This window comes from Pinus tabuliformis, chromosome 9 (genome assembly GCF_031772625.1).
Source record: "Pinus tabuliformis cultivar Carrire ecotype Pingquan chromosome 9, CPIR1, whole genome shotgun sequence".
NCBI classification, from domain to species: domain Eukaryota; kingdom Viridiplantae; phylum Streptophyta; class Pinopsida; order Pinales; family Pinaceae; genus Pinus; species Pinus tabuliformis.
In genome coordinates this window covers 627459226-627531314 of record NC_142307.1, presented here as the reverse complement: position 1 = coordinate 627531314, position 72089 = coordinate 627459226, and the positions used below count along the sequence as shown (strand labels likewise).

The following is a 72089-nucleotide window of genomic DNA, read 5'->3' as shown; positions in this document are numbered from 1 at the left end:
ATTTGGATCAGGGTGTATATAGTTTGCCACAATAGTTTATATGCAACCCCTCTCTCAATGCTATATTGAACAATTTCTAATTATATATAGTGGTTCGTTTACAAAAGTACATAAGCCCAATTCTTTTTTAAAAGTCTAGATTCGATTGGGAAGAATGTTCTTCTCCGTGAAGGGCTTACTAGAATAGTATTCTTTCTAGCAAAGTGAAGTGTGAGTCTTTGGTTTTCAGAAATGACCTTTGTTGTCAAATTATTTTTTTTGTTAGATGCACATGGAATGTGAGGAAACATGATGATAAAAAAATGAATTGCATTTCTTATTAACATAGTTGTACATTTATAATACATTGGTGTGACCGTTGGATTCATATTCTAACATCTCTTGGACTCCCTTTGACAGTTCAGCTCCCACACCTTATCCCTTGGCGAATTAGGTGTCCAACATCCCCCCCCCCTTAATCCGAAGGGGTATGTATGAGTCCAAGAAGAGAGATATAATAGAAAATGTGAAAAAAATGCATGGCAGTAATAGGCTGAATGTGCTATCTAAAATGTTAGCATAAGGTGGTGGTTTAAGGATGACCACCAACACTAGAATGCTAAATGCAATATTTAAAACTCTTCCAAAAATGGCAAGAAGCTGAAGTCTTATGTTGGAGGAAGTGGTCCTAATGCTTTGAAGAGGGAGACCTTCAAACTAGAAAAGGGAGGTTTGTAACTAAAAAGGGAGGTATCAAGTTGCGGTGGTTTAAGGATGACCACCAACTCTGGAATGCTTAATGAAATTCCTACAGCTCTTCCAAAACTGGCAAGGAGCTGAAATCTTCTGCTAGACGAAGTGCCCCCAATTCTTTGAACAGGGAGAATCTCAACCTAAAAAGGGATGCCTCAACCCCGCATAGATGGTTTAAGGTTGGCCACCCACTGAAGGCATGCTAAGGGGCATCTTTGTCTCTAGCTACTACTTTGAATCTAGTATGGCAGGTTGTGGCTTAGGCTCACTTGATGTGAATTTGAAAATTATATATGACCATGACTTCCCCCCGTGTCAGATACAAAGTAAGAAGATGGAGAAAAATCATCTAAAATATTGTTCAGTACTCTAGAAGAAATTTTGACATATGATTGAAATATCTTCTTGGTTGTTGAACCCCATTTCCAAGAAGCGATCCATCTAAGGTGAATCTTTTTTCTTGCAAGAGGCTTATTTTTGAACCACCTGTTTGAAGAATGAATGGTTTTATGACAATTCTCACATGGATGAAGATTAAAACAATGATCTTTTATATGGCCAACTCATTCACAATGTTGTCATTTAACATTCTGTTGTGGCTGTTGTGGAAGAGGAGCAAGATCTGGAAAAGATGAAGGTGAATTGTCATGAAGAAACCCAACGCTATGGAACTGGATGGGATTTGAGTAATCTGGAATATGAAAGGATGCCTCCTTATCATATCCAAGACCTGTTCTATGCTTATTGTTGAAAATCTCTTTCCAAGGTGTGATGATTGGCTTGGGAAGTGCGGACTGAATTTCCACACCTATATTCAAATCTGCTTCTGAAATGACCACTACATCTGCGATTTCTTGTCGCTGATGGGAGTCTATCTCAATGTCCTGAACAAAAATAGGTTCAAAATGATGTTTATTGTGTTGTATCTCTTCTTGTTGTAATTGAGATTTGAGTTGTAGAAACTCAATGTTTTCTTGAGCATCTTGAAGACATGTTTGAATGTCAGCAAGAATAGTTTTGCTGATTTTGACTGTCTTCAGTGGTGGAAAGGATTAGAGTGATTAATAGCTTTAAAAAATCATCAAGTCTCGCCATTGTTTCATCAAAAATAAATACTCTAGTGGAAGTTATAAAGGCTAGAAAAACCCCAACTATTAAAGAGAATCAACTATCTCAACAATATGTTTCCACTGAAAAGGCTAACTGTGATTTTGGAATTTCTAATCTTCTAGTTGAAAACATATTTGCAGAGGAGTTGAGTATTTATAATTACACCTAAGTGGTACAGTTTGGAAATTCAAAGCCAACATTTTGAAACTCCAAAGTGCACACAATTCTATGCAAATATGAAATTGACTTGGATGTATTAGAGTTTCAAGTCCTTTCACTATTCGAAGTGCTAAATAACACTATTGCACTCAAATCCACTGTCAAATGAAACCTTCCAAATTCAATTTCCTTTTTTCATCTGTATTTTTTCCTCAATGTAATTGACCTAATACCAAATTAAGCTTGACTATAGTGGCAAGTGCCGAAGTTTCCTCCTTCGGTGTTTTTTTAGAGCTTGTTAAACATCTTGAATTACTACGATTATCAGCTGGATTGGACCCTGATAAACTCTCAATCAACACTAAACCCTCACAATTCCTTTGATTCCTATCATAAAAGCCTCTGCAAAATTGAAATGAAGGACGGATGAGTTCTCACGACAACATTGATGGGCCTCTAAATTAGACATAAACTAAGGTCCATGCCTCTAAATTAAATAATAAATTAAGGCCTATGACCATCCTTCAACACATTAAATCTCTCTTTTTGAATTAGATAATTTATTTTTAACTTTAATATATTCATTAGGAAGGTTTATGAATAATTGCATATTTGTGCTTAATATTATTTATTTTTGTGGAATATCATGAGAATATTGGGCAGATTATGAAGATTTAGAGGAGGAGATAATTTAGGGACTTGTTCCCTACTATAGGAGGATCAATAATAAATAATAAATCAACAATATATTATGGAATTATGGCATAGATTGTGGAACTCCAATGATTGAGAAAATCTAGGAATGCGTTCCCTACCAATTAATGCAGATTCCTAGTGTTGGGGACCAGATCCACTAATCAAGGGATTTTGGTGGCAAAAGCTTCCTCCATTCATGGGGAATTATTCCTAATCATTTTGTATAAGTACCAAGTCGAATTTTCCTCTAGGGAATGATTGATAAAATTTAGGAATGTGTTCCCTTCCATTTAATGTAGACTCCTAGTTTGGGGACCAGATCCACTAATCAAGGGATTTTGGTGCAGAACATTTCCTCCATTCACACGGAATGATTCCTAATAATTTTGTATAAGTACCAAGTCGAATTTTCCTCTAGGGATATATTTTCATTAGTGTTATTATGGAGAGAACTCATATTTTTGTAGCTCCAATGTATTTTCTTGCAGGGATGTAATTCTATTGATGAAAATAATGAAGATTGGTGTCATGTTCAGCTTCTAAATGTTTTTCTCCTCCATAGGTCACTGATTTTTCTTGTGCTTGGCCATCCCAAGAGCCTCAGAGCCCTTTTGTATCATTTTCTTTCCTTCTTTTCGCTTCTTATTCACATACATCTCTTGTTTTTATTTCTTTCTATTTTTGCATTTAGTATTAATGATTTCTTGTTGTAAGATTGAGTTAAATGGTTGATGTAAGTTCTTTTGCAAGATCACAAGCATTATTTCATCATTGGAAAAGATTTGTAAGTTCATAATAATCATTGAGCTGCTTGGATTAGTCTTCTTTTTCCCAAATCTAGATTTCTGGAACTCCTTTGTGGCAAAGAACAGTAAATCCCTGCTATTTTTTAGAGCATTCTAATGAGCTTCAATCACTTTGGTTCCACTTGCATTAGATCACAAAAAAATACTAGTTCATAACAAAAATTACCCCATTGCATTTTCACTTGATTAGGATAGGCATGTTTTAGACTTACTAGCTCACTATTTCTCGAATTTCTATATTTTCGACTAGTAATGGTTTTCTATTTTTTATCATGGGTTAAAAAAGGTATTTTTGAGTGATTCAACTTGGAATGGGGACATAAGACATCCTAGTTAGTAAAAAAAATTGTCCCATCCAAATTGGATTTGATTTGCTTGGTCATTCGATGAATTATAGTAAATATGTACATCTTGTAGGAAATCATTGTAGCATCCTGTAGGAAAGGCTGTTTTGAGTGAGAATTGATAAAAATCATCATTGAAGTTGGGATTAGGCCTCTACTTGACCTCCATGCCATCAAAACCATTTTAACTCTCTTGCTCCACACTTAGGTCAGCATTTTTCCAGTTTTCAAGAGTAGGATTTGATTTCCATTTCTTCTATCTTCCGTCTTACATTAGATCTCATCAATGTTTTATATCATTCTACAAAGTTTTCCTCATGCATGAAGTAGACAACTAGCTCATGAAATTTAGTTTCCTTTAGATAAATGAAATTCTTCTTGTTTGCATCATTTTTGGGTAAATGTCAATGTTTTGATGCAGTGTAGGTGTTTCAGAAGTACAAAGAGATTTCATAGTCAGCAACCTCATCCCAATTTTATCCACCCATGGTCTTCACCTTCTTTCACTAAACTCTCACCAATTTCATCATTTCACAAGGAAACTTCTCCAAGTTTTTTGAGCCAATCTAGCCATCTCCCAACTTTGGTTTCAAGTTCTGAAGTGGTCCTAGGCACTCCCTTGCCTCATTCCATCAACAAACCACCTTCCCTAAGCTTTTCATCACCTTCAACATCCATCATTTTTCTCTCGATTGTATATTGTAGGGTTTCAAGGGAACCTGTAGGTTTCCAGGGGATCCTATAGGAAATCCCATAACATCCTGTAGGAAATCCTATTTTGAGGCTGAATTGTGGAAAAATCCTCTAGGAAGCTAGCAAAGGGTCCCTACTTGTATCCAAAGCCTTCTGAACATTCACCATCATCTCCAAGCCACATGTCACATCACCAAAAGAGATTAGATTTCACACTCTCACATGAAAAAAGGAAAAAAAGAAAAATAGATTTATTTTATTCATTTACATGCGCAACAGTATAAGGTTTGATGGTTTGAATCTGCATGCTTAGGACAGTAGGATTGCATACATGTTAACTTAGCATTATTTTGAAGCAATGCCTCTTAGTAGTTAGTTAGAAAATGGTGTGTTTTAGCATTTGATTTCAGTCTCTTTCCTTTTACTTTCTTTCTTTCAATAGGTTAAGGTTCCATTTAGAACATTTCATTTTCTGCAATTAGTTTAGGATTTGGCTTCAGTACATGCACTCCATTACATCATGATAGCAAAGCAATGACACATTGTATGCCGCACATATAGTACCGATACCTCTTAAGTTTGTATGAACCCCGGGTTGATAATTAAAGTCAGTGGCCTTGGGAGTTGCAACATTCTTGTTGCAATATTGAGGCTCATCACTTTTTGGTGCCATTGTAGGGGAGGTGTCAAAGTATGCGTTTTTTTCTTCCTTAGTTGATTCACTTCTTTTTACTTTTTTGTAAAATTTAACAAAAACATATTTGCATTAGGCATATTTCATTTCAAAAATAGAAAAGTGCATTGCATTAGTGTTTTCATTCAATCATAAAAAACAAAAAAAATCTCCAACACCAACCCACCTCCCCATTTGATCACGTGGTGTAGTAAGAGCCACATCATCATTCATTTTTGCAGGTAGAAGAAGAGATGACAAAGAATGTAGAAGACATGGATGGAGATGATGACAATGAGGAAGATCGTCTCAGGTTTCCCATTGATGACACTGATGGTAGTGTGCACATGAAGAACATCCCTCCATCTTATCTTCCAAAATTTCATGGTTTAAGGTCAGAGGATCCGGAAACCTTTCTCTTTGAATTTGAAATTGTTTGTAGATATTATGGTTACTTATTAAAAACTCAAAAATTGATATTGTTTCCGGAAACTTTGAAGGATAGAGCTCTCAAATGGTTCATGAGTTTAGGGACTAATTCAATAAGATCATGGAATGATATGCAAAAGATATTTATAAAAAAATATAAAGTTCATGATATTAAAGAAGAGATATTTAGAATGAATCAAAAAGAATATGAGAGTCTAGATGTTGGGTCCCTATAATACTAGTGATTACCCCATTACTATTGTAGTTATACCCCTTATTTATATTTTTGTGCCCCTATTACCCCCATATTGTTATTTATGTGCCCCTTAGAATCCCTCTATTGTTATTTTTGTGGCTTTATATTATTATTGTTAGGTCGGCTGGATTATATTGTGACTCCTTAGACTCCTATATATAGAAAGGAGGTTTTGTCATTTGTTTCATCCAAGAATTGTTCATTTATGTAATGTAAAGGAGGTTGCCCCCTCGAAGAGGCTGAATTCTAAGGCGTTGATCTTTCTTTTCTATCTTTTCTTGAGCTGGTTTCATAACATTTGGTATCAGAGCTTTGGATTCTAGGGTTTCGCTGCTCCAAACAGGTCATCGTGGCATTTTTGCTATAACTTTGTTTCTATGACATTTCAGATGTCGCAAAAAACACCCATTTGAGAAGACATCGCACTGAACCTTGGGCCCGAATTTTAGAGCATTTCGCAGGACAGTTTCGGAGATATGATTTGAGGAAGTTGGTCTTTTTGCAGACTCCTGAATTACATTCAAAACAGGTGACCTGGGGAAAATCGTCATAACTTTCTGTCTGAGCATCGGATTGAAATTTCGTAAGAAGGTACAGAAAGAGGACGGACTGTAGTTTTCTTTTATATATTTTTCGGAGTCAAAGGTTGGAACAGTGACACGTGGCACTTCATACAAGTTCGCTCTACTGAACTAGTCTATAATCAGGTCACTGCGGGAGATTGTGCATAACTCTTTCTTGGAGAATCCAATTTGGATCCGACTAGTGGCATTGGAAAGAGGACAGAGAAGGGTACTACAGGTCACAGTTTCAGAATTGGATGATTCAAAATTACAAAGATACATCAGATTGAATATCAAGCTTCTACAAAGTAAAAAAAGGTGTGTAGTTTTTTTTTTTAATTTTTGCATAAGCTTGGTTTGAAGGAATTCAAAGGGCATAGTAAAGCATTATTATCGGTAACTAATGCCCCGAGGAAAGAAAATGCAAACACCTAGTAAGGAACCTGAAAGCTCTAGCATGACTCATGAAGAAGAGGAAGAAATGCTACATGATATATCAAAATTACAAGAACAAGTGCAACAAATGTCACGCTCACAAAAGCTAACAGATGCTAAGATAAATGGCGTGGAATCTAAGATAAATGGCGTGGAATATAAGATAAAGGGCATGGAAGCTAAGATGGATGATCTGAAGACAGATTTGAGGACAGATTTGAAGACAGACATGGCAGATTTGAAGACAGATTTGACAAATTTTCTACAAGAAATACTTACTAATGGTGAAAAGGTTGTAAAGGAAACTCATGATGTGAACAAAAGAAATGTTAATCATGATTCCATAGACTCTAATGTTGGATCGAAGAGCCACCATATTCCAAAAATTGATATGAGGAATTTTGATGGCAAGGATCCCGCCACATGGATATTACAGATGGAGCAGTTCTTCGATCTCAATAATGTGCAAAACACACAAAAGGTACGTATGGCAACTTTATATTTGGAACCAAATCAGTTTGTATGGTATCAATGGCTTTGCTCTCATAAACAATTTATCACTTGGGCAATTTTTACGGAAGAATTGATAGCACATTATGAGGATACAAAAAGCAACACATTTTTTAGCCAATTGATAAGTCTCAAACAAAAGGGTTCAATAATGGAGCACATTGAGGAGTTCCAAAAATTGAACATAAGGGTAAAAGATATTCCAGAGGAGCATAGGATTGATGTGTTCATAGGGTCTTTAAAGGATAATATCCAACATGATGTGCGCCTTTGGGAACCTGATTCATTAGAGAAGGCATTCAGGTTAGCAAGAAAAATGGAAAGCAAAATTATGGCAACTAGGAAGCATACCATTCACAACTATAAAGACGGAAGTGTTGTTGCCCATAGTCTTCCACAACCTACAAGGTTGACACCACAACAATTGGAAGAAAAAAGAGAAAAAGGGCTTTGTTACAATTGTGATAGCAAATACACAAAAGGTCATAAGTGTGCTGAGAAGAAATTATTCTACATAGATTGTGAAGAGGAAGAAGAAAAGGAGCAAGAAAGGTCAAAAGAAGAGGATATATTCCAGGAACAAAGCCTAGATGAAGAACAAATAAATCCGACCATATCTTGTAATGCATTGGCGGGAATTACCACTCCTCAAACCATCAAGATAGAAGGACAAATCAAGAAGAAAAAGGTAATAGTGTTGATTGATTCAGGAAGCACCCACAATTTTATTCATTGTAGGGTAGCAAAAGAATTGAATTGCTTCCTATATCCAGCACCAGAGTGTCAAGTGATGATTGCAAATGGAGGAACAATAAATTGTTCTGGAAAGTGCCATAATATCAAGCTATCCATGGGAGAATATGTATTGACTAGCCCAATGCTTTCCATTCCAATGGGAGGTGTTGATGTTGTACTAGGAGTCCAATGGCTACAATCCTTGGGTACAATAGCTTTTAATTTTCAAGAACTTTTCATGAAATTTTCTGTGGAAGGAAAGGAAGTTGATTTAAGGGGTATTGCAGGGAAACCAGGAAAGATAATCAGCTCTAATGGCATGACAAAGCTTCTAAAAAAGGAGCAAAGAGGTGTAATTGCACAATTATGTTCGCTAGATGTTTCCACATTGGAATCATCTATTTCTCCAGATCTCCAAAAAGTCCTGGACAATCATTCCAAGGTATTTGAGACTCCCAAAGGTCTCCCACCTATGCGTGATCATGATCATGCTATTCATCTGATTCCAGGAAGTGTTCCTCCAAACATCAGGCCGTATAGATATCCATATGTCCAAAAAAGTGAAATTGAACGTATGGTTGCAGAAATGCTAGAGGCTGGTATAATTCAACTAAGTCAAAGTTCTTTCTCAGCTCCAGTAGTATTGGTGCACAAGAAGGATGGATCATGGCGCATGTGTCCAGATTATAGGGAGCTCAACAAGCTCACTATTAAAGATAAGTTCCCCATTCCTGTCATTGATGAATTACTGGATGAATTGCATGGATCAATTTACATCACCAAGTTGGATCTTCATTCGGGATATCATCAAATCAGAATGAAGATTGAAGACATTCCGAAAACGGCATTTAGAACTCATGAGGGTCATTATGAATTTTTGGTCATGCCTTTTGGCCTTACCAATGCACCTTCAACATTTCAAGGTTTGATGAATTCAATTTTCAAACCATTCCTTAGAAAATTTGTGTTGGTATTTTTTGATGATATACTAATCTACAGCAAGTCTTGGAAGGATCATGTTGAACATGTTGACAAGGTGCTACAACTATTGGAGGAGAAACAATTATATGCAAAAAGATCCAAATGTTTCTTTGGAGTCCAGGAGGTGGAATATTTGGGTCATATTGTATCTCATGAAGGAGTTAAGGTAGACCCTAGCAAAATTAAAGCCATTAAGGAATGGAAAATCCCCACATCCATAAAGCATCTGCGAGGATTTCTTGGGTTGACAGGGTATTATCGCAAGTTCGTTAAGAATTATGGGAGAATAGCAGCACCTCTAACATCATTATTGAAGAAAGATTCATTTTCATGGACTCCGGAAGCAACAAAGGCCTTTAAACATCTTAAAGAGGCAATGTGCCAAGCACCGGTCTTAGCTACACCGGACTTCACAAAAACCTTTATTGTGGAATGTGATGCTTCAGGAAATGGAATTGGTGCTGTTCTAATGCAAGATGAAAGACCCATTGCTTTTGAAAGTCGTCCAATCAAGGGAAATTTTTTAAGAAAAGCTATTTATGAGAAGGAAATGTTGGCAATACTCCATGCACTTAAGAAATGGCGACCCTACCTAATGGGAAGACGCTTCAAGGTAAAAACGGATCATGATAGCCTTAAATACTTTTTAGAACAAAGATTATCCTCTGAAGAGCAACAAAAGTGGGTCACAAAGATGTTGGGTTATGACTTTGAAATCATCTACAAAAAAGGGAAGCAAAATGTGGTGACAGATGCACTCTCAAGAAAGGATGAGGATATGGAAGCATTGTTGTGTGCCATTTCTATTATCCAACCAGATTGGATAAACGAAGCAAAGGAGGAATGGAAGAATGACGAAGAAGTGTGGGCACTTATTCGAAAGCTACAACAGGATTCCAGTACTTCTGATACATTTAGCTGGCAAAATGATTCGCTATGGTACAAAGATCGCTTATACCTCTGTAAGAATTCCCAGCTAAAACAAAAGATTCTTATGGAATTGCACACTTCTCCCTTAGGAGGGCACTCAGGATTTTTAAAAACTTACCACAGGGTTAAGAAGGAATTTTTTTGGGATGGCCTTAAATCAGATATTCAAAAGTTTGTGGCGGAATGTTTGTTTTGCCAACAAAATAAAGTTGAAACAATTAAGACACCGGGTCTATTACAACCTTTATCCATTCCAAGCCAACGTTGGGAGGAGGTTTCAATGGATTTTATCATAGGTTTACCCAAGTCTGAGGGAAAGAGTGTCATCATGGTGGTAGTTGACAGACTTACCAAGTATGCACACTTTTGTGCATTATCACATCCATTTAAAGCCAGTATAGTTTCTACTGCATTTATGGAAACAGTTCAAAAGCTACATGGAAATCCAAAGATTATTGTAAGTGACAGAGATCCCATTTTCACTGGAAATTTTTGGACAAAATTATTTTCTTGTCTTGGTACTCAGTTAGCTCATAGCTCATCTTATCATCCTCAATCTGATGGGCAAACTGAGATAGTAAACAAATGTTTGGAAGGATATCTTCGTTGCTTTGTATCTGATAAACAGACACAATGGGTCAAATGGTTGCCTCTGGCTGAATGGTGGTATAACACTTCCTTCCATACAGCAACAAAAATGACCCCATTTATGGCACTTTATGGGTACCAACCACCATCAATCACATCATATTTAAGAGAAAATTCTAAGGTTCAGGCAGTGGAACATCACATCGAACATCAACAACAAGTCCTCCAACTCTTAAAGGATAACCTCGTGTTGGCACAAAATAGAATGAAACAACAGGCAGATCAACATCGCAGTGAAAGAAGTTTTGATGTAGGTGATTGGGTATTCCTACGGCTATAACCATATAAGCAAATGTCCCTAAAGCAAGCTAAGAAGGATAATAAATTATCACCAAAGTATTATGGTCCGTACAAGGTGTTGGAAAAGATTGGTACTATGGCATACAAATTGGAGCTTCCTGCAGCTTCTCGATTGCACCCAGTTTTCCATGTTTCATGTTTAAAGAAGGTTATAGGTGACAAGCTCCCAGTTCAAACAATATTGCCAGAACTTGACGAGGAAGGAAAAATTATATTGGAACCGGAAGCAGTCACAGAAACAAGAACTCGACAGCTACGAAATCGATCAATTTCAGAGTATCTTATCAAGTGGAAGAACTTATCCGTTGAAGATTCCACATGGGAGGATGAGAATTTTATGCAGAAGTATCCAGAACTACTCAAGTGTTGAGGACAACACTTTTTTGAAGGAGAGGGGCATGTTGGGTCCCTATAATACTAGTGATTACCCCATTACTATTGTAGTTATACCCCTTATTTATATTGTTGTGCCCCTATTACCCCCATATTGTTATTTCTGTGCCCCTTAGAATCCCTCTATTGTTATTTTTGTGGCTTTATATTATTATTGTTAGGTTGGCTGGATTATATTGTGACTCCTTAGACTCCTATATATAGAAAGGAGGTTTTGTCATTTTTATCATCTAAGAATTGTTCATTTATGTAATGTAAAGGAGGTTGCCCCCTCGAAGAGGCTGAATTCTAAGGCGTTGATCTTTCTTTTCTATCTTTTCTTGAGCTGGTTTCATAACACTAGAGGATCTAATATAAAGGTTCATGTATAATATTAAGAGGGCAAAACTACATCATTTAGGATCTGACACACTAAAAATCTGCTTACTTAGAACAATTAGGGATGAGTGGATTGATCTCCTTGATCTCATGAGTAGATTTGATGTATACCAATTATCATTTGAAGAATTTTGTGAAACATGAAAACACATATCAAGAGGAAATGAAAGAGTAGATAAATCAAAATCAAGATCGGTAAGTCACGCTAAACTTGGAAATTTGTTTGATGACTTAAAAACAGAAATTCTTATCAATCTAACTGAACAAGCAGAAATGTTAAGAACACAATGAGAAAAAAGAAGTTGTTTGTGTCATCCATGCAGAATAACATGATGTTAAATGTTGAAGGAAGTTCACCAAGAGGACAATGGAGCAAGTCAATTTCCAATGCAACAATGTTATGTAGCTCCAAGAGAACCATGAAGCCTATTCAGCCTGATATGATGCAAGAGCCTAATTCACAATTTCAAGGTTATGCATATCCACCTCAAAGTAATTATAACACACCATTTCCTTGGAAACATTGGTCATCTCAACCCCAAAACCAATCTTGGAAACAAGGTTGGCAAGGAACTTATGGGAGCCATCCACAATATCCTCAGTATTTTCCTCAATGTCCTCCCTACCCGACTCCATGTTATCCTTACCATTCACCTCCACCTCCACCACAACCCCATCCACATCCATCTCAAATATACACTCCCACTCAACTACCTGTACCACCATTTCCAAACCCACACATTGAAGTAGCTCAACCCACTTACAATGCTGAGGTACAACACTTCCAAACATCTCCTCCTGAGATCAATGGTATTCACCATAGCTTAGGAAGAGTATTGAAAAAGAAAGATTATATTGATATAATTGAAGGCCCACATCAAGAAGTAGAAGATTCAAATGAGAAGACCATATAACCATGGACTGCACTTGATGAAGAGCAGACATAAAAATTAGAGATCAAGAGAGCGCCCTCATGGTCACCATGAAATCCTCCATGTATTCAAGAGAACAATCAGCAAAAAGAGGAAGGTTTGAAGGTCATGGTAGAAGAAGACATGAAGAATTATCCAGATCAGCAAAAGGACCAAGGTGATCTAAAAATGGGGCTCTTAGGCTTCTTGTATAACTTACAAGAACCTCTCCCACTTCCAAAGCTTTAAATTTTCCCAAGTCTATTTGATAAACTAATGCAGAAATAAGAAATGCTTGAAAATGTGGGTGTATGTGTTACACAATAATTTGTCACTACCTTCACCCCAGTCCTTCTATTGTGTCATGTGTCAAATAAACATGCTCATATTAAGAAAATGCTCTCTGATGCAGAAGATTGACCCTTTTTTACTAAGTTCCTGCATCTTCGTTAGTAAACCCTTAAAATCCGCGACAGTTCTCTGTCATGCATTGTATCGTTGCGACGTCGTCGCTAGTCCCAGTTCATGACCCACGATGATCCAGATTTTACGAATCAGTTCAAACAATCGGCCTTCTGGATGTCTCTAGACCTGGTTGTTGGGTCAGTTTGGGTTCCTTTCCGCCTCTAGGATGGTGGTTCCACCTCTTATGCAACCTCCCTTGAGGATAAGCCCCCTCTACCTTATTTCATGGAGGCTCCTCCTCCTATAAAATCACTCACCACTACTATGATATTCTAGTTCCTTAGTTTCTAGTTCTTTTGGTTGTACAGTGCTACTACTGCTTTTGAGTTTGGTAGATAGTTTTGGTGTGAGTGTGACAAGCGTGGGATTGCTTTATAGTTTGGAAGAAGGTGTGGAGTGCCCTTAACCTTATGTTAAAGCCTGTGAATGAGAGAGACAGATATATTGCTATTTGGGAGACCCATCTTTGAGAGTGAATGCTTGAAGAAACACACTGGTTGGACCCTCTGAGAAGGCTTGTGACGTCAAGACTTGGTTGTAAGATTTTCTCTTGATTTATCATTAATACAATCAATGATGATTTCCTATGTCTTGTATGTAATTTACTTGATAGCTCATGACTTCTTGACTTTATGAGTAAATAGATCATTTGTTGTTTCTCGGTTACATGCTTTGTTGTTTTTCCTTTGTATTGTTTCAGGTTAAATCACTCGTTGAGGAGAAGGAAATGGAAGCTGGAGAAACGCAGCGAAACTTCATCAACCACCAGCTTGAGGTAGGCCTCCAACGATGACTATTTAAGGGAATTAATTGTTGTTTTTTCCTTGCTGTGACTAGACCCACTCCAGGGCTAGAGGGGTTGCCTCTATCCGCAGAGGGAACACTTTCCTGCATCACAAGTTGGCGACTCTGCTGGGGAATCCTTTGTAGGTTTTTGCCTTTGTTTTATCTTGTTTTGGTTTTGATTTGGTGTCTTTTAAATTTTGGGGATAAACTATTAGTCTTTTGGGTTACCTAGGTTAATCTGGGGAATCTGTCTATTTTTTGAAGGATTGACTAGTTTTTGTTTGGGAGTTTCTTGTTCATTTGTCATTATTTTTAATATCGTCACTGAAAATAGTTTAACAATCGCGTCGACGTCGCCTTGACTCTTTTGCAAAGTCCCGTGTGTCACTGAATCCCGTTGTATAGTCGCGACGACTCCTAAAATCGGCCCATCGCGGAAGAGACATGTACTCTTGCGACGACGTCGCTCTGTTGCTATAGCTAGTGGCTGATCATCCTTAATTGCTTGTTTAAAGCCCGCGACGATTCCTGTAGAATTGTTTTTTCAATTCTACCTCTTGAATTTACCAGTCCTATTGATCCCTTGCTTTCTTTCTCTTGCTCAGTAGCCCGTTTTTGACTGTTTATGGTTAAGGCACTCTTTCTTTATCTTTATTGAATGAATCTTGCACTTTTGGCTGTGTGACCTAGTTTGTTCTTTCAAGTTCTTTAATTAATTGGCTTGGTTGCTAGTTTGCCGAAGATTCATTTGCAACTTTCTTGTTGGTTTGTTATAGCCTTCTCCGTTGCTTGTTTCTGGTTGATTTTTAGAGACGGTTATTGAACCAATTTTTTATATTCATTCGATTTCTTTTCACTATCGAACAAAGATCACAATTGTTTGGATCGACCAGTTTTTCCACGCTTGCTTGTTTGTTTATTTTAAATTTAAAACAGTCAAAATCAAAAGACTGCATTCATTTAGTATACGAAAGTGAAAGTGTATTTGCATTTCAAGTTTGCATATTGGAAAGCAAATGATAAAATCCATCATCAATAGTATTCGTGCACTGTAGGGTTGATGTGTTTTGCGTTGTGTTTCTTGGCTTGTATTGGTTTTCTTGGCTTGGGAATGATCTCTCATTCTAGCTGCATCCTAGGTTTTGTTGTATACCTACGGTAAGGCCTGAAAACTGAAACATAATTCAAGATAAACTCTAAAATGAATTGAATGAACTTAATAACGCATTGGAACATAACGCACACTATTTAGAGGTCTAGGCTAGAGACGTGCTCCGGCGTCGTTAAACCTAGTCACTATTGTTTTCACTCAAGGTTGGGTGATCCCTCCTTCTGTGATTCAATAGCGGTCTAGTACGGAATTGTGCTCCCAGTACCGTTGAGTATACGTTGGGAGACCCCACTAGGTTATCATCATATATCCTTAGGAAGCCATTTCTACCACCTTGCAAAACGTAACACACCGAACACATCATTCGGGAAGATTGACTGTCGTATGGAAAGTCCTTGGTTTTCATATGATCGCCAAGGTGTATATGCAGTTTTACGGGATGTTTGGTAAACATTTTGCCTAGTTCGCCAGAGTAGTCACTTTCATTCCTTTTTGGACTCCTTAAAAGAAAAGGTCCATCTGAGCACTTGTCCTTTTAGGCTCATTAAACCTCGAAAGAGATCGAGTCACCTTTTCGTCCTTTTCTCAACTCTTGAAAAGGTCAAGTTCTATTACTGTGTCATAAAATTTACTGCCCACGAAATAACCCTGGTAATAGTTAGAGTTCTTCATTACAGTTCAATTGTTTTTTAGGCTCGTTCTCGATGGCAACATTCCCTGAGTCTACCAGCCAAGGTCTTCCCCCAGATGGGAACCCTGGTCCATTTCCTTCTTTTGGAAATGTCGGTGCTCCGTATATGGCAACATTGTCCTTGCCCGGGTCAACCATTGTTCTGCCCATTTGGTTGTTTTTGACCTCAGTGGTCCCGAGCGTCATGACTCCTATTCTACCTTCTCCTTCATTTCAATCATGAAACGTTAATTCCAAGGTTGAGCCTACACCTTCTTCCCCTGTTCCTTCATCTTCATCTCCTACTTCTGGTGAAAGTTCCACATCTAGTAACCAGGAGACTACGAAGAAGAAGAAGAAGACAAAGAAGAAGAAGAAGTTGGATAAGCACCAGGCCACCCATGTAGCTATTGCTCCAAGTACATCTTAGGTAGGACCACCTTCTACTCCTCCGTGGAAGGTTAAGTTTCCTTGTAAATTGTGCAAGGCTGACCATCTTCTTCGTGATTATCCTAGCATTCCTAGGATCTTAGACGTATGGTCTCATGATCTGGCTCATCCCTCGTTGTCCTCTGAAGCTCATGACGATGCTACCCTAGCAACTGGCACTGGTAAGAAGAAAGGGAAGATTTGATTCCCCTATAGACTGTGTGAAGGCAACCATCCCCTTCACCTTTGTCCGCTCATGGATAAAGCTTCCGCCATTTTGGAAAGTCTTACATCTTCTTCACCCCAACTTCCCATTGGTTATCAGAGGCTCTCTTCAGACCCTCTCCCCATTAACAAAAAGATTGACTTAGATTCTTCTCTTATCTGTCCTCCTCTTTCCGAGCCTGGCTGTGCTAAGCCTGTTCCAGACCAACCATTGGTCGGAGAGAGTGTTGACTTGGGTTGACCACCTGTTGATCACTCTATTTCAGAAGAGCATCATGCTCATGTTCTTCTCATCTCGTTAGATTCTTCTGAGTCCAAGAACGACCCTCCTATTCCTGCTGACCAAGAGAGTCATTCTTCAGTTCCTGTAGAGCATGGGGGAAATCATATGATACCCCCACTAAGTAGTTCAGCCGTTTCCTTCGACTGGAGTCATTTGACTGCATTCTGCCTTCCATCCTATGTGCCTTTCCAGATTATGGTACATGCCTATGATAAGGCAGTACCTGACACTGTTTTGGATGAGGGTGCATCTGTCAGTCTTACGCCTTCCACTACTTGGCAAGCTTTGGGCTCCTCAAAGCTTGTGCCAGTCACACAGAATCTGTTGGCATTTGACGGAGGAACCTATCAACCTTTAGGGATCCTCCGAAAGCTTCCTATTACCTTGGGGGGAAAAACCGTCTATATAGACGTAATGGTTGTCCAAGGTGCTTTAGATTTCAGTCTTCTCCTTGGTCGTGACTATGTTTATGCCATGGGGGGCCTTGTCTCTTCACTTTTTCGTGTGGTTTGTTTTCCGCACGATGGAAGAATGATGACCATCGATTAATTATCTTTATTTAGTCCCTCGGTGCCTCTTACGCAGCCGTCATCCCCTCTCGGTTCTTGCTCTCAAGCAGTACCTTCCTTATCACAGGTCAATTATGTGGCTACCCGTTCCATCTCTGCCTCTGCTGATGATCATGCAGTTGGTCTCGTAAATCATGTACTGGGGGCATTGGAACCTGATTTGTCGTTGGTGTCTAGTGACATGTGTTCCTCCCAAAGTGTGATCCCTTGAAGATCTCTTGGGAGTCATGTTTGTGTATGACCCATGAACAAGGTGGATGAGGATAGTTTGTTCCTGTCTCAACCTCATTAAAAAATGAAAACAGGGGTGATGAGCATAGTTCCTGACCTTGTGTCAAGCTCGTTAAAAAATGAAACAAGGAGTCTTAAGAAAATTTCTTGATATTATGTCAACCTCGTTAAAAAATGAAACAAGGGTTATGAGGATAGTTATTTTTTACTGTGTCAACCTCATTAAAAAATGAAACAACTCCCCTTTCCAAATCGAGTCTTTGATTAAGATCTCATAAAATCCAAATCTAGTCTTTCCAAGATCTCAAAAGTGAACCTTCATTCCATCCACCTTGTTGAATGCAATGAATCTTGGGGGGCATGCACCTCGATTTGCGTCATTATGCTGGGGGCATGCGAACTTATAACAAGCATATTTTTTCGTTTCAAGCTTGTGTAAACATGAAACCGAATCCAAGCAGAGTTCTCCATGGTTCAAGTTTGTGTAAAAATGAACCCATACCTAATTTACATCTCATGATTGTCGTTTATCTGCTAAATTTTGCTAGATGAGCCTTGGTTGTTTCATTCCATCGCCACCATCTCTTTGGCCAATCATATTCTTTCTCTTGGTTGTTTTTCCTTTCCTGAGGAACTGTAGTGATGAGTGGTTTTATTATCCAGCCTCTTGACCATTACTTGTTTTGTGCAGTTCCACCATTGTCGGAACTAATTGCTACCCTTTATACCACTTGTTCCTCCAGGACAAGTCTCCTTTAAGCTCTTTTCTGACTCGTAAAATATGAAAAGGTTGCCGAGTTTTTTCCTTTTTGACTCATTAAACAAAATAAAAGGTGGTCCACTTTGAGCTCTTTTCTGACCGTATAAATGTGAAAAGATCACTGGACCTTTGTCATTTCAGGTTCGATACTGGTTATGAAACGACGTGTCTTCGATCACTTTTCTACTTTTTCGAATCGAGGCCACTAATTACGAAAATGATCCGGATTTAAATAGGAACGCAATAAAATATAGAGATAACCATAAAGACAAATATGCAGTGGAAATAATACTTCATTTCATTACTATAAAATACTGAAATATGCTTACAAATAGAAATGGAAATAACCCAGCTAGGGCAATGGTAGCTTATCTCTAAGAAGAGATGTGTCGGCTACATGCCTCTGAACTGTTCTCTAAAAACTGTGTTACAATGAGGCTCGAGGGCCTATTTATTGTTGAGAAACAATGGAAAACCCTTCACATTCCAAAACCTAACCCTAGAAGATGAAACGCCAAATTGTGGGCCCCGTTTTTGGGTAAGTTGGTACATCAACTTCCCGGGGTCGCGAATTGGTCGTACTATCTCCGTTTGATGCGCATGGCATCCCGTTGGAAAGATCTCTATGAGGAATACGCCGGAAAAGATGATTTTTAGACAGAAAATTCATTGGCGGTGGATTTCCCAAAAAACGTCGTTTAGGGCCTCAAAACAGCTCCAGAAGCTTAGGACCCGGAAAACTGCTAAAAATAGTAAACTGTGCTATAATTAAGAAAACAGAAAAACTGAAAGAGATAGTTGTGGGGGTCCAAATGGGATAGGTGGGTGGCCACCAACATCCACCTGGATCAGAAAAGTACTCCTTGATCGTAATGGTGAAGTGGTTCTCTCGAGTATTATTTTATACTTTTTCGGGCTCGAGAGACACAAATCTACGAAAAAGGACCCCCCTAGAGTTTTCTTTTCCGTGTCTTTTTCAAACTCTCTAAACATGAAAAGGAATCTGAGTTTTACCTATGTTGAACTCGTTAAACCTTGACAACATGGGACTTGTCATCATGACGAGACTCGAGCTTCTCCTGCCTAGGGCTCGTTAAACTATTACTAGGTTGGATTCGACCGAAGGTCGAACTTATATTACAAGAATATGCTATCCCCTTCAAGCTTTTTTTCAAAAATAATTGGGGTTCTCGCCAGCAATGGTGGGGGAAAATTTGGAAGTTGTCATTTGTAACCTGCGACAGCTAGTCACTCTCGAACATCGACACTTTTTGCTTCTTGGCGGGTTGGGATATCCATGCATCGCCATTTGGCCTTCCAAGGTTTTTGGGTTTCGATTTAGCCTTATTCCATCTGATCCATGCTGTCTCCATCCAAGCCTCTGATCCCTTGGTACCTAAATGTTGCCACCCTCCGGAGTTGTGTTGCCGACATGTTCAAGAGTATAATCCTTCTACAGTTCACATCCTTACCTCCTCCTCTGATACTGTGCTTCACCATCTACCACTTGTTCCTCATCTCATGTCGTTTATGGGGGAAACATTATGGCCCTCCTGTGATGGATCGTCTCTTGTAGAAGTCAACTCATTATCTAGGAGATTGATCTAGAGATCCCCTTTGGTACCTTGGAGCTTGCATGCCTCAATGGCAAGTTCTTCACGTTTGAAGATTGAATTTCATCATTGGTCGTCGATTGGGTGATTCCACAAGTGTTCGACTTCAGCTCATTCTTCACACTTCGTGGATTGTACTAGACAGTGCCTTGAGAACCATTGGCATTATTGGTGGTTTCTCTCACGCTTTTTAACGGTTTTCATCATTGACCGGTACTCAAGCAACTTTCTATTATGCTTGACTTCAGCACATCTGTTCGCATGCTAGAATTTGTACTATAATCGGTTGGGTTTCAAGACCTCGAACTAAGATCACACATGTTCGGGCTACGTGGATTGGTTCGTGATTACATACATGACTCTTTGATGGATGGCTACGACCATACCTTTATTATTATGATAGTCTTACTAGCTGGATGGCTACGTCCTTACCACAGACCTAGTTCGTATGTCTTTTGGATGGCTGCGCCCATGCCTAGACTACATGTATTTCACTATCAGAGATATGAGTTGTACTTGCACCTGTAGGTTCTTCTAGGTGGTGTTCTAGTTCAGACAGTTTCGTAAAGCATTTCACCGCTCCCACTCTCTCGGGCTTCATGCTTTAGGGGGCATCTGTTACATAGTAATTTGTCATTGCCTTCACCCCAGTCCTTCTACTGTGTCATGTGTCAAATAAACATGCTCATATTAGGCAAATGCTCTCTGATGCCGAATATTGACCCTTTTTGACTAAGTTCTTGCATCATCGCTAGTAAACCCTTAAAATCTACAATGGTTCTCTATCATGCACTGTATCGTTGCGACAATGTTGCTAGTCCCCAGTTCATGACCTGCGACGATCCAAATTTGGTGAATTAGTTCAAACAGTTAGCCTTCTGGATGTCTCTAGACCTAGTTGTTGGGTCAGTTTGGGTCGCCTTTCCACCTCTGGGATGGTGGTTCCACCTCTTGTGCAACCTCCCTTGAGGATAAGCCCCCTCTCCCTCATTTCATGGAGGCTCCTCCTCCTATAAAATCACTCACCATTGCTATGATTTGCTAGTTCCTTAGTTGCTAGTTCTTTTGGTTGCATAGTGTTGCTACTACTTTTGAGTTTGGTAGATAGTTTTGGTGTGAGTGTGACAAGTGTGGGATTGCTTTATAGTTTGCAAGAAGGTGTGGAGTGCCCTTAACCTTATGTTAAAGCTTGTGAATGAGAGAGAGATATATTGCTATTTGGGAGACCCATCTTTGAGAGTGAATGCTTGAAGAAACACATTGGTTGGACCCTCTGAGAAGGCATGCGACGCCAAGACTTTGTTGTAATCTTTGCTCTTGATTTATCATTAATACAATCATTGATGATTTCCTATGTCTTGTATGTAATTTACTTGATAGCTCATGACTTCTTGACTTTGTGAGTAAATAGATCATTTTTTGTTTCTCGGTTACGTGCTTTGTTATTTTTCCTTTGTATTGTTTTAGGTTAAATCACTCGTTGAGGAGAAGGAAACGAAAGCTGGAGCAATGCAACAGAACTTCATCAACCACTGGCTTGAGGTAGGCCTCCAACGATGACTATTTAAGGGAATTAATTGTTGTTTTATCCTGCTGTGACTAGACCCACTCTAGGGCTAGAGGGGTTGCATATGTCTGCAGAGGGAACACTTTCCTACATCATAGTATGCTTGTATTTGTTTTCAGCTGATTATTTACTTTAAAATTTGTTGTTTTTGCTGATATGGGAAGGTACTTAAATTGGTATAGAAATGCATATAACAATAGTTAAAGAAGCAGTAAAAAAAACACATAAGACAACAATATAATATGGAGTTCACCCTAATATCTTGGGCTACATCTCCTTGAGTTCTAATCAACTTGATTAGGCTCTCTGGGATTATGGCTTCAATTCTTTTACAAGTGCTACACTTAACTCCATTGGTTTATAGCTGAACCAATGGGCTTAGAATGCCATCTTACCCTTGGCTATCCTTGTTCTGCAGACAGGTCTAGGCTTCTTTGGACTAGACTCCTTCTGTCAGTGCTCTAAGCTTCTCGAGATTTTGGCTTCTCTGACTCCCTCAGAATTCTGCCTTTGTCTCTGGAACTCCTTCTCCTGTCTTTGACACACCTTAGACAACTAGCCACAGCTTGATCATTCAATCTCCTGTTGTGCTGTAACTTCACTGCATCCTTGTGGCTCTTAGAAGTCTATTAGAGTTCTCTGGCTTTGCAACTCTGCCTATTATAGTGAGCTCGGCTCTGGTTTCTCTGCTTCGAGGTTTGCTTACAACTTCCTAGGATGCTCTCTCTTTTTTGCCTCTTTACTCTCTATCTGTTCGTGGCTTAAAACCAATCTGCTCCCCCGACTGTTCGTTTCCACTTCCCAGCTCCCTAGATCTCCTGTCCCTGTCCGTTGGAATCCCTTGCTCTGCGTCATCATCACTATAATGCTTCACAAAGAGGTGGCCACCTATTTCCTCATGAACTGAGTGTCAGTTCTCTTTGAACGGTCGTTATTTCCCATATGCCTGCGAAATAGATCCTTCTGTTGACTCATCAGTCAAATCGGACTTCAAATCTTATGCGCCGTAGTTTATTTCTCCCTCAGGTCTGGTCATCCATCGGGTTAAACCTCCGCCATTGATCTGGAGCCCACAGACCTTATGGTCTTCGCTCATATCGCATGGTTGAGTTTCTCAACCGTTACTCTACGATGTAAGTAGTTTTTCTCTCTCATCCATCGGACACGCATCACTCGGTGTATGGAATCGCCTGGTCCTCGGCCAAACTCGCTTACCACTTGAAATTCTCCTGATATTCTGCCGGTTTTTAGCATGGGACCTACCTTGTCAATTTTAGTGCTTTCCCATGGTTTTTCAGTTTACCTTGTGACTAAGCACTCGAGGATTTTCCTCTTTGAGGGGTTTTTCCTATCGCGCTAATCGCGTATCAGAAACTGCCTCTATTTCAGGATTGGGCCTCCCATTTTCCAATTGTGTGCCAGCGCGCGGTTACCATGGGCCAACGATCTACGTGCTTTGATCGAGGGTCCTCATTTCTCCCTGGTGACCACAAATTGTCATTTTTCAGAAGTTATTTCTGATAGGCTTTGACATCCACAAGACTTTAAACTTCGGTATGAGTTTTTACAGAGTTCGGGTAGCTTTAAGAGAGTTTAAGGATCCAATTTGAATCATGCCTTCCCACTAAAAGAACTTTTGGTCCACCAAAAGACTGATATACTGATCTAATTAGTAAATGAGAGTAACAACAACGTCTTCTTTCAGCCTCCCTACACTTGCCTTTGCATAGTGCCTCTGAACCAAAATCTCTGACCACTTCACTTCTTGGATGGGTTGGTCGTCTCAGGAAGAATTTTTTTCCTCCTTGACTTCATGCATAACTTCTACTGTGAAGTTTACAGAAGGTAGTTTGAAGTTCTTTGCCTTGATCCTTAATCCAAGATGGCTCAAACAAATGTGAAGTACATCTGCTCCACAAAACTTTCATTTGTACCTGTTTGAAAAGATGCCAACAACAACTGTTAACAACAGCAGGCATACAGACAACAAATGTGTGGGCTAACTCCTGCTTCAACAAAGAAACATATTTCACATCTTTTGAACCCTTCCATGTCTTATATCTGCATACAAATGATTAACTAGATAACAAGCCAATAAAACATGCCTTTACAACAAATGACCCTTCAAGTCAAGCATGTAGGCAAAAGACCTTTAGGACTCTTTTCCAAAAGATGAAACACTTCATCCTTATCTCCATTTTAGAAAGCAAGTTAACTTCTCCCAAGCCAACATCACATGCATCTCATGCTCATGCATGCATTCCATATTTCAACTTTTGCTTAAGTACACTGTACTTTCGAAGCTGAAATGAACATACTGTTGTAGCAATAAAGTGAGTTTCCTACTCAACTTCTTTCTATTTACCATTTTGATAAGATCCTGCAGCTTGCATTTATTCCACAAAGAAATGAAAATAGATGCATCGCTAGACATGCAGCCTTAATTGGATAAGAATTCTAACCATTTCTTACCAATCCATTTCAAAGGTCCCTCCTTTGTTTGCACATTAGCATCAATATGTGAATCATCCTGAACCACATCAATCATCGAATCTTTATTTCCATCCCTGCCATTTTCTTTTTCCACCTACTCCTTCAGCTTTGGTGGAAGCAGTGCTGGATTCAAAGTCCAACACCTTTCAGTAAGATGCCCTTGCTTATGGAAGTAAGTGCAACACATGTGCATCCTTTTGACAACATGATTTGCCTTGTCCTGTGGACCTTTGGCTGCTTGCTTCTTTTCCTTCAAAATTTTCTTGTATGTGGCCATCCTCTTCCAACATCTAGAAACATAATGGTTATCCAAGCCACAAAAATAACATGCAATTCTTTTTCCATGCTTTACAAAATCAAAAGGAATGTGTTTAGAACCAGATTTATACCTACCTCTTTCACCTATATTGCCTTCATGAGGAGGTGAGACAAATGAAGAAGTAGCTCCCTTTGGAACACTATCAATTTCTTCAAGGCTGTCAGGGTTTCCACAACCCTCTGGTTCAAGTATGTGCTTCTGAACACCTGCATCATTCGAATGATGTTTCGAGCTATTGCATTCCTCATGAATACAATCCTCACACTTTTGAGGTAGAGGACCTGCAATGAAACTCCTTTTGGGAACTGTTTCAATGGACTTCATGGCAGCTTTGAACTCTCTCCATAAGACTTTCCATAGCCAAGACCCAAATACTTAGGCCTTTCCTCAACCATTATTGGCTCAACAATACCTTGTGCATGTTTGCCCAATCCTTTTCCTTCATAGCCCATCTTGGACATTAGCTTGGAACCTATGCCTCTGGTATGTTTTTCAAAAGAACCAATATAAGCATTCTTAGAAGAATTTGAAGAAAAATAGGAATGGTTTAACTCTTCTTCAAGTTGATACTTGGCCAAGGCTTCTTTTGCAACAAAGATTTGTGACTCCAACTCATGCATCCTTTTCAGATTTATACTTGCAATATGAAGTTGCCTCTCCATTTCCTGCAATTTTCCAGAAAGCATTTGCTTCTCTTCCTCCACAAAATTCAACTGCTCTCTAAGTATGTTGCTCTTCCTTCCATCCTCATACATTTCTCTCACCATATCCATCATGGTGGACAAGTCTTGCTTCATGTCTCCATCAAAGGAACTTGGGGAGCAAGAAGAATTTGAGAACTCACTTGTAGAAGTTGTCATTTTCAAAATGCACAAAAGAACTTCAAACAAGATTATTAAAGAGCTTATCCAGTAACCTCTTGCAACAACCTTTTGTGCTTCAAGGATTGCCCTGAGGTCCTTTGGGATAGAAGAATGCCTTCAGCCCTTCTTCCTTCTTGTCCTTCCTAGACTGAGCTATCAATAGCTTTCCCTTCACCTCTGCAAACTCAAACAATAGTCAGTCTACAACCAAGCATACAATTGATGAGGCAATCAATCCTTGACTGTCCAAACACCTTTTAGACAAGCAATCTTTGCCCTGTCAATCAAGCATTCTGATACAACCTTCTTTGAAGGTGGGGTTAATCAATCTTAAGCTCTGATACCACATGATCTGAAAATGGGGCTCTTAGGCTTCTTGTCTAACTTACAGGAACCTCTCCCACTTCCAAAGCTTTAAATTTTCCCAAGTCTATTTGATCAACCAATGCGGAAATAAGAAATGCTTGAAAATATGGGTGTATTCTTGTATTTGTTTTCAGCTGATTATTTACTTTAAAATCTGTTGTTTGTGCTGATATGGGAAGGTACTTAAACTGATATATAAATGAATATAATAGTAGTTAAAGCAATAGTAAAAACAAACACATAAGACAACAATATAATATGGAGTTCACCCTGATATCTTGGGCTACATCTTCTTGACCTCTAATAAACTCGATTAGGTTCTCTGGGATTATGGCTTCAATTCTTTTACAAGTGCTACACTTAACTCCATTGGTTTACAGCTGAACCAATGGGCTTAGAATGCCATCTTACCCTTGGTTGTCCTTGCTCTATAGACAGGTCTAGGCTTCTCTGGACTGGACTCCTTTTGTCAGTGCTCTGAGCTTCTCGAGCTTCTGGCTTCTCTGACTCCCTCAGAATTCTGCCTTTGTCTCTGGAACTCCTTCTCTTGTCTTTGACACACCTCAGACAACTAGCCACAGCTCAATCATTCGATCTCCTGCTATGCTATAACTTCACTGTAGCCTCGTGGCTCTTAGAAGTCTATTAGAGCTCTCTGGCTCTGCGGCTCTACCTCCAACCTCTGGTGGCTTTGCCTATTACAGTGAGCTCGGCTCTAGTTTCTCTGCTTCCAGGTTTGCTTACTGCTTCCTAGGCTTCTCTCTCTTTTTTGCCTCTTTACTCTCTGTCTGTTCATGGCTTAAAACCAATCCGCTCCCCCGACTATTCATTTCCACTTCCCAGCTCCCTGGATCTCCTGGCTCTGTCCATTGGAATCCCCTGCTCTGCATCATCATCACTGTAATGATTCACAAAGAGGTGGCCACCTATTTCCTCACGAACTGAGTGTAAGTTCTCTTTGAACGATCGTTATTTCCGTTATTTCTGAGATGCCTGTGAAACAGATCCTTCTGTCGACTCATCGGTTAAATTGGACTTCAAATCTTATGCACCACAGTTTATTTCTCCCTCAGGTCCAGTCATCCATCGGGTTAAACCTCCAGCATTGATCTGGATCCCCTAGATCCTGCGGTCTTCGCTCATATCGCACAATTTAGTTGCTCGATCGTTACTCCGCGATGTAAGCGATTTTTCTCTCTCATCCGTTGGACACGCGTCACTCGGTGTATGGAATCACTTGGTCCTCGGCCAAACCCGCTAATCGCTCGAAATGCCCCCGATATTCTGCCGGTTTGAGCGTGGGACCCACCTTGTCGGTTGTAGTGCTTTCCCATGGCTTTTCGGTTTCCCTCGTGATCGAGTGCTCGGGGCTTTTCCTCTTCGAGGGATTTTGCCTAGTGATATGCGATTAGTGCTTTGCACTAATCGCATATCAGAAACTGCCTCTATTTCTGGATTAGGCCTCCTGTTTGCCAATTTTGTGCCAATGCGCGGTTACCATGGGCCAACGGTCTATGCGCTTTGATCGAGGGTCCTTGTTGCTCCGTGCTGACCGCCAATTGTCATTGTTCAGAGGTTATTTCTGATAGGCTTCAACATCCACAAGACTTTAAATTTTAGTATGCGTTTTTACAGAGTTCGGGTAGCTTTAAGAGAGTTTAAGGATCCAATTCAGATCACAGGGACATCACAACTATATTGAAATATGGTTCCAGACAATCACTATGTTGTAACATCACTCTCTTCCTCAACTATGCTTGATCCTTTCAAATTCAAATCATTTGGTCTCTAAAATCCAGGTACATGTCAAAGCATACATTTCAAGCCTCCACATCATTTTTTTCTGTCATCTTGATGTGTACATGGCTCCATTGGAAGTATTCTTATACTTGAAAGTGATTTTTTTCTTTTCAGGTACGGTAGGGTAGAAAAAAATATTGAAAAATAAAATAAAAATTAAGAATCTCAGGTGAAAACCTCCTTCAAGGTGCCTCAGATTGGCTCATTGATTGAAAACCTTGACTAGGCAGTCAATGGGTTGGAAAAAAACAAAGGAAAAAAGAGAAAAAAAAAAAAGAACCTAGGTGAAAACCTCCTTTGAGGTGCCTAGGCAGACCTACTAGTTGAAAACCTCATTGAGGCGGCTACTAGGCCTAGAAGAAAAAAAAAGAGAAAAAAAAAATCTTTGCTCCATGTATATCTCATGTACTCTCCAACATCTGCAAGCAAAAAAGAAAAAGAAAAAACAAGTTGGTACCAAAAGAAAAAAATTGTTCAAACCTAGTCAAAAGAAGTCAAATTTTGACTTTCTCCTCCTTTTCTCAAATGCTCCATTAAATCCAAAGCCATGCAAATCCATCACCCTCATCTATTTCCATCATCCACCCATCATTCTCAACCTTTTCCCATTCAGTTTGCTTGTTGTCATAAAAAACTACAGGATGCTCTATTTTACTACAAGATACAAAAATACATAGAGCAGAAATTTGTTTTTGCCATAACTTAAAAACCATGCATCCATTTTCCAAGTTGTTTTAGGGGGATATGTATATGGTTGATGGTAACATTCTCAAGAAATTTCAGCAAATTCCAATGCACAATTTTTGAGAAAGCATCCTCCATCACTTACAACCATTTTTCATTTTCTTGATATCCTGCATCCATTTAAAAATTTATTTCATGGGGAGATGCATATGGATGGTGGTAACATGACCAAGAAATTTCAACAAATTCCAGTGCACAGCGTCTAAGAAATTGGCCTCCATCACCTTCAACCATTTTCAGTTTTGCCCAATATCCATGCATCCATTGACCAAAATTTGTTTATAGGGAGGTGCATAATGATGATGACAGCATGCTTAGAAAGTTGCAGGTCAATCCAGTCTACCGTTTGGGATATATGGACAAAACAAGTCGTTGTCTTGAAAACCTACAAGATTCCATGAGATCGTGTAGGATACAAAACAACACCTACAGGATTGGCAGTGGGCAATTTTAAAAGGGAAAAATAGAGGTTGGCTTCCTCAAACAGTGTTAAGGAGGTAGGCTCTACATTTCCCCACATCTTTCCAAGTAAAAGGAACATAAAAAAAACCTTCTAGTTTGTTGAAAGTGGTTGCAACATAAAGGAATTGTATACACAAAATTTTTAAATTTTGTATCAGACATATACAAACCTCCATCCAGTAGAGAAAAATGACAGGGGGAACCTATCAACACAGTGAGGATTCATCAGCACCCTTTTGTACTAAAGATATGCACAAGGCACAATTGGATGGGTTTCTTTGAAAATTTGAGGGGATATGATGATGAAATATCCAGAGATTTGCAGTCAGCTTCAACATGAAGATCCAGTGGTCAAATAAAATCCTCTAGAACTTAGCAGAAACATTAGGATCATCAGCATAACCATCCAACACCTTCACATCAACATCAACTCAGTAGCCACATTCATGTCTCTCCAACAACCATTAGGTAGGTACAGGTATGCAATATTCTTGACCTCTTCTCTTGAGCATATTATAGTAAGAAATTTGTTGTCAATGCATGAGAGATGAGGTTTTATAAGCTAAGGACGGGTTAACAGTCTCAGCCGCCTTCAACTAGTTAATTTCATCTCACTCATGCAATGTTGAAAATTCAAATTATGGAGGGTGATGATTTCAAGGAATGAGGACAACAGTTAAAAGAAGAATTTTTTGCAAAGGCCAATTCAACATAGCACTCCAAGCCCTCCATCCACTTCATATTCACTATAGATTCATCATTCATCCATCCCATTTCATTCTTGAAAAAAAAAACAGAGCATCTTCTCCATTTTCACAAACTCATACTACTCCCTTTCAGCCCTAGCATCATCATCCAATCCCTGTTCATCATTTCTCATCACTCCCATATAGTTAGAAGACCCTGAAAGAGGAGGAATGACTACTATAGGAAGGAAGAATGTTGCTACCAGAATGAAGAAAGGAACAAATTATGCTAAACTCCAAGATGGCAGAGCTTAAGAGAGACATAATAAAAATAGAGAACTCCAAGGCCATTAGGTAGTCATCTAGGCGACAAGAGAGAAGAAGAAGGAAACAAAAGGAAATGAGGCATTCACCATCAAAACAAAACTCAAACTGCAGTGATGAAAAGATGTTTTCCAAGAGGTCTCCAATCTATTTCTAGGTTTTGTCTAAGACCTAAAAATGGGGAAAAGACATGGGAGTCAAGTTGAGGGCCTGCCCTAACCTCAGAATATCATTTATGCTCAAAACTGGTATCCTATAGTTTTAACAGGGTTTCCTATAGGTTTCTTGTAGTTTTGACAGGAATTACTACAAGATGTCGTAGTTGTCATCTAAAGGAAGTTTGAAGGTTTTAGAGGTGTCCAAATGGTGGAACAAAGCAGCAGAAGGTTGATAAGGATATCGAACACCTTGCTAAACTGAAAAATATTCAAGAACCCATGTTGAATAAGGGCAAGAAAGCAAGCTAATGGTCTCAAGAAACAATGATTTTTATTTGCACAAATATGTTTTTAGGTTTGTCATTGCAAAACTTTCAGCCAAGATTCTTAATGCACAAGAGAGAGGCCACTAGGGCCATGGATGAGTCACAATGAGGTCACTAAGTTGCTCAGAGGACGAGTAGCACTTTCAGCAGGGGGTATGATGGGCCTCTAAATTAGACATAAACTAAGGCCCATGCCTCTAAATTAAACAATAAATTAAGGCCTATGATCATCCTTCATCGCATTAAACCTCTCTTTTTGCATTAGATAATTTATTTTTAACTTTAATATATTCATTAGGAAGGTTTATGAATAATTGCATATTTGTGCCTAATATTATTTATTTTTGTGGAATATCATGAGAATATTGGACAAATTATGAATATTTGGAGAAGGAGATAATTTAGGGACTTGTTCCCTACTACAGGAGGATCAATAATAAATAATAAATCGATAAGATATTATGGAATTATGGCACAGATTGTGGAACTCCAATGATTGAGAAAATCTAAGAATGTGTTCCCTGGCATTTAATGCAGATTCCTAGTATTCGGGAACAAATCTACTAATCAAGGGATTTTGGTGGGGAAAGCTTTCTCCATTCATGGGGAATTATTCCTAGTCATTTTGTATATAAGTAGCAAGTCAAATTTGCATCTAGGGAATGATTTAAAAAATCTAGAAATGTGTTCTCTGCCATTTAATGCAGATTCCTAGTATTGGGGACCAGATCCACTAATCAAGGGATTTTGGTGGGGAAATATTCCTCCATTCATGGGGAATGATTCCTAATAATTTTATATAAATACCAAGTCGAATTTTCCTCTAGGGATATATTTTCATTAGTTTTCTTATGGAGAGAACTTGTATTTTTGCAGCTTGGTTGTATTTTCTTGCATGGATGTAATTCTATTGATGTAAATAATAAAGACTGGTGTCATGTTCAACTTCTAAATCTTGTTCTCCTCGATAGATCACTGATTTTCCTTGGTCTTGGCCATCCGAGGAGCCTTAAAGCCCTTTTGTATCATTTTCTTTCCTTCTTTTCACTTCTTATCATCTCTTGTTTTTATTTCTTTCTATTTCTGCATTTAGTATTAATGATTTCTTGTTGTAGCATTGAGTTAAATGGTTGATGTAAGTTATTTTGTAGGATCAAAAACATTATTTCATCATTGAAAAAGATTTGGAAATTCATAGTAATCATTGAGCTGCTTGGAATAGTCTTCTTATTCCCAAATCTAGATTTCTGGAACTCCTTTGTGGCAAAGAACAACAAATTTTTTCTATTTTTTAGAGCATGCTAACGAGCTTCAATCAAATTGCTTCCACTTGCATTAGATAAAAAAAACATTCTAGTCCATAACAAAAATGACCACATTGCATTTTCACTTGATTAGCCTAGACATTTGTTAGATTTACTAGCTCACTAGTTCTCGAATTTCTACATTTTCGACTAGTAATGTTTTTGTATTTTTTATCATGGGTTAACAGAGGTGTTTTTGAGTGATTCCACTTGGAATGGGGACCTAAGACATCCTGGTTAATAACAGAATCTTTTCCATCCAATTTGGATTTGATTTTCTTGGCCATTCGATGACTTATATGAAATATGTACATCCTGTAGGAAATCATTGTAGCATCCTATAGGAAAGCTTGTTTTGAGCCTGAATTGAGAAAAATCATCATCAAAGCTGGGATTAAGCCTCTACTTGACCTCCATGCCATCAAGACCATTTTAACCCTCTTTCTCCACACTTAGGTCAGAATTTTTCTAGTTTTCAAGAGTAGGATTTTATTTCCATTTCTTCTATATTCTGTCTTACATTTGATCTTATCAATGTTTTATATCATTCTACAAAGTTTTCTTCATGCATGAAGTAGATAGCTAGCTCATGAAATTTTGTTTCCTTTAGATAATTGAAATTGTTCTTGTTTGCATGATTTTTGGGTAAATGTCAATGTTTGATGCAGTGCAGGTGTTTCAGGAGTACAAAGAGATTTCATAGTCGGCAACCTCATACCAAATTCATCCACCCATGGTCCTCACTTTCTTTCACTAAACCTTCACCAATTTCATCATTTCACAAGGAAACTTCTCCAAGAGTTTTGAGCCAATCCAACCATATCCCACCTTTGGTTTTGAGTTACGAAGTGGTACTAGGCACTCCCTTGCCTCATTCCATCCACGAACCACCTTCCTTAAGCTTTCCATCACCTTAAACATCCATCATTTTACTCTCAATTGTATCCTGTAGGTTTTCAAGGGATCCTGTAGCAAATCCTGTAACATTTTGCAGGAAATCCTGTTTTGAGTCTGAATTATGGAAAAATCATCTAGGAAGCTAGCAAAGGGTCCCTACTTGTCTCCCAAGCCTTCTGACCATTCACCATCATCTCCAAGCCACCTGCCACATCACCAAAAGAGATTAGCTTTCACACTCTCACATGAAAAAGCACATAAAAGAAAAACAAATTTATTTTATTCATTTACATGCATAGTAGTAGAAGGTTTGATGGTTTAAATCTGCATTCTTAGGACAATAGGATTTCATAAATGTTAACTTAACATTCTTTTGAAGCAAAGCATCTTAGAAGTTAATTAGAAAATGGTGTGTTTTAGGATTTTATTTCAGTCTCTTTCCTTGTACTTTTTTTCTTACAATAGGCTAAGGTTCCATTTTGAACATTTCATTTTCTGCAATTAGTTTACGATTTGGCTTTAGTGCATGCACTCCATTACATCATGACAACAAAGGAAGGACACATTGTATGCCGCACATATAGTGTTGATACCTCTTAAGTTTGTACGAACCCCGGGTTGATGATTAAAGTCAGTAGCCTTGGTAGTTGCAACATTCTTGTTTCAATAGAGAGGACCATCAAACGTTCCAGTGGTTGACTAGGAGAATAAAAAGGAAGGAATTTTTTGGCATTTGCTGCCTTACGCAACTCGTGCTCACCTCGATGGAAATTTTTGAATTTCATTGCTCGTTGTCACTCAGTCGCAGATGCTATGGGGCATTTATGTTCTCATACCATGAGAACGTGTTCTATTTCTCAAGATATCTACTCATAAGGCCATGGTTGACAACATTTTAATCATTTCCAATCGAGACTGGTGTCATTTCTCATGTAAATTGCTTCACAAGGGTGAGAATTTTGCTCAACCATGGTTTTTAATAGAGCTCTCATTTAATTAATAAAAATTTGTCCATTTACTTAATGTTGTTGGTCATACTAACATGTTAATGTCTATACCAAACTATGCTAAAGGTTATCCATGTCGTCACAGCCATTGACTTGGGGAAGCTAGAGTTCTGTAAATATGACGTCACAACAAAACACTTAAAGGCTTCTCTGTGAGAAAGAGCTTCATACGACAAGCACAATACAAAGGAAAAGAAGACAATATATCTCTGCCACACTCAGTGCCCTCCTCTTCCCAATACCAGCGCGAAATTCAATATGGAAAAACTATTGTGGTATGGATGCAATAGAATGTGACTGAGCAATCATCATAAAATGTTCTTTGAACAAATGAATGAGCACATGTAATTATCCCAATATACAACATATAAATGGCTCTCTAACGATTTTGAAAATCAAAACTAATTGGATTTTTGTTGATGACCAGCTTGATTATTGAAATCCTTGTGTAGAAAAGTCGCATGCCAAAATATATTCCATGGTCATTCAACACAGTGCAACAACAATGCACTTAGCTCTAATATTCAACATGAATTTCTATTAAAAATTAACATCAGAAAGCTTGAAGAAGGTATAGCGGCACTGTGCTCTTTATTAGCTTTCACGTCGGGTTCATCAAATGTGACACAGGTGAACGAGCCCGTAGTCCTCAAATTTGAGTGACCATAGAATTTATTGACAACTGTAGTAGATAAGGCACATGCATGATAGGTCTGGAGATATGCAGAGGCATTTCTTCTAGGGAAGGAAAATGACAAAGATGCCAAGACAAGTGTTTTCTTAACCAATGGACCAATATGCACAATATGAAACAATCAACTACACAGATGTTTCATCCTTTTGATAGATTTGACAGGGCATTCCAGCATGTCAGTTTTTGGTATAAAACCTAATGCAAAAGAACATAGGGAGGAAGAAGACCACACAACTAGTGATTGGAGAAGGCACAAAAATAAGTGGCTCACACTTAAGCACGGCAGGAATGCGCCTGCAGCTCCAATACCATGTTATATGCACATGGAATGTGATGAGACATAATGATAAACTAGAGAATTTAATTTCTTATTAACATAGTTTTACATTTATAATACATTGGTGTGACCATTGGATTCATATTCCATTGTCTCTTGCACTCCCTTCGACTGTTCAGCTCCCACACATTAACCCTTGGCGGATTAGGTGTCCAACATTTTTTGCTTCATCCTAGTGTTGGCTTACTACCCAAAGTATCTGAGGTTCTCCCCCATTTGTCCTAGGTTCTTCCACATTTACCCAATTTGGTCTTTATTTGGATTCAGTAATAGTGGTAGGGACACCTAGATACAAGTATGTGAGACAAATCAACTCTATACGCTCCCAATAGTCTAGGGACATATTCATTATATTTTAATTTATCTTTCAGACTGGTTGACACCCTTCTTTCTCACAATGGCTAGGTGATTTCGTGGTAAAGAAAACTATGTTTACAGTCAAAGTGGTGGGGGGGATGTGGCTAGCGCTGCATTACACCAGTCCTAGTTTCCCCTGCATAGACTGCGATGGAGAAAGTCACAGGTAGGTACAAATATTGTATTGCATTAGCTATCTAAAGAGAATTGGAAAGAGCTTAGGACGGGGAAAGGCTAAAGCACAAGAATTTGTCAGATGTGGATATGTTAACCAATATGGATTGGGTGTTAGACATTGGTTGCCGTCATATCCAATAGACTTAACACCTTCGTGCAATTGACGTTTATTGGAAAATAAATATGGTGATGGGAAAGAATATGTAGGAAAAAGGTGTAAGCCAATAAAATATTCAGGTTGAGGTTGGGGACATTAAGAGGGAAATGAACAAGCTTGACCAAAAATGTAACATTTTGGTCGAGCACCTGATTAAAATTGTGTTTACAGAGATCAAAATGGAAGATGGACACCCAAAGGCCGTACAGTGGATTCAATGGCCGATTAAATTTTCTCATGCATGAATTGATGTATCTACTTGGTACTTATGTTGTCTTTCGTTATGTCTATCACTGTTCATCCCATGTTTATTTACAATATAGTAGAAATAGGCTATCAAGGAAACTTTCCCCATTTTGTAATGTAATTATGTTTTGGACAAGTAGACATGGTATCCACCTATCAAAACAACTTATGTTGTATTACTGTTCTAGTTTCCCTAGTGAAAAGCCATTAACAATAATATAATATATCAGGAATGTAATTTTTATTTTCTAAAGTAATAAAAAGGTATCCTCATGGGACAACTGAGACGTTCGCACAATGGGATGTTATCCCATACACCCAGTTTCAAATCCCATAAGGGGGCGCCTTTGGCCTATTGTGATAAGGTCCAAGGAGTAGACTCCCCCATCTTCATGAAGTCTTGGCTCTTTCTAAGTCATAAATTCCTCATATATCTATCTTATGGGCTATTTGATATGCTCTTGTTGTTATAGTGACAACTTCTATGTTTGATCCTAAACCTCAACCATATTACTCCAACAAGTTATCAATTCACTATGGTAAAAATAAAAAATAAAAAATAACCTAATTTAAATAAATAACAAAATTATTGTTTTTATGTATTTTAATTTTTTTAATAGAATTTAATTCAAATATATTATTTTATATTAAAGAAAATTTTTATTTTTATTTTTAAATATAATATAGATAAAATGAAAAATGAATATATGTTCAACAATCCTCCATCACATTTTCTATAAATTAAGTTGTTAAAAAGGTAATTTAAATCTATATGATATCGAACTTGTAGATATTTTCCTATTTGAGTGTGATGGAAAAACTCTTTTAAATTATAGGAAATCTATTTTTATTATTATATTGCATATAATCATTAGTCCCTGCCTCCACCGGGGACTATAACTTTCTCCTCATGGTCAAAGACCCTTGACTGTGCATTAGTTTGCAATTTTAAACAAATTTTTCATAAAATATTGATTAATTTAATTTTTTCATAAATTAAAATATATATTTCTAATTTTTTAGAATCTCATTTCCAGTTTTCCATTGGCTAAGCAAGCATTGATGTTACATTTTTCTCTTGGTGGAGAGTGATTTAATTTTTCTATTTTTCATACATTGGAAAATCATTTTAAAATAGAAAAAAAGGAATAACGTGATTTGTTGTTGTAGAGGCTCTAACACTAGTTATCATGATTGTCATGATTGATTTGTAGTGGATAATGCAGTCTATGTTAATGATTTGATGACAAAGATCAACGACAGAGGTTTCACGACATAGATCAATGGGTGGTTGGGCACAAGAACCCTTATGTAAATGAATGGGGGGTAGGCAGACCACACTCACGATTTCTCCCTCACAGTTCAAATAAATCGCATCTTACATGAAAGGCTTGGCACATGGCCAACTGTCTAAATCAATGGTGGAAAATGTATATCAGGTGCAAAATATGGGGGCAGTTAACTATGTGAAGCGACTTGATGGGTGGGCTGGTCCCTACCACTATGTTGACATGGGATCATCTTATTTGATATCGGGTTCCAAAGGAACTATGCCAAAACCACTTTGCAGAGGGTCCAATACCTGGTTTTGAGAACTAGGTTGGAAATTTGTGTGTCTCAATGGATTCAAACTGGTTGAGATGAATTTATCTTGTTTTAGTGGATGTGTTATACATAAGATAATAAATTTATAGATATAAAGGGATTTAGTAGAAAAGACAAAGATTTGGGGTGTAACTTTGTGGAACTGAAACAATAGGAAAATTTTGGTAACATAGGTGATAAGATCGCATAGACTAAAAAATTTAGAAGGGTTAGTATTATGGGCAGGAGGATCTATTTATATAATTTTTTTCAGCTCACAAAATCAAATCAATGACAATTTATCTTGGATTTCCATCAAAGGGAAGACTTCTAGGCAGGGAGTCGAACTGTGATTTCATCCCCTCGATGATGTTATGGAGGTAGCCCCCGACAATGTATGTGAAACATGGATCTTTGAAAGTAAAAAAGAATTTGTTAATTGAGGTAGCGAAACTCCGTTGTGGAACTTAGAGTGTCGCCCTCGTTTCTCCTCATTGTTGATGTCATAGGGGTGGGGTGTAGAAATTTGATAGAATTGCAACTGATTAAGAAATTTAATGTAGAAACAAGAGACACAACTATACTCCACTGATCAACGGAATGAAATTCACAATTTAGAACAACATGCATAGACATTCAATAAGAAAAACCACAAATACATAGTGATTTCTAGGGGGACCCAACTGGGAAAAACCCAACAAGCATCTTTGCATTAATTAGATGAATAGAGAATGCATTACAATTAATAGCTCCAGCTCTGATCTCAACCTGCAAAAGAATAATTATTCTCTTTGTTCAATGAACAACTCCGGCCAACACTTAGCCAAATATCAGCTCACCTAGCCTCCTATTTCCTTGCGTAAATCCTGAGGAAATTGGCCCCTATTATTTAGGAATTTCCTCCAAATTGATTGTGCAATTCCAAAGGATTGATCACTGATTGCATGCAACACCTGTACACTCAAAACTAGTCTACAATTGATGTTACATTGTCTTCTCATATCCACTTCAAATGAGGAATTCAAATTCCCTGCATGCACTAGCTATTTTGGGTTGATTGATTAGTTAACTGATAGATATCTGAGTTAGACTGCTTTCCCACTGGAAAATTGACCTTCAACTATCTCTATCAATAGTTAGAGGTTATTTAACTAAATACAACTAAAAATAATTGAACTAGATTACTAAAATTTAGCAATCACACATGCATAACTAAACTCCAAGCCCTCTAACTCGAATTTACTGAGCTAACTGAGTGACAAGATCCATGTCACACTAGTTAACTTCCTCCAAGTTGTCCTGCTGATGTGGAAATTCGATTTTACTCAATTTGACTAAGGCTAAAGTCAAATTGAGCCTTTCTTGCTACATTTTTTTCAACACTCCCTCTTAGCAAGAGAAGGATTTTCCACCACACCTATCCTGCACCTGTGGAATTCAAATTCAACTCTTGACAATTGCTTTGTTAATATGTCAACATTGTTGGGCATGGAATCCCGCACAGCATGTTTTGGGGCTCAAAGCCCAAGTTTTAGTCAAAGGTGTTGTAAGATTCCGTGATTTGCGGGTGCGGAGCACGAAGTATAGGTTAAGTCATAGGGCTGTCCGCCCTAAAGTAATGTAATGTAATGTAAAGTCATGTCGGCCTACCCATGGTCCTTGGACCATGGGATTGTATAAATAGAGTGAGGCTCTAAGTTGTAAAGATAGTGAAGAAAGAAGAGAAAAGAATACGAATGGTTCGAGTTTAGGGTAGGAGTCTAAGTTTATTGGGTCATAGTAGTAGGAAGAGGCTTTGCAGCTAAGTGCGTAGAGGCCTAGGAGAGTCCACAACTGAGTGCGTGGATCCCTGAAACCGAGTGCGTAGGGCGGTGTCTAGTCTGTAATCAGGATTGAATATTAATAAAGAGAAGTTGATTCCTATTTCTGTGTATCTATTGTGCATTACCTTCTTTACGTTAATACTATTTTATTTATCGCATGCATTGATATGATTGTTGAATATGCTGTAATAATCACTAGTCTTACCTAAACAAGTTAAGTAACCAGATAAAAATAGATTACATAGCAAGGGACTTGGATATTATAGGTTACGCCTAGAATAGGGCTATGCGGAAGCAGCATCACAGGTTGCGAAGGGATAGCAAGAGCGCGTAGCGACATGCATGCAGGGTCAAGCCGCGGACCCCCAGAAGCTCATCAGACATCCCTACGGTGCGGAAACCTAGTTCTAGCACCCTCCCATACTACTTCGGGTGAGACCTCAGTCCACGCTCCACAGAATATTGTCGAAAGGGCCAGTAGTACCAGGATTTGCTTGGCTAAATCACCTCTGAACCTGGGTCAGCCCCATACAAGCCAACAAATGGTTCCTTTTTCGGGACCAGCATCTACATAAAGGATATCTGATGTCATGCCACTAGAATACAACAAAGAAAGAAATTGAAGAGTGGTTGGACAAGAAGATTCACGAGTTCGTGGCACAGGAAGATAGAAATCCATGAGTATCTAAAGAATATTGGTTGGAGCGCTACTTGTATATGGAAATTCATGAAATTTTCTTTGCACCCTTTCCTTCTGAGATGTATGAGTGTGGAAGGTGTAGGCTTGACAAACCAATAGTGTGGACTCCGGAATTAGCTCGCAGACTAGAAGCATCAGGAGATAATATAGTGCGAGTTGTGGACCATTGGCTCGACCGAATACTAGCAGGATTTATCACTGAGCTCACGGTCGACACGACCATCAGCTACAGTGGGGCAGAAAGATGTTTTCTCAAGGGACAATGAGGCAAGTGTAAATATTAAATCTTTGAACACTTGGATTAAGATGTTATTGTGTGAAAAGCGGGTTATGAAAATAAATTAAATTTTGGAACTACGCGAAGCGGGAAGATCTATAGAAGCGGAAGTAGTGAATAATTGGAAACAGTCCCTTAATTTCACCCTCACAAGAAAGCGAGGAAGATCTCGTGAAAATTTCTCCAAGAAGCATGGTCAGTCTGATAAGGCAGCGTATTCCATGTTTACCAGCTCCACCCACACTGCCACCCGTCTCACCCTCCTCACCTCCATCTCCACCCACCCCACCTCCGCCACCACCATAGTTCATTATTTCCATCAAGGAGCAGTACTACCCTGTCAGAAGCTATGAGGATCAATACATAAAGTGGACCATGCTGCGGCAGGGAAGGGACTAAGACGTGCCTGAGTTTACCAATATTTTCCATACCCTTCGCACAAAGTTGGGTATCAAGTATTTGGAGTAGCATTTTGTACTCAAATACCACGGCTCCCTGCACAGGTACATCCAGGAATAAGTAGAATTCCTGAACATCTTCTCCCTAGGCACGACATACCGATATGCCGTCAAGATCAAGCAAAATTTTAAACAAAAGAAACGAGACTTTGGATTTCAAAATCCAAAGCAAGGGAAAGGTGCCACCAAACTGCAGAACAAAGGACAAAGCCAAGGTGGGGTGTCCCAAGACAACCCACCAAAGCTGCAACCAAAGAACAATGTCGCAAAGCTGAAAAACGACACAAGAAAGTGGTGTGAGTTCCATAAGAGCTCCACTCATAACACAAGTGAGTGTCGGGCCAAGCAGTCATTGGTGGCCAAGCTAAAGTTTTCAGAATCAGATGCATGTTCCGACTTTGATTCAGTTCCTGACAAGGGGAATGACAAAGGGAAGCAAATTATCGAAGTGGAGCCCAATGCCACCGTTGCCAACACGAAGATCTAGAAGGAGGAACCCAAAGATCCAGAGGAGGAGGAGCATCTCTTCCGCTCCTAGATGTGGGTAAAGGGATCCTCGCTACAGTTCGTTGTCAACAGTGGGAGCCAAAAATAAAATCATTTCGATAGAGGTCGTGAAGCGGCTGGGCTTACCCACCACAACACATCCACAACCGTACACCATCGAGTGGCTTCACCAAGGATGAGATCTTCGCGTGAGCCAACAGTGTCGCCTTCCATACAACATCAAGCCCTTCACGGATGAGGTATTGTGTGACGTTGCTCCCCTTGATGTTTGTGATGTATTATTAGGACAACCATACTTGTGGAAGCGACTTGTTGTGTATGAGTCAAGGCCTCGCACTGTTATTGTTAAATTAGGAAATAAGTTATACAGGATACCGGAGGTAGCCCTGCCTACTGCCATCTCTCTCGTTACTGCAAACAATGCAGTAAGCTAATTTCAAAAACTGGGAAATTTTTTTTCCTAATGATACGCCCTCAAGGAAGGAAAAAGACAGTGGCCATGACCTCCAGACAAGGCCCCTCCATGCGACAATGACAGATGGACAAGGTCATGGAGGAGTAAGAGGACATATTCACCTCCCCCGCAAGGGTGCCTCTGCACTGTCAAGTCAAGCACTCCATCGATTTGACCCCAGGTGCGTTGTTACCCAATGGACCAATCTATCGATGCTCCATTATGGAGAATGATGAAATCAAGATGCAAATTTAGGAGTTGTTGCAGATACTTTGGGAAATAAGTTGTACAGGATACCAGAGGTTGCACCGCCTACCGCCATCTCTTTGGTTACTGCAAAACAATGTAGTAAGCTCATTTCCAAAATCAGGAAATTTGTTTTCCTGATGATATGCCCTCAAGGAAAGAAGAAGATGGTGGCCACGACCTCTAGACAGGGCCCCTCTGCATGACAACTACAAATGGACAAGGTCATGGAGGAGTACGAGGACATCTTCACCTCCCCTGTAGGGGTTCCTTTGCACTGTCAGGTCAAGCACTCCATCAATTTGACGTCAAGTGCGTCGCTGCCCAATGGACCAATATATCGGCGCTCCATTCTGGAGAATGATGAAATCAAGAGGTAGATTCAGGAGTTTCTACAGAAAGGTCACATCTGTCCGATTTCATCGCCCTGTGGGAGCCTGATCATGTTGGTACAGAAGAAGGATGGGACTTGGAGACTCTGTATTGACTATCGGGCACTGAACAAGATCACTGTCTGTAATAGGTACCTAATCCCATGGATTGATGACCTCCTAGACCAACTAAAGGGGGAAAATATTTTAGCAAGATCGATTCGATGTCAGGATATCACCAGGTACCAATTGAACCCTCCGATGTGTGGAAGACTACCTTCAAAGCCAAGGAGGGCCTTTTTGAATGGTTGGTTATGCCTTTTGGATTGATGAATTCTCCTCCAACCTTCATGAGGCCAATGGATGACATCTTGTGGCCATTCACCAACTCATTTGTAGTGGTATACTTGGATGACATCCTGATCTTCAGCCATAATTGAGAAGAGCACCTCCACCAGATCCGAAAGGTTCTCCAAACACTGTGGCAACACAAGTTATGTGCTAATTTGGAGAAATGCACTTTTGGCATGACCCAGGTTCAGTATTTGGGATACATTATCGATGAAGGGGGGTGCATGTGGATTCAGCCAAGATCCAAGTCATTCGAGATTTTCCATCTCCAACCACTCTGACAGAGCTCCACATCTTTCTAGGTCTTTCCAACTTCTACCGCAAGTTCGTGTTGGGATTTTCTCATATCACTTGGCCCTTGAGTCAATTCACCAATGGAGGAGAGAAAGCAAAATTATTTTGGTTTGAATCTCAATAGAAGGCATTCACAGAGTTGAAAGATCGCCTCTGCTCAGTGCCAATGCTCGCATTACCAGACTTGCAACAATCATTTGAGGTCAAGATAGATGGCTTTGAGTATGCTATTGGGACAGTCCTCACTCAACACGGGCATCCAGTGGCATATCACAGTGAGACACTTTCAGACACAGTCTAGAAGTATCCCACTTATGACAAAGAGATGTATTCCATTGTGTAGGCCTCCCGACAATGGAAGAATTACATTCTGGGGAATGAAACGGTCATCCACATAGACCACCGACCCCTGCAGTACATACAAACCCAAGGGAAATTGCAGAATGATAGCCATCATAAGTGGTCCACATACCTTCAATAGTTCCATTTGAATATCAAGTATAAGAAGGGCAGCACCAATAATGTTGCAGATTGCCTTAGTCGACCACCGATCCTGGCATTAACCATCGTGCTCAACTCTTATGGGCGCGAGACTTCTGATTGGCCACTTCTCTACAAAAGCAACCTAGAATTCGGCCACACATACCAGACACTCTTGGAGGGTCAACATGTTCCATATTTTCACCTCCAAGATGCCCTGTTATGCCACCTAGGTCACCTTTGTGTTCCTTCAAGCAAGCGTGCCAAGATGATTTGGGAAGCACACTACAGTCAAGCTGTTGGGCATTTCGGGGTCGAGAAAGCGATGACTATACTACATAGGTATTTATATTGGCTAAATCTTCGACAGGATGTCGGGAAGTACATTAGATCATGCACTGCCAGCGCCATTTCCAAACCGACCATCAAGAAGCAAGGCCTCTATACCCCGTTGCCTACCCCTAGTTGACCTTGAGAATCCATCTCCATGGATTACATGTCGGGTCTTCCTTCTACTAAGCATGGAAATGACTGTGTTTTTATGGTCGTCGACAGGTTCTTGAAGATGGCCATTATGGCGGCTTGCAAGAAGAATATCACTGCAGAAACCACTGCTAAACTCTTTTCTGAATGAGTGTGGGTACACTCTGGGATCCCACAGTCTATCATCTCAGATCGGGACAACAGGTTCCTCAGTACATTTTGGTCCAGTCTCTGGTCGATGCTCGACACCAAACTCACTAAGTCCACAGCTGTCCATCCTGAAACTGATGGCCAGACAGAGGTTGTCAACAGGATGGTCGTACACATTCTATGCATGTACAAATCAAAGAATCCACGCACATGGGGTGATAGCCTCCCCTATGTTCAACACAGCTACAACTGGGCTCTCCACAGCTCGACTAGCCACAACCCTTTTCAGGTGGGCTTGAGATTCCAACCACTATGTCCCATTAATGTGGCCATGCCATTTGCAGCTACTCACGCAAATTCGGCTCATGTCCAGTCTGAAATAGATAAGGCAAACAACTTCATTGAGCACATCCAACATATTCGCCAGTAGGTCCACAACATTCTGGAGAAATCAAATGCCAAGTACAAACAGCGACATGATCAACATCGGGTGGCACACAAGTTTCAGGTGGGCGACAAAGTCTGGTTGCATTTTGCAAAAGGAATTCCTTACTGGAGCCTATCGGAAACTCAGACCACTCCGATATGGTCCTTACACCATTACCAAGGCTATGGGAGACAATGCATTTGAGCTCAGCATTCCCCCATTTCTTGGCCTACACCTAGTGTTCAATGTGGACTGCCTTCGACCATACTTTCCACCATTACTAGACACATCCGACATTGTAGAACAACTCACACCCACAGAGTTAAATCAAGATTGCATGGAACAAGCTCCAATTGATCGGATCATGGACACATAGATCAAGCACACTCGCCAGCAGAATATCCCACTGCATCGAGTTGTCAAAGTAGGCCAACTCCTTCACCACGACAAGTGGCTCACTAGGGACCAAGTTCAACAGAACTTTCCTCATCTCATGGAGGAACTCAATACAATGGGGACCATTTCTTCCTGGGGGGGGAATGATCGAGGTGGATATTGGTGGCCACCCACCAAGTCCACTTGGATCCCCACCACTGTTTCTTTCAGCTTTTGAGAATTGTAGCATAGTTTACTATTTTTAGGGGGTCTTGAACTTCCGAAGCCGTTTTGAGGCCCTAAACAACGTTTTTTGGGAAAACTGGGAGCAACATGGGTCCATAGACCAATTTTTCTCTTCCAAAAGTTGTAGTTCTCAAATAGATCTTTCTAACAAGATATTGTGTGCGTCAAACGGAGATCGTATGCCAAAGTTACAACCCTGGGAAGTTGATGTACCAATTCACCCAAACGGGGCCCATAGTTTGGCGTTTCATATGCTAGGGTTAGGTTTTTGGATGATTAGGGTTTTCCATTGTTTCTCAACAATAAATAGCACTTCGAGCCTCATTGTAACACAGTTCAGAGGCATGTAGCCACCACATCTCTTCTCAGGGATAAGCTACCATCACCCTAACTAGTTTATTTCCATTTCTCTTTGTAAGCATATTTCAGTATTTTACAATAATGAAATCAAGTATTATTTTTGTTGCATCTTTATTTGTATGGTTATATCTTTAATTTGTTGTGTTCCTGTTTAAATCTGGATCATACTATTCATTTAATTCCAAGAAGTGTTCCTCCAAGCATCAAGCCTTATAGATATCCTTATTCCCAAAAGAGTGAAATTGAACGTATGGTTGCAAAAATGCTAGGGGTTGGTATAATTCAACCTAGTTAAATTTCTTTCTCTACTCTAGTAATATTGGTGCACAAGAAGGATGGATCATGGCGTATGTGTCTAGATTATAGGGACATAAACAAGCTCACTGCTAAAGATAAATTTCCCATTCTTGTCATTGATGAATTGTTGGATGAATTACATGGAGGAATTTACTTCACCAATCTAGATCTTCCTTCAGGATATCATCAAATTAGAATGAAGACTGAAAAAATTCTGAAAACAACATTCAAAACTCATGAGGGCCTTTATGAATTTTTGGTCATTCCTTTTGGCCTTACTAATGCACCTTCCACATTTCAAGGTTTGATGAATTCCATTTTCAAACACTTAGAAATCTGTGTTAGTATATTTTGATGATAACTAATATACAACAAATCTTGGAAGGATCATGTTCAACATGTTGATGGGGTGCTCAAACTATTGGAGGAGAATCAATTATATGCACAAACCTCCAAATGTTTCTTTGGAGTATAGGAGGTGGAATATTTGGGTCATATTATATCTCATGAGGGTGTTAATGTGTACCCTAACAAAATTAAATTCATTAAGGAATGGAAAATACCCACAACCATAAAGCATCTTCAAGTATTTCTCGGGTTGACATGGTATTAGCACAAGTTTGTTAAGAATTATGGGAGAATAGGGACACCTCTAACATCATTACTGAATAAAGATGCATTTTCTTGGACTCTATAAGCTTGAACATCTTAAAGAGGAAATGTGCCAAGCACCGGTCTTAGCTACGCCAGACTTCACATTTTTTTTTTTTATTGTGGAATGTGATGTCTTAGGAAATGGAATTGGTGTTTCTTTAATGAAAGAAGGAAGACCCATTGCTTTCGAAATTTGTCCAATCAAAGGAAAGCATTTAGGCAAACCTATTTATGAGAAGGAAATGTTGGCAATACTACACGCACTAAAGCAATGGAGACCTTACCTAATGGGAAGAAACTTCAAGGTAAAAGAAGATCACGATAGTCTTAAATACTTTTTGGAACAAATATTAACTTCAGAAGAGAAACAGAAATGGGTGACAAAGATGTTGGGTTATGAATTTGAAATCATATCCAAAAAAGGGAAGCAAAATATTGTTGCAGATGCACTCTCAAGAAAGGATGAGGATCTGGAGCTTTTCTTTGTGTCATTTCTATTATCCAACCCGAGTGGATAGCTAAAGCAATGGATGAATGGAATAATGATGAAGAGGTGAGGTCACTTATTCAAAATTTGTAGCAAGATCCAAGTACATCTGATACATTTAGCTAGAAAAATGATTCATTATGGTACAAATATTTTTTATATCTTTGTAAGAATTCCCAACTCAAACAAAATATTTTTTTTGGAATTGCACACCTCTCCCTTAGGAGTGAAATCAAGGTTTTTAAAAACTTATCATAGGGTCAAGAAGGAAATTTTTTGGGATGGCCTTAAATCTGATATTTAGAAGTTTATGGCAGAATGTTTGGTTTGCCAACAAAATAAAGTTGAGACAATTAATACCTCGGGTCTGTTACAACCTTTAGCCATTTCAAGTTAGCGTTGGGAGGAGGTCTCAATGGATTTTATCATAGGTTTACCCAAGTCTAAAGGAAAGAGTATCATCATGGTGATAGTTGGTAAAATCACCAAGTATGCACACTTTTGTGCATTATTTCATCAGTTTAAAGGCAGTATGGTTGCTACTGCATTTATGGAAACAATTCAAAAGATTCATGGAAACCCAAAGATTATAATAAGTGATAGAGATCCCATTTTTACTAGGAATTTTTGGACAAAACTATTTTCTTGTTTTGGTACTCAATTGGCTCATAACTCATCTTGTCATAGTCAATTTGATAGGAAAGATGAGAAATTGAACAAATGTTTCTAAGGATATCTTCGTTGCTTTGTATCTGATAAACAAACACAATGGGTTGAGTGGTTACGTCTAGATGAATGGTGGTATAACACTTCCTTCAATATTGCACCAAAAACGACCCCATTTCTGGAACTTTATGGATATCATCCACCATCCATCACATCATCTTTAAGAGAAAATTATACGGTAAAGCAGTGGAAGATCACATCGAGCATCAACAACAAGTTTTCTAACTCTTAAAGGATAACCTCACTATGGCGCAAAATCGAATGAAACAACAGGCGTATCAACATCGTAGTCTACAAATTTTTGATGTAGGTTACTGGGTATTTTTACGACTACAACCATACAAACAAATGTCTCTCAAGCAAGCTAAGAAGGACAATAAATTATCACCCAAGTAATATGATCCTTACAACGTGTTACGTAAAATTGGTACTATGACACAAAAATTGGAGCTTCCTGCATCTTCCAAAGTACACCTAGTTTTCCATGTTTCATGCTTAAAGAAGGTTATCGATGACAAGCTTCCAGTTCAAATAGTGTTGTGAGAACTTGACGAAGAAGGAAAAATCATACTTGAGCCAGAAGTAGTCATGGAAATAAGAACCTGACAACTATGGAATCAATCATTTTTAGAGTATCTTATTAAGTGGAAGAAATTACCCGTTGAAAATTCCACATTGGAGGATGAGAATTTTATACAGAAGCATCTAGAACTACTCAAGCATTGAGGAAAACACTTTTTTGAAGGAGAGGAGCATGTTAGGTCCCTATAATACTAGTGTAGCCCCCTTATTGTTATTGTTAGTGTGGCCTCCTTATTGTTATTGTTGTGCCAATGAAGCCCCCATATTGTTATTGTGGGGCCCCATAGAAGCCCACTATTGTTTTTGTTGTGCCCTTACATTATTATTGTTATATAGGCTCTGATTATATTGTGACCCCTTAGCCTCCTATATATACAAAGGAGGTTTTTTCATTTGTATCATGCAAGAATTGTTCATTTATGTAATGTAAAGGAGATTTCCCCCCTCGAAGAGGATACTTTTTAAGTCGTTGATCTATCTTTTTGTGAGTTGGTTGCATAACATTCAGTTGCACTTCAAGATTAATTTCCCTGGATGGAGAGCACATGTCACTGCTAGATGACAGAAACACATATCATTTAAATTATGCATTGAGAATTGTAAGTGGTTCGGTCTAGGGACGAGACCCCAGTTGCGCCCCTTTAACTTGGCATCAATGTGTGAGACTGATAACTGAATATGGCTACAGTTGGGTAGAAAAGCCACACCTTCTCTCTTCGAAGAATGGGAAACTCCCTATCCCTAGAATGGTCCACCATTACATGCTTGATAAACATACGAGCATGATATACCCAATTTCCCTCGAATCCCAATAGAGGATTTTTCCCTCACTATGCACAGTTCTATCACACTAGGGGAAACTCATGGACTCTAAAAGGTTTATAAAAATTCATGAACCATAAGGATGGCTAAGGGAACAAGGGTTATTTTTTCTTTTACAACTTAAGGCTTCCCTCGAACCATCACAGACATAATTCCCATTGCCATCACCATGCATGACATAATTCAACAATACATTACAAAGGAATTGGCTCCCTCGACAAGGAGAAATTTCCTAATAGTTTCCCGACCAACCCATCCCCACTGTGGGTAGTGCCATTAAAGCTCTCAGAGCTGACGAGAATGATAAATTGAGGACTAAAGCACTGACATACAAAAGACCAAGCTATAATCCAAGTGAAAAACAACCAAAAAGAGACTTGATAGACACTGCAACTACAAGCCATCAACCAAGAAGTTTCATGTAGTAAAACCTCTTCATATTTTGCAATATGGTCGATGAAAACATACCCAGTTCCTTGCAAACTGATCGGAGGGTCTAGTACAAAACATTGCTTTGGTGGTGATGTGCATGCAATAGCATGTGCGGTGGTTGTGCCACCCTCCATACCATTCCATCATCATCTTTGCTAATTAAGACTTGAAAGATATCCCATAGGGTCTTGTTTCCCTCCATTCACCCCATTTGGAATATAATAAAATATAATACATAAATAGTATACATTAGTATCTTTTCTTTTCTATAATAATTTTTAAGTTTTTGTTCGCTAGATGGGTCGAATGAATTTTTCACCATGAAATATCTTTAAAAAACACCTTATCACTATGTATTCTACACCCATACTGATTAATATGTGTGATAAATAACACATATTAGTTCTTTTAGAATTTAAATAATATATATTTTTAATAAAAACCTTTGTAAAATATAATATATAAATAAAATATATCAATTCTTTGAAAAAAAAAATTATGTTGTGGTCTAAAATATATTTTAAAGGAATAAATAAATTTAACAAAGTAAAGTAAATATCACCATTTATATCAAATTTTATATCAAATTTCATCTTTAATAAAAATGAAAGACATATACAAGTGTAAGAAAAACACTAAAACCCAGATAATCCGACATGTGATCTCTATGTTTATTTCAAACTTCAACATTACATCGATGGTATGAATGCACATTATCATGGTGGGGTGAATATGCAGCCACAGCCGCAAACTATTATTGAAATTCTTAGAAAGCTCCCTAGAAATCAATTTTCATTAGATCATGAAACGATCCAGCAGACTCTTTCCCTTTAATTCATGGTTCCAGAATGTTGTCACATACTCTTCAAACTTATATCCTCGATACAAAGCTGGCTGTTGTTCATTCACCATGCTGGTTGCAGGAGCAATAAAAGCATCGTCTGAAGGTGAATAGAAAGTGGGAATTGATATGCGTGCACTCTGCATATTCGTTATTACTCGATGCTCGACGCTCCTAAATCTCCCATTGCTCACAACCTAACGCATTCAAATCACACACCAATCAAATTCAATGAATACTATCAAATTCTTGACTACAGAGAAAAACTAAATATATACATATGCTCATTGTTTCTAACCTGCAGCTGATCTCCCAAATTGACCACAAACGCGTTAGCCACGGGTTCTACGGCAACCCACTTTCCATTTCTGAATACTTGCAGGCCACTGACATTGCTTTGCATTAACACAGTGAGGGCACTTCCATCTGAATGATTTGGTAGACCCAGAGTGAGATCTGGGTTTGGGCATGAAGGATAGTAATTTATATTCATCACTTGGCTATGTTTTCCAAGAATTTTATTCAAGTAATTGGAATCTAGCCCCAGAGCTTCTGAAATTGCAGCCAGCAGCCTTAATATCAATGCTCTCAACTCACCAGCGTACTTGCCCGCAATATCTCTGTAAGAAAAACTAAGTCAAACAAGCTAAACATTTGCATGGTGGGTTAAGATGAATCATTCCTAGTGCTCTATGTCTTGGATAAAGTTTTGGTGATAACCTGTAGGCTGCAGGTTTTTCAGGCCAAGAGCCGATGACTTCTTCCAGAGGATGACAAGGCTGCGTGAGATAGTCCACCCAGTTCAAAACCTTGTCTTTGCTGAGATTCAAGCTGGTAAAAACCCGGACTGGCTGCTTTACGTCCTCTGAGTAGAGGCATGCTCTGTCTTCCACTGGCATTTCGTAAAACTCTTTTGCTACCTCCATCATGTTTTTCATGACGTTCTCTGGAACGCCATGGTTCACTATCTGATATCAACAAAAAGAAAATATAATACTGAATAGCCTGCAAGTAGGATATGATAAAAAAATCAACCATATAGTATAAAACAGTGACAGGAGGGAGAATTGTTGGGTAGGGATTGAGGGACCTGGAGGAAACCATCCTCTTCACATGCACGTCGGATTTGTTGGACTACTGTCATTCTGTTAGGGCCGTCCATATCTTCTAGGTCTATCACAGGAATGCTCTCAGAATAAGAGACCTCACCCATCTGTGGGCGCTCATGGGGAGGCAGGACATATCTGTCCTGCACCTTGAGGTTGTTTATTCCATTGGACATGAGCTTTTGAATAGCATTACTGAGCTGTTGGGTCGGCGCATCCATTGTAAGAGACATCTTCCTCCAATGCTGCTGATGTGCAACTGTGTGATATGGGTATTTATAGAGTTGAGATGCATTGGCCAATGATTAAATTTGATCGCTTGAGGATTGAGATTATGAGATTTAAATTTAATAGTGCTCGTTTCACATCAATAACAAATTGACCATGAGAACTGGGACGAATCCAAAATCCAAGTGACTCATGAAATGGTCGTTAAATATTAAATGCGTGACTCTATGCGTTGCTCATCAGCATTTTAAATTGCAGTGGGGAACGCATCACGCAACGTTTTTCATTTAAAAATAAAAATAAATTTGGTGGGTGATTTCCACGGTAATCATAACTAAATCTAATATAAAGAAATGTGTGACTCTATAACGTTGCTCATCAGCATTTTAAATTGCAGTGGGGAACGCATCACGCAATGATAACGTGGTTTTCAATTTTATATAAATTTTGAAGTCAAAGGTATATATATATATTAGTTCATTACAAGATAAATTTGGTGGGTCATTTTCACAGTAATAATAACTAAATTTAATATCAAAAGACAAGTTAACTTGAATTTAAATAAAAATTAACTAATTTATAATTGTGAATGCCAATATATTTACTATTTTTATGGTAAAAGAACTCATGAACGACCATAAATTTTATCTGGAGTTTTTTTTTCCTTTGATTTATGAAAGTATTTGTGGTTGTTTCTTGAACAAGGAAAAACCATAGTTGTATCTTCTATGTCTCCATTCAAGGGATGGATCTTGGCATTTGCATGATGAGATGTCTCTGCATGTGGTTGAGTTGAGGCTGAAAGACTAGTTTATGTTGTAGAATTTTTTTGTTGCTGGGTATTTTCTAATTTGTGAGCTGAATAATTCTTAGTTCTTTTTGAAGCTTTTGGATCTTGCCATCATGGTGACTTATTCCTGGAATCCGGAGGAGGAGAGAGCCTTTGAGAAGATGGAAAAACATTATGGAGATGATTGGGTTGTTGACAATTCCTATAGTGGAATGATGCATTTTGGTTCTAACTACAAAAACATGAAGTCATTTAGCAATGTCCTACAACCCTTTGCTAAGATCAATTTCAACAAAGTCAGGTAAAGGTTATAGTACAAGTATTTTTGTGTCTAGGTTATTAAAACCACAGAGTGAGTTACCCACATCACCTAAGATGTCTAGATGTAGAAAAAGAAGGGGAAAATTTGGGTGTCTTACCCAAATTGGAGTCACTCTAATTGTGAGTAAACCAAGTTTCCAAAAAAAACCAAAAAAAAATACACCAAAAAAACATTTCAAACAAAAAATTGATCTATATTTATGGATTAGGCCTCATGCACCATTTCTCTATTGCAGCCATAACCCATTAAATCTAAAGATAATGACACACTTCAAATAATCCATGGCCTGATGCACCATTTCTCTATTGCAACCATAACCCATTAAATCTAAAGATAATGAAACACTTCAAATAATCCATGTAAGCATCTTCATATTGAAGATGATCCACTTTAACAGTTGGATATTTTCCACTTGACCCACAGTGAAGGCTTAGCCAAATCTGTTTGGGAATCTAGAGTGTGGGCCTTGGCTTGAGGGTATCCTCCAAAGGTTTTTACTTAGACACATGATACGCCCTAGTTTTTAGCTCCACTATTTAATCTTGAAACTAAAAATCATTCTTGACTATGCCATAATCTTTGAACTAATTCTTTTCATGAAGTGAGAATTCCTTTCCAATCATGAATTTTGGTAACAAGCATAGAGATATGATCAATGGCTTTCACTTAAATGAAAGTGCCCTTGAAATTTGTTTCTCAAAAATTGGATGCAAGAAAAACTCAGAGCAAAAAAATCTTCTCTTTTATAAAATTGTCATTTTAGAGTTTTTAGTTTTTAATATAATTGTTGTTTTGGAGATTTTAACTTTTAATATATATTTATAATGAAATTGTAATTAATTAAATATTTAATTATCTTGTAATTAAAAATTTAAATATATAAAACAAGAGCATGGTTACTTATCAACTAATTAAATATCAATGATGCATAACGTAATCCAAATTTGTGCATTAAAAATAATCTATGGAACATAGTATATTAAGTTAATTTATATAAATGAATTTTTAAAATAAATATAAAAATATTTATTTATTTATTATTAATTTTGTTAAAAAATTCAAATATTATAATATATTAATTTTTTTATTAAATACAATTAAATTTTATGTTTTTAATGAAATTTAATTCAATTATATCATTTTAAATTAATAAAAAATGTTAATTTTATTTTCAACAATAAACTATAAAAATAATATAAACTAAAGGTAAGTTAGAATACATTTCTTTACTTTAATATTTTTTTATTAAATTTATTTAAAGAAAAAATAAATATTATAAGATATTTTTAAATGTCCTCATATCGGGTAAGAATTATGTAGGAGTCATAGGATAATGCAAGTAGCCAAAGCCAATGTTGGCCACAAGGCGAAGGTGATCATCATAAGAGGTTTGAAGTCTAATCGAACTTAGTAAATTTGTGTGGTACTTGGTTTGCAATAGAGCCCATATGGTTCTTGCTAGCAATAAACACCCTAGTAATCAATATTTGTGATAGCGCCATCATGGGGTATGACACCATGGAAATGGTGGAGTAATACCACTATTGTTTCTATCATAACGATAACAAAACAATTAGGGCTATATTCATCGCTACCAAGATTTTCTCATTCATGAGGCGTGGCTTGTCTAGTAATTTTTTTTACTAGACATGGATGAATGTGAAGTTTCCAAGTAGCACTAGGCTTCATGTAGGTAACCTTTTTCCATTTCTTTGGTTTCATTCATTGGCTATTTCATTTTAGATGAGGGTTTATATAGTTTGGCATAATAGTTGATATGTCAAGGAACACCTCTGTCACTACTACACTGAATAAACTTTGGTTATATAAAGTGGTTGGCCTATGGAAGCACATAAACCCAATTTTTCTTTAGAAATCTATTTAGTTGGGAAATTTTTTCTTCTCCTGGAAGGGCTTACTAGAGTAGTATTCTCTCTAGTGAAATGAAGTGAGAGTCTTTGGTTTTCAGAAATGACTTTCATTATCAACTTACTATTTTGTGTTTCATCCGAGATTTAGTTTACTACTTAGAGTGACCTGAGTTCTTCCCCGTTGGTCCTAAGTTCTTCCTTGTCTATCTTATCTAAGCTCGATTTTCATTCAGTAAAAATGGCAGGGACAACCAAATACAAGTATGCGAGACAGATTAACCTTGTCTGCTCCCAACAATATATGGAGGTATTCATTCTAATTTAGTCTATCATGTGGATTATTTGACACCCTATTTCTCTGATGATCAAGGGATGTCGTGGTCGAACTAGCTCTGTTGCGATTTGAGGTGGTGTGCAGGGGGGGGATGGTCCACAGTGCATTGCACCAACCCTAGCTTCTCGTGCATAGATTGTAGTGGAGAAAGCCGCGAGTAGGTACCACTCTTGTATCAAGCTAGTTTTCTAGATAGAATTGGTTGCAGCTGAGGAGGAGGCAAGGCTAAAGAACATGAATATGTTAGATGTGGATATGCTAGAAACATTTGGGGATTCCATGCTAGCAGCTCATTGCACCCATGCTCAATATAATTGATACCTCCATCCAATTGGCATTTATTGGAAAATGAAGATGGTTATGGGAAAGGATATCAAGGAAAAGGGTGCAAGCCAATAAAAGAATCAGGTCCAGCTTGAGGACATTTAGAGGAAATTGAACAAACTTGACCAAAAACTCAACATCTTGACCGAGCACCTAGCTAACATTGTGTTTACAAAGATCAAGGTGGAAGATGGACACCTAGAGGCCTTGCAGATTGATTCCACCACCAATTAACTTTGTTCATGCATGACTTGATGTATCCACTTGTTACTTATGTTGTCTCTGGTTATGTCTATCATTGTTTATTTATGTTTATTACAATATAATAGAGGTAGGTTCTCAGGGAATCCTACCCCATTTTGCAATGTAACAATGTTTTGGACATGTAACGTGGTATCTTCCTGTCAAAACAAATTATGTTGTATTATTAGTCTAGTTTCCTTATTGGCAGGATGATAACAATAACATGGTAAATCAGGTATGTATTTTTCTCCTCTACCTGATTTCAAATCCCATGGAGGGGACATATTTGACCCATTGTGATAAGGCTCAAGGAGTAGGCTCCCCAAACCTCGTGGAGTTTCAGTTCTTGCTAAGTCATAAATTCATGGCATATTTGGTTTACGAACTATTGGATATACTCTTTCTTTTATACTGGTAGCCACTAGATTTGATCTTGAGCCTAGCTGAGTTTACTTCAACTAATTACCAATTCACTATGGTAAAAAAAATAATACAAAGCATCTCAACTAAAAATAACATTTCTAAATAAAATTATTGTTTTTATATATTTTATACTTTTAATCAAATTTAATTCAAATATATTATTTATATTGATGAGAAATTTTAATATTATTTTTAAATATAATATGAATTAAAATAAAGTTGAATATATATTCAACAATCCTCCGCACATTAAAGCCAAAGATAGGTCTGGGAAGAGGGACAAACAATTATGTTGAACTTCTCACTCTAAAGATTCTGTTCTGTTGGGCAATGGAATTGGGTTGAAGATCTCTTAGAATCTTTGGAGATTCCCTCAATGTAGCCAATTGGTTCAATGTTGTCCAAAGATTTCACAATATATTGGAATTGGGTTGCAGATCTCTCTGAATCTTAGGAGATTCCCTTAATGTATCCAATTGGTTCAATGTTGTCCAAAGATGTCACAATATAAATCTGTTGCCTATTTATGAAGAAATTGTTCAGTTCAAATCATCATTTGACATTATTACATGTTATCATATATACATGGAGCAAACTGCAGAAGCAAATGCGCTATCTAAAGTGGGTGCTGGATAGGATCAAGGAATATGGATGCTCAACGACTCAGTAGAGGTGTCAAACCTCTTCCATTAGCACTAGTCTTTCCTGGAAATATGAAAAATTCTTCTTGTTTTCCTCCTCTTTCTTTTTTGATAGATCATAGTGGATAGTTTTTTGTTGATGGCGGAACCTGCAATCCCATGAACTATAGTTGTAGACATACTACTATTTTGCTAGAACTGTTTGATATGTCGATTTTTGTTTTTGGATGATCATTTTTTATATTTTGGGCTAAATTGTTCTTATAAAGCCCAATTTTTGTATTCTCATGCTATATGACAAACTTATGTTGAATTCCTCAAGCATGTACTCATGTAACTTTTTATAAATCTTAATAAAAGGTTATAATTTTCTATGGAAAAAAAATAAATTAATAACAAAATAAAAATTATATATATATATATATATATATATATATATATATATAAATATATATATAAATATATATAAACAAAAAAACAAAAAAATCCTACATTTATATATATATATATATATATATATATATATATATATATATATATATGAGTTGTTATATGAGTGGTTAAAAAGGTAATTTAAATCTATAGGATATATGATATCGAACTTGTAGATATTTCCTATTTGAGTGTGGTGGAAAAATGCTTTCAAATTACAGGAAATCTCTTATAATTATTTTTTATATATATGATTATTTATTAGCTTTATATTTTAATTATATATTTTATTTTACACACTAAAATATTTTATTTATTTTATTAAGGGATTAAAATGTGTTTTTAAAACATTTTATAAATCTTTATGTGTTATGGATAATATTCAAATTCCGTGAAAATTTTCTTTTAAAGATTTGAGTGTGGAGTTAGAGACATCACCCTTTTTAAATTGTAGCTTGCTTACTAAAGATATCATGAGAAGGCTGATATTAGTGATTTTCATTTACAATCTCCCAAATCTCACTATTTCTAGATCATGAGGTTTATTATGAAGAAATACATTGGTCATGGCTAGGGTTATGTGACTTTATCCTTAAATCAATTCTTAAATCCCATACAACTTCCTAAAGAAACTTGCTATGACACTAATGTGATCTATGAACTACTATGGATATCCCACCAGAATAATTGGTTAAAACAAATTTGATAAGATATTGAAACTATGTAGGTTAATTCTTCCCTTAGATTTTAGATTCTTTAATAGTTGTTTCCCCCTTAAATAAATGGAGTAGCCAAAACGTGAGAAATAGAGAACAAAAAGAATATACACACACATCCATAGCAGACACAAGTTTTTCTTTGGGAAACCCTTACATTAGAAAACCTAGTTAGAAGGCATGACCATTGTAGTCTTTTATTTTTATTATGGAAATATGAAATTAAAAAGGAAGAGGAAGTCTCTAAGGAGTTACTTGAGACTCATGGCTTGTAAGGCTCCTACAAAAATTCAATCCCCTCAGTTCCTCTCTCTAATTTCATATGGTTGTGTTGATTTTGGCTCTCCTTTCATTTTCCCTTGTTCTGTGAGATAGGTCCTCCTTTTCCAAGATTTTATTGTAGAGGAACTATGGATCTAGACTCCCACTATTTCCTTTGCTTTAGTTTATGCTAAAATTTCATAGCGTATCAATAAGTGACTCCTATTGCGAAGATGGATGAGAAATCCATATTTGTTTTTATGTACCTATGTAGGCCACTCTGATAATTTAGAAAGAGGCGCCTCTTATAATCTTTGATACCCAACTTTGAGTGCAAGGTATGGAAAATATTAGTGTACTATGGCACTATTTGGTCTATGTCTTATTACAGAGCGGTCCATCTTGTGTACTAGTCATTATAGTACCCCATTGGGTAGAATTCTTCCTTAAAGGAATTCATAAATTTTGTGCAAGTGGGTTATTTCTTGAATGATATAGATTCATCCATGGTGTATCCTCCTAGTAACCTTCCCACCAAATTTTGACACAGGGAAGTATTTTAGGGAGTGAGAAAAAAAAAATTCACTATCAGAAACTTTTTGGATAGAGTAATAACACTTGAGCATGTTTAACCATTTATCTATGGCATATGAATCTATCTCTCCTTTAAAGAAGGTGATATCAAAGTTAACTTGCACCTTGAAGGGTGTTGCACATATAAAATTTCTTCTTGTTGAACATTCCTCTACTACTGTTAGCAATAACCAAATGATCGTAGGCGACATTTTGTATCATCTTCCTCAAGTAATCTGACAACCCCAATTACACTCATATATGCAATGCAAATATTTTGATAAAAAAAATTCGTTGAGCAATGGGATACAGATTCTAGAGGCTGGGGAGGTTGCTTGCTATGGATAATTTTTATGGTTTCCTTACAATAGGGATTTGAGCTAGTACATGGAAGATGATGGCTATGCAAAAGGGAAAAATTAAATTTTCTTATCGCATGTGCTTTTTACAGTAGTGGACAAGAAAACAGGGACAAGATATTTAAAAAGGAAAAACAGTGAGTTTCTACTCAGTAAGGTGTGTTGGCCACCCATTGTAACAAACTAATAAAAATTTAACAACCTAGGAAGCATGCAGGTAGGTGGCACATTTTGCATTGGCTGATAAGATTATGTTGGCAAGGGTCACTATCTGGAGGAGAGAAATCAAACAATAAGGAAAATATTAGGAGACAGCGAGGGACATCATAGAAGGAAAGAAAGGATGATAATGCAATTTGCTAAGGGACAATGAAGGGGGAGAGTAGTCAAAGATATTTGGGAAGAGAAATATGGAAAATAAAAAAAGAAACAAGAGGACTGAAAAGGAGTTCGAACAGCCAAGAAGAACATTGATAAGAGAGGAAATGATGTTTCATTAGTGAGGATGTAGGAAGAAGTCATTTCCAAGTGAGGAATTAATTGATTCTCCATTGGCTAGAGGGAGGAGATGGTGTTTCTGAAAAATCCCTGAGGGTTGGGGTGGAGGAATTATTCCTAGAAATTCCTGGAGTTTTTCTGGGGGCTTCCTTATTGTAGCTTGATTTTATTATGGGTTCTGGATTCCAAAATTTGTGTGAAACCACAGTGTTGAAATCTGAAGGGTGGAGGCAACTAGTCCCTAGACTCCCTGTGCACTTGGTTAACTATAAGTTGGTTGGTGGGTGGAGGTGGAAGAACCTCTACATTCCCTGGTTTGATTAGCAATTGAGTTTAATCCAAATAAAAATACCTCTCAATCTCTAGAATCTCGCCACGGGTGACAGCTGCAAGTAAGCACTAGTTGCAGCTTCTCCATGGTTGGGTGGAGTGTCTTTTCCTAAGCTTAGTTTCCCATTATTTTTTGAGATAAGTATTTATAATGCTCTTAAAAAACAATGAAAATACATATCCATTTACATTTCTAGTCTGAAATGGTGCCATTGATGTATGAGACATGGTTTGTGATTTGATTGTTTCCATGACTGACTAATATGTTGTTGGAATTGTTTAATAAGTGTTGGAAAAATTTGTGGTTGTGTTAATTGTTTTCTTGCAGTAATCAACATGAAAAGTCCATTATTATATGGAGATTAGCCCTAGAATTGTTGTAAACTCTTTCTAGCATTGTTCAGGTTTCTAAGTAGCAATATTGATGATTTATTCCTCTCTCATCCTTATCGACCTGATTATTTCATATGGTTGCTTCATAAGTTTTCTAGTAATGTATGTCCGGGTTATTGGTTCGAAATTTCCACTTTCCCAAGGTTTAAGCTTAAATAATTTTTTCTTTTCTGTGCTATTTATGACACTGTCTCATAAGCTTAGATAGCTTGATTTTATGTTCCCTCGATTTGGCATGATACTACCTTTTATGCCATATGCATGATGGGATCTGAGTCCCATGGATATGTACTCCTTTATATGGCTTTGGTTGTTGTGAGGATAATAGACTTTAGGTTTGTTAAAGTTGGAAGGTTTCATGTTTCGGGAGGGTTGGCCTCGAATGTATATTTTCCATCCTATTGAGAGATAATTGTTGATCTCTGCAATAGGTTAGTCACAATGAAGTTATACAAGTGATGAGATCAATATCTCATTGATAAGTGCCTTATCTACATGTTCCTTGACACAGTAGTGGTTATGAAACATGAGTTGATATTCCCTGGAATATCCTCTATTTTTGGAGAATTGGTCTCTTCAATGTATTAGACACATTAATGGGTCAAGTCTAGAGAGGAAACTCACTCATTATATTACTCAAGTTGTAGTAAGAGGTTATAACTGCATATATCACATGTTAATGGCGATGTTTATATAGATGATAGTGTGGTTGTTTTACCCAAAAAAATCATATCCTTGAAAGAAGGTTAATATTATGCCTCATACCCTTAGCAATATCTATTTTTATTCCTCCTCCTTGGCCACAAAATGTAGAGTCTAGTCTCATTATATTTAATTAGATTTTGAGGAGTTTTATGCGCGTACTATACAACTGAACGAATTTGAATATTGAAAGGTTTTGAAACAATAATTTTGTTTTTCATTTATAGTCAAGAAGGTGTTAGAAATTAATTAACAGAGCAATGAAATACATAAAATATTGTGAAAACACAAATACAAAAATGCATAGAACAACAAAGACATAGATATACATGGTTCACCCAATTTTGGCTACATGCACAGAGAAACAGTTAGTCATTCCTTTTATATTATCCAACAAAATGAAGAGATACAACCTACAATAGATCCGTTGTAATTTCCTCTTCGCTCTCACACAATCCCCTCTCTCTTTCTCACTCAAAACAATAATACATATCCGGGATACAATTCCCTCATATAAACGAGGGCTTTCTTCAAGGGAATAAAAAACCTAAATTAACATAAATTCTATCGTTAGCTCATCTACCTAATGAACAACCTAGATTGACTATGAAATTACAATATTTTACAAGGCAAATTTTCATTTATTTTTAGCTTCGGGTGTGCTGCTTTTGAACCCCCACCAGGGGTGGCTCCAAACATGCAGTTCCCCCCCCCCCCGTGGACACCCCAAGAAACAACAGTGGGGGAGAAATCCCCCCCATTTGGGATTGGGATCCGAACATGGTTCAAACAAGACCTCTAAATCAGGAAGACAATTAGGCTCCACATCCAAGAATCTCCCACTTGGAGACTAATTATATGAACTCCGTCGTTGCTTCACTTACTATATAATGCTTCTACTTTGGACCTAGATGTTTCTCATCTTCATCATCATTATTGAAGACCAATTGAAACTTAAAAGAATCTTAGTTTCTCACTGGTTACAACTTTTGTTAACATATTTGTAAGATTCTAGCTAGTGTGTATCTTTTCCAGCTTCAATTGTCCATCTTCCAACACTGGCCTTATGAAATGGTACTTGAGTTGTATATGTTTAGCCTTGGAATGAAATGTTGATTTCTTTGCAAGATTAATGACACTTTGGATGTCACTATATAACCTTCCCATCTCTTGCTTCTTTCCCAATTCATCCATAAATATTTGTAGCCAAATCATTTCTTTACTAGCCTTTGTAGCAACAACATACTCTACTTTCGTTGTCGAATGTGAAACAATGTTTTTCAATTTTGAAACCCAACTGACAGTTGTTCCACCTACAGTAAACACATACCCAGTGTTTCTCCTCATGTTATCTCTATCACCTGCCATATTTGGATCAACATATGTTTGTAGAGAAATGTTTTAACCGCCAAAGCATAATACTTGATTTTTGGTACCTCTCAAATACCTGAGAATGCACTTTACTGCCATCTAATGCTCTTTTCCTAAATCGTTCATATACCTTCTTACAACTCCCACTGCATGTATAGTATCAGGCCTTTTACAGACCATTGCATACATTAAGCCTCCAACTATTGATTCATATGAAACTTTACACATATAATCCATCTCTTCCTAAGCCTTGGGACACATCTCTTTACTTAGTTTGAAATGGCTTGCCAAAGGTGTACTAATTAGTTTTGCATTCTGCATATTAAATCTTTCCAACACCTTTTCTATGTATTCACTCTGAGACAATGTTAATTTGCAATTTTTCCTCCCTCTACTTATTCTCATACCGAGGATTTGTTTTGCAAAACCCAAATCCTTCATTGCAAATGAATTTGCCAATTTTCCTTTGAGCACATTTATTTCCTGCATGTTATACCTTTCAAAAAGCATCTCATCTACACACAATAAAAATATAATATAGTTGCCATCATTTTTCTTTTTAAGATAAACACAATGGTCAGAGTGACATCTAGTATAGCCTTGTTCAGACATAAACCTTTCAAATTTTAGATACCATTGAATTGGAGCTGGTTTTAAGCCATATAAGTTCTTCTTCAATTTGCACACTAACTTCTCCTTCCCTTTAACCTCGTACCCTCGTGGCTGCTGCATATATATTTCTTCCTCCAAATGCCCATGGAGAAGGGTTGTCTTTACATCTAACTACTCATGATGCAAATCTTCTATTAGTACTAGACTTAAAATAGTTCTGATTGAAGTCATTTTAACAACAGAAGAAAAAATTTCATCAAAGTCTATACCTTTCCTTTTTGCAAATCCATTCACCACAAGTCTAGTATTATACCTCTATTTATCTCCATATTCTTCCTTCAACCTGTAAACTCCTTTATTCTGCAATGTAATTTTACTTGCAGGAAACTTAACTAAGTCCCAAGTCTGGTTATGCATCAAGGAGTCCATCTCTTCTTCCATGGCTTGCTCCCACTTCTTCCTGGTTTATACATGCATTACCTCTTCATATCTTTCTGGTTCACCAGAATCAGTCAACAACACATAATATAATGAAGGAGAGTATCGTTCAAGTGGTCTACTTGTCCTAGTAGATCTTCTAACACCACTTCCGGGTGTTTGAGGTGCTTGTTGCTATTGTGGTTGTTTTTGTTGTTGTGACTACTGATCATTGTGATTTTCAAGCACCTTTACTTTTCATGTGGTCTCATTAAGAATTGTTTATTCTTTGTTTTCTTTTTCCTGTTTATTTCCCTGCATTTGATCCTTATACAAGACCTTTTCATTGAATATGACATCTTTGCTCCTAATGATTTTGTGATTGTCGTAATCATATAAGAGATAACCAAAATAATTTACACCATATCCAATAAAGGTACACTTCTTTGATTTTGCCTCAAAATTTGTTCTATTTTATTTATTGGCATGGACAAAGGCTATACAACTGAAAGTCTTTAAAAATGGCTAGTTTACCTTTTTACTTGTCCATGCTTCCTCTGGAATACCACCATCCAAGGAGCTCGAAGGCCCTCTGTTTATTAGATAAACAATAGTATCTACAACATCTACCCAAAATTGTAAGGGAAATCTAGCATGCAATCTCATGCACCTTGCACGTTCCATGATTGTCCTATTCATCCTTTCTCACACACCATTTTCTTGTGGTGTTCTTGGAATTGTCTTCTCTCAACGAATTCCATGCTCTGAACAGTAGTTATCAATCCCTTTGTTGCAGTATTCACCTCCATTTTCTTATTTGAGACACTTCAACTTCTTTCTTGTCTCATTATCAACTAAAGCTTTCCTTTTCTTGAAAATATCAAATACATTAGATTTATTTTGAATACAATAAATCCAGTTTTTCCTAGTTGCATTATCAATAAAATTAACATAATAGTGATAGCCATTAAGAGATGATACCTGAGCAGGTCTCCATACATCTGTATGCACCAGATCTAATTTTTCTCTCTTATTTTCCTTCCCAACTCTAATAAATATGAATCTCTTTTGTTTTCCATAAATAAAATTTTCATAGAAATCCAAATCAATATGCTTCAAACTTGGAAAAAAAATTATTGAGTGAGGAATTTGCATCCCCTTCTCACTCATGTGTCTGAGCCTATGATGCCAAAGTGTTGTATCTTCTCTTATGGAGGTTAAATCATTAACATAATTAGAAATATTATTTTATAAAGACAATGTACCAACCTTTTCTCCTTTTTCTATTACCAAGGCTCCTTTAGTGACCTTCCAGGTTTTTTCTGTAAAAGTAGTTACACAACCTTCACCTCCCAAATTCCCTGTTGAAATTAGATTTTTCTTCAAATCTAGAACATGCCTTACCTCTTTCAATATCCATTGGTTTCCATTTTTTTTATTTTTATTTTCTGAATTAGTCTACTTCTATATTAATACAAAATATTATTACAACAAGACGAAGGTCTCAAGAGTTCTAGCCCATGAAATAGCATACTGACAGTGAACATTAGACAAACTATCCCAAGGACTTACAAAAAAACTAGCTTTAGGACTTAGAATCGCTGAATCCATAACGAAAGACTCAGAATCTGGACAGTGACCCAGATCTGACTTGTAAACCACCTTAGCCAAAATATTAACCAACCGACAGGGAATGCCGCCCACGCAGGGGAAACGTTGAAAAAACCTGATACTGGACGCTACATACTTAGGATGAACAAATCCTCTGTCGACAATTAAACAAAACCAAAGACACGCAAACCTGAGAGGAATGAACAACCGCTTTCGACCATTGAACAAAACCAAAGACACGCAAGCCTGTTCAGTCATCATGCTGAGTTGGAGGCTGCTCCTCAATAATGCGGCAGCCAAAATGCTCTGGTTCTTCATGCTCCGCGGAATGTCCCTCTGTTCTAGCACGTTCTTCTGCTGCAGGAGCGCTCGGGCCAGCTGGAGTGGGCGAATCCTGAATTGCACAGCCCCCAGTATCCCGTCTTTGCTCAATCACATTCGTCGAGGGAGCATTCCGGTGTTCCATCCTCTGGTGCTGAGGAACTCCTGAGCCTGCTGTCTCCAAACCCCCAGCTTGCTCATTCAGTTCGATAGTGACCGAAACAATGAAGGAGGAATTACCAAGTCTACATGGGAGGCAGAAGCGAGCCATGTGCGTTCTGGAGTGCTGAGAGCTCACCTCTGACATCAATTTCCTTCTTCCTCTTCCACGCCCGCTTCTGGTCACCGGATAGCAATAAAAACTAAAGTCCGAAGCCTCAGACGAAGGGTCTGAGGTTGTGGAGGACGCCTGGCGGAGGATCCGGCCACGAGAGCTGCCTCTTCTGCATCCCATTCTGGGGCGCTCTCTGGGCATGTTGATATAAGCTGTGGAAGCGAAACAAACAGTCAAAGAGGGGACAACACAGTAGCTACAGGGGAGAAGTCGAAGCAGGTGAATTGGAGCATGAAGGCCTGGAAACGTGTTAACTTCTCGCACCAGAGCCAGACAGTGCCCTGAACTGTCTCTGGCACTAGAACCTTCGCCCTTGCTTTGCCCACAACGCAGATGAGAAGAGCGAAAATGAAAATTATGCCGAGCATCGTTGCAGTCCGGTTATCACAATGTCGTGCCTGGTTGAGCTGCATTAATGCAGTAATAAAGTTTAATGTGCGAACCATTAACTGCTACATCCTGTAGCTCCATCTGGCTGCGGTGAGCGGCCACGTGCCCTCCCGCCAAGCCATCCTCGTACTAAGTTCTGGAATGATCACCCGCATCCGGGAGAAGGAGATCCTTTTGCACCAGAGAAGTGCACTCTTTTTTGAGGTGTTCATCATTTGAATCACATAGAGGACCTGAGAAGAATAGGAGCGGCTGATTGACCCCCTGATTAGCCAATCTATCTGCTACCCTGTTGGCGGTGCGCCTGATATGCTTGAAAGTGATGTTGCTGGTTGTCCTGAGCCTTTCTTCAATCTGTTCCAGTCTACTGAGAAGCCTCCAACTTGAGGCTATCTTAGCTGCTGAGGAGCCTGCTTGAATCCTTGTGGCAGCTGCTATTAAAATTTGCGAATCCCCTTCTACCTCTAGAGGGAAAAAGTTTTCCTGTACTGTTATCCATAGGCCTTTCCATAGACCCTCCAGTTCTCATTGGTTTCCATTTTGTTGCTTTATACCATTCCAATCATTTTATAGGGTTTATCATCACCCATACGAACTTGTTCAAAATATCATTGAACATAGTCATGAAAATGTTTCCTATTAAGTGTGGCATGGAATGAGGCCCCTGAATCTACCACCCAAGCATTAATAATATTATCTAATGAAATAATCAAAGCATCTTGCAACACATCACTTGTCACATTCACTTCATGATTGTTCTCTTGTTGTCCATATTCTTCTTTTCCCTTATGCGATTTATAGTCTTTCTTCAGGTGTCCTTTCTTCCCACATTTCCAGCACACTATCCTTGATTTGGATTTGGATCTTCCTTTTATTGATTTACTGCAATTTCCTAGGCTCCTTCCTCTTTTCATTTTTCTTCCCCTAGAATAATGTAAACTTTGAAATAGGAACTATAAACTCAAAACGAGAACTCTGGCAAAAAAACGCCAAAAAAACATAAAAAAACAGTGCTAAAAATGAAAAGTGTGTATACTGGAATAATGGTTTTTTTTCTAGGGACAATTTTGAACATGTTTTAAAAATGGCAGTGAAAATGAAATTTTCGTGCAAAATACAGCTTGAAAACGAAAATGTGATTATACTGGAACGATGATTTTTTTTAGGGTCAATCTTCAAAATTAAAAAAAAAAAATGCTAGTAAAATGATCCAACAACATAAAAATGACACATAACTTCTCATTTAACACCATATGGAAATAAAAAAATTTATTTCAAGATACGATGCATACATCAGTTAGATAAATTGTCTTAAACAATTATTCAAAATCACTCATATTTTCTTGCACCCCATCAGAATTCACATCTTCAGATGAGTGACTGGATGCTAACAAAGATGTTCCATATTCTTCTCTTTCATCAACTAGTGCCCCATCTGAGTCCACATGTATGCCCATCAGTTCAGGTTTCAAAATTCTTCTAGATCTACGACTGGTTTCAGCAAACTCCCATCTCAACACTGTTCCTTCTGGTAACAACCTTTTTAGAATCTCTATTGTCTTGAAGCGAAGAGTTCCTCTCTTTGTTAAATTGAAGTCATAAACAAGTATTTCAACATCCTCCAATTTTAGTATGTCTGTGCGGTGACGATTTATATTCTTACCCTTTCTTTTTCTCTTTCCGCCATTTCTTTTGTCAACTACCATCTCTGGCTTGTACACACCATTGAATGGGTGTGTATTTGTGGCATACCAATTTACTTCAACACTTGTAACATTCTCATTTTCTGTAGAGACCTTTATAAATTTAGCAACCAAGAATGGATAGCCATTGGGATCTCCATCTTCTAGCACTGCGATCATGCAACCCTCCTTAATATCCTGTACTGAACCCCTGTAAAGGTCTTCCATGGCTCCACGTTGTGCACGAGATCTTCTGGAACCAATATACATCTCTCTTTCCTCTGCCTGTGAAGAATTAATAATACCTGGAGATTGTTGTTGTTCAACAATGTTTATTTCCTCGTGCATTCGATACATTTTGTGGCCAAATAAATGGATTTTTCAAAGGTATATCTTCATTTGTTGTTGTTGAAATTATATCACTTTGATTATTGAAAAATGACTCCCACCAAATTGAATCAGCAATGTCAAAGTATTCATATGTATATCTAATACATTTTTTAATTTCTTCTAGGCAAGTAGAATAATTTATATCTCTATTTGTCTGCGTGCATTATGAACTTCACCAACTGATTGTAATAACAATATCTTTGATGCAAATATTGGCTGATCTGGAATGAACTTCAAAAATTGCAAACCTGATGACAGTGCCCATTCTGTAGTAGTTGAATACTTCTTGCCCCATATTAGTGTTTTCCCATCAATTTTTTTAATACGAAATTGATTTTGGAAGCTAATGTCATTAAGTTGTTCAATGCATTCCCCTCACCATATGATCCCATAATAAACCTTCGCATGTCAACAATTTCTTCCAACACATCAAAAGTAGTTTCTGGCATGTATGATTTCTTAATACATTCAATTAATGATGGCAAGCTCCCAACTTCCTTCCTCCTCAATGTGACTGAAAAATGACTGAACATGTTATCAATATGGTCATGAGTGTGCCCAACAAGAAGGAAACCAACCTTTACCTTCTGAAAAATTCTCAATTCAACAAGCATGTTTAGATATCCAAAAACAACCCGATTTTTGTTTTCATGGCAAGTGTTGTCCAATTGTAGATACAAAACTTCAGGAAGATTACCAGACCAATGAGAAAGCACATCATGAATTATGGTTATGGTTAGATTTGCATCATTATGAATATTTGGAGCTGTGAAGTACACCTTTGGCAACATTTTCCCATTGAAGACCATACAACTGACCAAGTGATACTGAATAAAATTTTCCTCCTGTAAATTTTTGGGTGTGCGAACAATATGTGGTAAAAGTGTTTTCTTCTGGTCCATACCATCAATTATCAAACCCAAATACTTATTTGGATTACCATAACACTTATTTTGATGCTTTTACAACTTTTTCCTTTCATTTGTTTGTTGTTCGCGATGCTCCTGAAGTTCTTTGACAATTGAATCTACACAACATAAAAGAAAGCCATTAAGAAATATGTTTTCATACTTGATGAATATACAACTTTAAAAGTTAAAGTTATGAATGCTTACCTCTTTCTGACCCTTCACATTTGTCCCTTTTTTATTTAAGAGAAGCACATGTACTGCAAATCCCCATCCTTGTCTTCTTAGGAATACAGTCATTGTTGAATTCTTTCTTCCATACCTTCACAAAATATTGATATGTAATAAACCGGCCATGTCCCTCAACACCTTCTACATATTATTTGTATAAGTTGTAGATTTCTCGTCTTGAAAAATTATCTGGAATATGTATTGTCTCTCTATTTGGCGTACACTCTCCATGCTTTGAAAAGAAATCTTTCATCCATGACATTGCAGTATTTGATAATGGCCCAAACTGTCTTTTATGACGTACTTCATAATAAAATGTGGGATCCTTTTCCAAATTTTCTTGAATTCTTGAGAGATGAAAATTCCCAATCGAATGAAACTTTTTGAAAGCTTTTCTACAGATAAATAAATTCCTCATATGATAATCATAACCTGACAATGTAGATTGCATGCACCCAACTAAATATGAATTTCGCATGCTTTTATTCATTGATAAATATCTCTTCCTGCTCTCTAATGCAAATTTGAAATCCATATTTTTCAAGCAATATTTTTGGCAACATTCACATGAAATGAGTGCGCTGATAGAACTTCTTCTCATCAGATATTCTGCTCTACCCCTTGTATAACTAGAACATATTGCATTGATACGAAAAGGTCTGCTCCTACTCCTCGATATGATATTTCTTGGCAACATCTCCATCATTGGATCATCATTTGTATAAGGATTTTCATCATCAGTAAGAGGAATGTTATCCACACTACAATTAGTTGTGCTTTTTAAACACTGACTTGGAGGATATTCTTCATCATCCCCTTCTTCAGTGCTACTGTCATAGTCCTTAGAATTCAGACTCAATGGAAAATTTGACTCGATGTTTATTGGATATTATTCCTCATGTGAATTTTCAGTGCTTCTCTCATAGTCCATAGAATTAGGACTAAGTGCATCATCTTGTCCTTCATCACTACTAGCTTTTTACTCATTAGGCGAGTCAATCTATGAATGGAGGTACAGTTGTGCCTTCCTTCCATAACCGTAGTCAATATTGTTATGAAAGGAACATAGCCAGAACCACCAGCCCAAGAGATGAAGTGCTTCAGGGTCAGGACTTCATTATGGAGAATAGGAAAGTGAGAATACATAGAGCATGAACAAGTCTGGTCCATATTAGCTTGTACATTCACTAGTACGATCCATATTGATTCATAGAGATTGAACTAGTACAAGTGACATTAGCTCACTAGGACGAATAGGATTCCAAGTGACGTTCGATTATTTCCTAGCCTAGTGTCTCTACTTCACTTGTAGTAATTTATCATTCGATGAATGAATAAAGAATAGGTAGGTTGTTTTCTCCAACCGAAACAATTGAAACAGAATAATAAAGTGTTTTCCATGTTCAGGAATTAGCTATTCCTCCCCTTCATTAGAATTAGGACTAAGTGCATCATCCTGTCCTTCATTACGACTATTGTCATAGTCCTTAGAATTAGGACTAACTGGACACCGTGACACTCCATACTTTTGAAATTCTTCATCCCGCTCTTCATCAAAGCTTCTCTCATAGTCCTTAGAATTAGGACTAAGTGGACACTGTGACACTCCATTCTTTTGAAATTCATCATCCTGCTCTTCATCACTGCTGCTGTCATAGTCCTTAGAATTAGGACTAATTGGACACCGTGACACTCCATACTTTTGAAATTTATCATCCCGCTCTTCATTAAAGTTTCTCTCATAGTCCTTAGAATTAGGACTAAGTAGACACCGTGACACTCCATTCTTTTGAAATTCGTCATCCTGCTCTTCATCACTGTTGCTGTCATAGTCCTTAGAATTAAGACTAACTGGACATCTTGACACTCCATAATTTTGAAATTCATCATCCTGCTCTTCATCAAAGCTGCTCTCATAGTCCTTAGAATTAGGAATAACTGGACACTGTGACACTCCATAATTTTGAAATTCATCATCATGCTCTTCATCACTGTTGCTCTCATAGTCTTTAGAATTAGCACTAAGTGGACACTTTGACACTCCATTCTTTCGAAATTTGTCATCACGCTCTTCATCACTGCTACTCTCATAGTCCTTAGAATTAGGACTAAATGGACACCGTGACACTCCATTCTTTTGAAATTCGTCATCATGCTCTTCAACACTATTTCTCTCATAGTCCTTAGAATTAGGACTAGGTGGACACTGTGACACTCCATTCTTTTGAACTTCACCATCATGCTCTTCATCATTGTTGCTCTCATAGTCCTTAGAATTAGGACTAAGTGGACACCATGACACTCCATTCTTTTGAAATTTGTCATCAAGCTCATCATCACTGCTGCTTTCATAGCCCTTCGAATTCGGACTAAGTGGAATCTGTGACTCTTTATTTATTTGAAATTCTCCATCCCCTCTTTCATCAGTGCTGCTCTCATAGTCCTTAGGATCAGGACTAAGTGGAAGAATTGACTTTCTATTCATAGTGGAAGAATTCCCACTATATTCATCCACGTGAATAGAGTTGTTACGCAATGAAGATGTTGATGCTATATAAAACGAAACTTCACTATTAGGACAATCCATCCCTTTTAAATAGAAGATGTTGAATGATACAAATGGAGAGTCTCCTAAAGATATTATATAGCTTAGAGAATGAAATCTTCCCTCAAAAAATTCCCCCCCCAAAAAGTTTCACGAAAATATTTCCCTCCAAAAAGTTTGTGAGATTTATTTCTCTTCATTATTTTATTCTACAGTTTAATGAAAAATTAAAACTAATTTTTTTTATGAAATAAATTATTAAAGTTAAAATTGTAAACTACAACTTCTACCTAAATTATTTTAATAGTCAAACTATATAATATTTACTAAACAATTGAATGCTTTTTAAAATTTTTATAATACATTCTGAAACAAATTAATCCCACATTCACCTTACTGTAAAACAATTCCATAATATTCACTTTATCATATTTTCCTTCATCGCCATAAAAAAATTAACATGTTAAATTTTTTTAAAACTAATTAATCCCGCATTCACCGTACGGTAAAACATCTCCGTAATTTCACCTATATACTAAATTCCATTATCACTATTACTCACATTACATCAAGGTTTTCTGAGGTTCGTTAAAAGACTTGGAGTGAATTTGTGGAGCAGATACATTGCTATCAACAACATATTCAATGAAGAATTCTCACAATTGAAAGGTCAGTTAAATTTTTTTCTTTGAAAATTTTCATATTAAATTAGTTTAATGAAGTAGATTGTTTTTTTTAAGATTAATAATTTTTGTGAGCCAAATTAACCAATACTTTTATCGTGAGCATGGTGGGCCCAGCTAAGTTGGGCACCCCCATCCCGCAATCGGTCAGTGACACGCCCCCTCTGCAAACCCTACCGGTCCCTTCCCCAAACACCCTCACCCTGTCCCCCAGTCCGCTCCACATCCCCCTGGCCCCAACCCCCCACCCCGCAATCGGACGACCACCGCACCCTTACCCCTACTCCCTTCCCCCCCTACGCCTCTCCCCTACCCCCCTACCCCCTACCCTCGCCTCCTTCACCCACCTCTCCCTTCCCTCCCCTATCCCCCCCTTCCCCCTACCCGCATGCGCACCCCTCCCCTCACCCATCCATACCCCCCCCCCCCCGACTACCCCACCCCCCTACCCGCTACCACCCCCCCTTCAACACCCAATCGTCCATCCCACCCCCCTACTTGCTACCCCCAACC

General features: G+C 37.9%; 1 protein-coding gene across 1 annotated transcript; it reads right to left on the bottom strand.

Moving 5' to 3' along the window:
• Window positions 1-49489: 49489 nt before the first annotated feature.
• Window positions 49490-50763, bottom strand: LOC149150181 (protein DMR6-LIKE OXYGENASE 1-like). Its single transcript, XM_089440924.1, has 4 exons — window positions 50626-50763; window positions 50256-50503; window positions 49834-50155; window positions 49490-49732 (listed from the first exon to the last, which is right to left on the bottom strand). The coding sequence occupies exons 1-4, from the start codon at window positions 50746-50748 to the stop codon at window positions 49490-49492; spliced, it is 936 nt and encodes a 311-aa protein (XP_089297050.1). The 5' UTR covers window positions 50749-50763.
• Window positions 50764-72089: the final 21326 nt, after the last annotated feature.

Bases quoted from the DNA above. Each gene is read 5' to 3' on its own strand.
- LOC149150181 (XM_089440924.1), bottom strand. From the start codon at position 50,748: ATGGGTGAGGTCTCTTATTCTGAGAGCATTCCTGTGATAGACCTAGAA. The intron at 50,504-50,625 runs GTCCCTCAATCC...TGTTGATATCAG, and splicing joins AAGAGGATGGTTTCCTCCAG to ATAGTGAACCATGGCGTTCC. The intron at 49,733-49,833 runs GTTAGAAACAAT...TGAATGCGTTAG, and splicing joins ATTTGGGAGATCAGCTGCAG to GTTGTGAGCAATGGGAGATT.